At 40.9% G+C, this 72,089-nt stretch overlaps 1 protein-coding gene across 4 annotated transcripts; it reads right to left on the reverse strand.

Moving 5' to 3' along the window:
• Positions 1-2,192: 2,192 nt before the first annotated feature.
• On the reverse strand, positions 2,193-31,686 carry NAP1L1 (nucleosome assembly protein 1 like 1). Of its 4 annotated transcripts, none has more exons than XM_079304987.1 (16): positions 31,638-31,686; positions 31,219-31,361; positions 16,912-16,946; positions 16,179-16,267; positions 14,978-15,080; positions 13,806-13,947; positions 13,251-13,331; positions 12,871-12,996; positions 12,298-12,369; positions 11,544-11,683; positions 9,708-9,853; positions 9,603-9,622; positions 8,329-8,451; positions 7,213-7,245; positions 6,722-6,772; positions 2,193-5,024 (listed from the first exon to the last, which is right to left on the reverse strand). In XM_079304987.1, exons 1-16 carry the CDS (start codon positions 31,669-31,671, stop codon positions 4,989-4,991), a joined length of 1,374 nt encoding a protein of 457 aa, XP_079161113.1. In that variant the 5' UTR covers positions 31,672-31,686; the 3' UTR covers positions 2,193-4,988. The 4 variants fall into 4 exon arrangements, with proteins under 4 accessions (XP_079161113.1, XP_079161112.1, XP_079161114.1 ...); XM_079304986.1 differs by having other exon boundaries at positions 12,871-12,999; XM_079304988.1 differs by lacking the exon at positions 6,722-6,772 and having other exon boundaries at positions 12,871-12,999.
• Between the last annotated feature and the right edge of the window lie 40,403 nt (positions 31,687-72,089).

The raw sequence follows: 72,089 nt of genomic DNA on the forward strand, positions 1-72,089 counted from the left end.
TCACATGTGCTACGGCTATTGAAGTTTCAGTAAATGCTAGGCAGGTCTGCAGCCATTCCTCCAGAAATAACTGATGTCAAGATGCCTCCTACTGTCAAACCTGAAATACTACAGTCTGAAAATGTGACCTTGGGTGCAGACTTTTCCTTTCAGGAACTCCATCTCGCAGACACCTGCATATACCCCTCAGCAAACAAAGCATAAATGAAACATTTACCATAACTAACATAACATTTACCCCAGGCCTTAGCATTCCCTAAAACCTACTGTGGGCAATTCATCAGCTATTGGCATAGCAGCTTCTCCAGCCCAGCTTTTTAAAAGTTCTTTGCACTTCCAAGACAGTTGTTTTCCAAAAATATTTCCAAAAATATTAAGCACACACACTGTAGAGGAATACACTGTAAAGGAGCTTTTAAGCTTCTTAGATTTGACCACTGCAGTAAAACATGGTATGAGTTCAGAACAGTTTCTCCACTACGAGGCAAATGTAAACCTGAGCAATTACTTGCCAATACTTGAGCACACAGAAGCGAAGCTCATAACAGCAAGTCCAGGACTCAAGCCCCTCCTGCAGCTGCAGAGCCAACTTCTCTTGTCAATTCACAATATTTAGTTAGATACCTGCAAACACAAGAGCCCTTCTGCCATAGCCTCTCAAGCCTTGTGTGCCCATTCCTGATATACACCAGCCACAGACAAATATGGAATAGCTTATGTGTGCTTGGTGTACTGTCTTGTCTGCTGTACTCACTCTGATTTTCCTGCAAAAGCTGAAAAACAGGCCAACATGGAAAACTACCAGGCCTGAGCAAAGGTCTGACAAGAGGATTTTAAGAGCAATGAGACAAATGCCATGTGAACACACTTGTACCTCTTGCTAGTGTACAGAAGTAAAACTTTCTGATTTTCAGTAAAAAATTGATGCTCAATTTAGGCAAGCATTAGCTATTAAAAGTCAATTATTTCAACACCCTCTTGAAATCCTGTGGGGGACCTCAAACAAGTTACTGAGCAGCTATTAAGAAATGAAAATGGAGATGTAGTTGTAACAACTGTGACCTGTTAAAGTCTTGGATTAGAGAAGACCACATCCGTACAGGAGAAAGGAGAAGGCGCTGCAGAGCTGAGTCTACCTACTCCAACGTCCATGCAGCTCTAGACCCAACCTAGCAGACCATCAAGCCTATTCACGCTTTCATTATCAGGTTGTCCCTTTTGTACTGAGGGGTGTGCTTCCTCTTAAGCTGCTGAGAGTGTCACAGCACAATCCTCTGCCCAATAGAAGGCATTTGATAAACAATTGCTGCTCAGCAATTTTCTTTGGAAATAGGAAACTTTTAGCAGAAAGGTTGCTCATTCATCCACATGTAAGTTTTCTATCAACTTCCAAATCAAGACAAGAGTGGGCCCTGAAATACAGGGAAAGTTTTGACTACCACTTGAAGACAGAGATGAACACAATAATTTTCTGCATTTTTCTATATTCTGCTGGTTTTTTTCCACTTAAAAAGCAAAACATGTCAGAATTACAGTATGTGCTATTAGTTTCAGAAATATCAATTTCAAGAACCCAGAACAGAATCTAAGTTAATGCAGGTTGGAGACACCGGTAACAGTGTTGCTATGCCCAGCGTTCAAATAACACAAGGTAACACTTCTAACTGCACCTGACATCACTCTTCTCCAAAAAGTAAAACTTTAGAATGCAAAGCTTAAATCTGGGATCCTGTATTTCAGAAAGCTGTAATTTTATTTAACATGAACAAAGTTATATCAAATAGGCAAACTCTTCAGTGTTAATCTAATCTTGATTGCTAAAAGCAATTATGAAAGAATTGCAAAGAAGTCTCCCTCTGCATCAAGCATAAGTAAGCCCCAAACACCCTTCCCTGTCATCCAAAGTCTCACTTTATTCTCCTCTTTCCTCAGAAACCTCTTACTTTTCCCCCCAAAATAATTCTCCCTTCAATACAGCAAACAAAACTGGACAGAAGACACCATTTACACAGATGTTAAATTTTGGTGCATTTCTGCAACTGCTGCCAAAGACAGCACTTTCTGTTTCAGTGACACATTTTCCAGCCTGAACCTGTTAACAAGGTTAAGTTACCCTATTCAAATACAAAATGAGGAGATTCTCCATAGCTGGTATAAATGAAAAGTGAAAAGAATGAGTCACAACACTCCAATCAATCTTGAAAGTTTAATGTTCCTGCTACATACTGCCTTTCAGAACTGCTAAACAAGAGTGTCATTGATAACAAAACTACAGTAAGCACCAGAACAGTTTTAATTTAACCAATGCCATAAGAAATGGCACCTCATTTATATTCTTCTTCTTTTTGCTGCAGTCTGGAGAGCACAAGAACTGCTGATTTAGAACTAGCATGTCAATCCGGAGAGAAGCTTACCAAAGTCTGTCAATAGCATATATTCATGACCCTGGATCTTGCAGGCTGCAGGTACACTTTTGATATCTAACAAATCCACTTTTCAAATATTGTATCCCATTTTATGTTATAAAGTATTAAATGAGAAAGTAATCAAAGAGCAACAAATTTATTAAATCGTGAGTTTTGAAACTTACAGTTTTGAACAGTTCCTTTTCTTTTTAAAATACAACTACCAGATGCTGTTAGCAAAAATGGGCTAGATCTAAGTAAGGACTTCAGAGACTTCCCATATTCAGAAGTATGAACCCCAAAGCCCCATCTTCATTACTTCTCAAGTTCAGAACATACCATCACAGTTTGGTCTCTACATGCCCTCAAGTTTAAACTTTACTCTGGGAGATGCTTAGAGAAGAGACCATGTGAAACTCAAACACTTGGCAGGGTCAGTGCCTCATAGGATAAACATACCACAAAAACACAACCATATCTACTTCAACATATAGCTATTCAGAGTGGTTGTTCACCTTTTATAACTGCTTTTTCTATGCTATGATCTGTGTTACCTAAAAACCACCCAAGATCACAGCTTCAGTACATACAGCTATACGTAACAGCTACAGATAACAAGCTCCTTCTCCCAAATCCATACTGCTATAGATAAAAAGCTCCTTCTCCCAAATCCACAGATACAGGAGAGGAGACGATGAATTCTCAAAAAGATTCTCAAGAAGTAAGCAGTGTGTTATTTAAACCTTCAAGGAGTTAAAAAGAAAAATCAGTAACAAAACTACAACAGTTTAGTCAGAGGACACTAGACCCACATCTTCTTGAGGGGGGCTGAGGATTTAGAAGGGCACTTGGGATAAGTTTCAATCTGTATTACTTACCCTCCAGGCAAGAGACATGCTACAGAAACTCTTCCACCAGCCCTATCCTCATGTGGTCGTTGCCTCCTGCTTACCCTGCACTTTTCAAACCTTTATGGCTAAATGTGTAAGTGGCACAAAAAAAAAATGCAGCTACTGCAGAAATAGATCCATGGCTAGCTGGACATTTCTTTCCAACACTACAAGGACCCTTCCATACCTGAAAAAGCTATCTACTTGCTTAGAAGATCAGAACTTACACAGCTGTGTGAAGGACAAGACACAGAGTACAGTAGCATGCTACTGACTGGCAAAACTCAGAATACATCAGTTCATAGCCTCTTTCAGCTCAGTATGTTTAAATCCACATCTCATCAAGCACTCCCACTGCTAAGCTAGAGGCAAGGTCAGAACAAGACAAGAACGATCTTCTGGCCCACGTGGTTCAAATGACAAAAATATCCAATATGGACAAAGTATGAACCAGAATGTGCAAACACAAGCATGGTGAACAGAACATTAGGTGAAGAAAGCAGAATTTCTTTGGGTTTGTTTCCTCGTAGATGCTTTATACAGTGAGGACAAATGAGAACACAGCCATGTGTTTCCAGCACTCTCTTTGGCTGCAGGGCATGTTTTATTCAGGACCACCTAACTCTGCCTACACAGGCTGAAAATCCAAGGCACTTTGCTCCAGATTTCATACTAATAGGCAAATGCCTTAGAGTCAGGCACAGCAATACCGAAGTCCTTTATCAGATCTAGCCCCATTTCTAAGAACTTGTCTTCTCTAAAATGGCAGTGTGGACCAATCACTGAAACACTGAGCTCAGATTCACAAGTATCACACTGCAAATACAAAGTATGGATCAAACTTTCCAAACTATTGTGTTTGTTTTTCAAATGCTATATAATTTACTTTTCAGTAATTATCAGCTTTTATGTCTAGTAAAACATGAACTGCAGCATGTAAGATATGCATTACCAGTTTACACATGCAGATACACAAGTAATAAAACAAGACTAGCTTCTTAAAATACTAGGTTTTATTCACACCCCTGCGGTAAACAATAACCTTAATAATGATGACTAGGTTTCTTTTGTAGATCACTATGTCACATAAAATACAAAACATAAAATAGCATAAACAAGCTGACAGTTATGAATGCTTAATGTGGTCTCGTTGGGAAATTAAACAAGTTATACTAGTCTTCTCAAGTAGTCAAATTTAAAATGCATCATCATCTTCTAGTTAGTACAAGTCACTGCCATTTCTATAACAAAGTAATGAAGGCACAGCTAGTGCAAGCAGACTTAAACCCGTTCAGACTACTGGGCTGAAAAAATACTTTGGTTGGTTCTTCAGGAGAGAGTTTTCTCTAAACAAATATTGGTCTCAGTTAACAGTTCTGATCATCTTCACAGCTGCAGTCTAATAGCTACATGACAAAGACTTCACAAGAACCAAACTATGTAGCAATGAATTAACATTCATGCTTTAGGGCATTTACTGCATTCTACATATTGGCAGAAAATTATACTGTTAAAATGCTAGGTAGATTGAACCTACATTTTAAACTGGTTCTTAAGTGTTCAATTTCTTTTTTTTTTTAACAAATTGGTTACTTAATTCTACCAAGATACAAAACATAAGGCTGTAAGTAACTAATAGTTGTGTTTAGGCTATTACAGTGCAGGTAATCCTCAAGGCCACAGACACACTGCTTCACTGCTGCTTGCATTCTGCTGGGTTTTGATCCTTCTGTTGAGAAAAAAGGAAATACCATTTTACAGAAATCAGTATTTTAAAAGAACTATCAGTACTGCTAAGCATGCTTTCTCAAGCTGCAATATTCAAGCTCTTTTATCTTTTCCCTTGCACTTACTGTTCAGCATTAGCAACACTATCATCTTTGGATGCAGCAATATCCACACTGCATTTATTCTGGCTTTATTAGCACATCAGGATACAATCCAAAACAAAAACCTGTTCAGAACTAAGTGTGGTGGAAAAAGGAGAAGAGAGATGTACAGTAACAAACAACCCAGCTCAGAAGAAGCATGCAGGCCCTCTTCATAGCTTGAGACAAAAGAAATTTCCTATGGGCAGTAACAAGAGCATGGCCTTATGCCAAAAGACACTGTAGAACAATGCAATGAAATGCAAAATCACAGTTCCTAATGCTCTGGAAGTGTATTTTGCAATAAATAAATTGTTAAAAAATTCTGACATGGAAAATGTATTCTGTTCTTGAAACAGAGAACCTGTAATATGCCACAGTAATATGGGAATTCAAGAAAGTTTTTGGGTGGGCAGAGTTCAGTTGCAGGTTTTACTCCACTATCTTCCTTGGTCTGGACAGCTATTCCAGGACCACAGCACTTTAATAAATTCAGCTGGCTTACAGCCTGAGATCAGCTTGCAACACTGTAAGTATCACTACTATCTCTGGCTCTTGAGCAGCTCTCTGAAACTCAACACAGTCTTGCCCTTTCTCAGTTCTGAGAAAATCAGGCTGGAATGGTGGAAATAAGTTCAACTTGCAGCTGTTTCATTTGGATTCCAAAACTTTCTTGACTAGGAAGCAATTTGAATACACTATGGCAGATCAAACATCACCAAGACAGCTGTACATTTTGATTAAAAGTTTGCATCCTGCCTTTCTATGTACAATACTAAGATTATGTAATTTTCTCAACAGTACTTTGATAGTAGCTCAAACTGTTCCTATTGAAAAGCATTCATTTGAAATGACAAGCCCTTTGAACAGCAGGCATTTTGGAGCACTCCATAGACTTCATGACTGCATCTTTCACATCAGATGCTTTCAGGTGGCCTGATGAACATTTCCCTCAGCTATTAGAAAGCTATGAATTGAGTGGCTCACAATCTTTTTATCCAGCCTGATTAGTGATTTTCCCTTCCCTTGGAATAAGAAAGCTAACAGTTGCTCTTGGCTGTTCACATTTTAGGACTTGGCTGTAGATGTATTCCTGAACCTTGACTTCTGCTGCCTCAAACAATGAAAGACTTGCAATTTACCTAACGTGAAAGAGCCTATTTTGTATTCTGCTGGGAAAACCTGTGCCAGAGCCGGCTTGCAGCAAGTTCCCAAAAACTGAAGCTGGATGACACAGTTCTCTCCATGTCCTTATAACCATTTGCAATTTTCATTATTAGGCAGCAACTTCGAGCAAGACAAGTTTGCAGAAAACCAAGCTTGACTAACCTCAGCACTCAAAGCCAGAAGTTACTTTTACAAAATGACTCCTGGAGAAAGAACTTTGTAAAAAAATCTGTCAATTTTAGTCTGTCAGAATTAGGCCCAAAAAACAAAGCATGCTCACCCAAAGCGATTATTGGTTTAATACTTATACTAAAATCACAATTCAACATACATTAAATTTTAAATGTTTGTATGCATACACAAACTTTAAACATTCATTTTAATTCCTTACTTTTGGGTCATAATCAGGATCATTTTCTTCATCTGCTTCTTCTTCTCCCTCCTGAAAGAAAACACTTAATATTTCTCTAGCTTATCCACATTCAGCTTCCTGAGCCGTTTTCACGAAAATTAAGATTGAATTGTACTCAAAAACACATTAATTACCACTTTGTGTTAGACATATTGTATTAGTTTATCCTCCATAAAGCATATCTTTTGACATCAGTGGCACCTTAATTTTTAAGATACCACAAGGGTTGTCTTAGCTTGGTTTGTTGGGTTGTTTTTTTTTTTGTTGTTGTCTTGCTGGTTGTTTACTTTGGAGTTTTTTGGGTTTTTTTACTTATTCATCTGAGATCCACAAAACAATATGTTCCATCTTATTTCAGAAGTAATTCTTAAACTTAATGTCCAGAGCACTCAAAAACTAAAGAAACTCTTATTCCAGATACCAAACTACAACAGGGAAACTATTTAAATCAAGGGTATCTGTCATCTTACCTCATCATCTGCCTCTTCACCTTCTTCATCATACTAGAAGAGAAAATAAATAGTTTTGATAGCATCATAAATACATCCACTTATAGCTCAAGTAGATGTCAGAGATCACTCAGTATTGTGATCTTAAGAGAATCACAGGATAATTTGGGTTGGAAGGGACCTTGAGGTTCATCTAGTTCCAACCACCCTGCCATGGGCAGGAAAACCTTCCACTAGACCAGGCTGCTCAGAGTCACATCCAATCCTCTCCATCCATCCTGGCCTTGAACATCTGCAAGGATGGGACATCCAGTTTTTCTGGGCAACCTGTTCCAGTGTCTCACAACCCTCACAGTAAAGAATTTCTTCCTAACATCTAATCTAAAGATAGTCTCTTCATTTGAACCCAGAAGCTCCTGTGTCTGCCAGATTTAAAAATTTAAAAATACTTTTTTAAAAGTATTTTTTAAAAGCATTCGCATGAGCAGTGCTCAACCTTCCCTGGTGAGCTCTGGCAGGGCAGACATTCCCCCAATCCATGCAGCCTGGGAGGAGCTGATTACATTGTGGTACCACTTGGGGACAGCAGGGTACAGTGAAGCCCAAGGCAACCCATTCTGGCAGTACCCACCTCCTCCACAGCCCCAGCCAAGCCTTTGCAACAATGGCCAACAGTTTAGATTCCAAAAATTATTTTAAGACAGGACGTATCTAAGCCACCCTAACAGTCAGACTGTCCTTGCTTGAGCAGAGGCAGTGACATAAAAATGTTTTACACCTGTATAATGTTCTGAGAATTTGTGGTTTGCCAACTTCAAGCTTAGCTCTTTTTTAAGAGAGCACTTACAACACTTAAAGCTTTTGCAGAACTTGCTTTGAATATTTTGGCATGCATTGAATGTGCTTAAAAACACATTCTATGAGATCCTTTAGATGACCAACTTCCACACTGCTTTTGCCACAAAACTCTGAAGTCACTGCTTCAAAGATTATTTTTATGCTGCTTATTCTTGAACAATCTAGGAAGCTCTGCTGCAATCAACATTGGTAGATCCCATTCTAAAGACATGAATGTAAGAAATTACCCAAGGTCTTTAAAGAGCATTATTTCAAGTTTTCTAGTGTTATTATACTTACATCATCATCGTCATCTTCAATAGCTTCTCCAGTGAAGTACAGCACTGACCGAGGGACTATACGTTCACGCAAGAAATGGCCTATTTCAAAGTCTGCAGCAAGGATTGCCTCAGAATCATCATCCTGCATGAAACAATATTATTTCCTAAACTATAAGATGGTAACTACTTTTGACACATAAACACAAGTTCAATGGATTTTGATATGGCCAGATTTACACAAATGCCATAACTGATTTTTTTGTTCCAGAAGCTATTTTACAGAACAGAAACTAAGGGGCCAAGTATGACACTTTCAACAGCCCACCTACATTATACAGTGAGGAGCTGCTGCTTCAGTAAGCCTAGTTAGATACAATTCTGGATTTTCTTTTGTCCAAGTATAAAGATTATTTAATAACTCGTAATGACTTTCAGTTTATATTCACAATATTCTTAAAGAACTGAACAACAGCCAGGTGAGCATATCACATTAAAGATTTTACAAGCTACTTCTGATTCCTATAGTGCATCTCCTTGATTCCCATTAGACAAAGCCACTACTGAAGCACCTGAACACCTAAAAACACTCTCTGATCCAATACTAGACTTTCAGTCCTCTTGTTTTCATATCATCATATGTTCTGCTGTATCACATCTGAGCAATTATTTTCAATTCAGAAGATTTAGTTTTGGGTTTTGTTTTTCTAAATATTAAGATCATACATCTTTTGGGCCAACTGGAGTTCTAACAGCATGCTTCTGGAAGCTTTAATTTTGTATTTCTCACTCAAACGGCAAAATATATTCTCCAGTGCTAAGTATTTATGGTAGTTTTTCTCCTTACAAAAACATGGCTTATTGCCATAGTGAGCACAAAGAAAAGCAGGCTCTTGCAGTTTTCTGTTCTTATTACTTTCTTCAAGAGTTAACAGCTTGAGAAATTTTTAACAGAATAAAACACAAACTGGATACATTCAGCCACTGGATAAAATCGTCCAAAGAACACCTGAAGGTAGAGACTTACACCACCCATTAAACTGAAGACTAATAATGTAGATCACTACATTTCTACCACTGTTAACAATTCCCAACACAGCTTTCAGGAAGCATAAACTGTTAAAGTTGACTAAACTAAATTCTACCATTGAACTCAAACATTCCTCCTAAAAAAGAAAACTCCAATTCATACTAGTTTTCTCAGTTAAAGACAGAAGCAGTTAAAGCTGAGGCTGTTTAACAAATTCTAAAATTCCATAAACACTTCATCATCATTTTTTAAATAAGCCAACTTACCAGTTCTCCACTTTCAGGAACTGTAGAAAAAAGAACAGAAGGAACAAGTGAGTGAGATGCATTCCAAATTTGAAGTTAATACACATAAACTAGTGTTCAGCTTACCTTCAGGAGGACTAAAGAAGTTGAAGAACGAGTCATTGGAAACAGTTTTTGTCACTGTCCTGACTGTTCCACGGCCCTTATGTTTTTGCTTCTTCTTAATGGTTTTCAAAGTAACATTCTTTCCTTTTTTCCAGTCTATTTGGCAACTAAAGAGTAAATAAAAAACAAATGACACTAAAAAACCCACAACCACCTGCAGCTTAATAACCATTCCCCTGGTTACAAGTATCTGAGACTACCACACTTGTAAGAGAAAACACTATGGTAGTATTTATACAGTGCTATCATTTCATTAGTTTATTGGTTGAGAACAAGAGTAACAGGTTCATTTTAGGATTATTTCTATCCAGAAGTTTTTCCTTCTCCATTCTCTCTCTGAAATACTAACTTTCATTAGCTAACAATTACTGCCTAGTTTTGCATAATTTTTAAAGGCACCTATCCATCATAAAATACCATCGATTTGGGCATGTTCGTAATAAGGTCACCACATCTGTCACTATACCCAGTAAATCCTTAAAACAATGCATCAAGTAGGCATGTAGTTTTTGGCTGATTTTGAGTTGTTTGTGAGGGTCTTGTCTTCTTGTATTGTATTAGTTTATTTGCATTTTGTTGTTTTGGGGTTAACTCTATCCTGCTTACAGAGCAACATCATGCCTACATGTTTCTCTAACAGTCAAAGTGTTCTGTTGACACATAAATGAAAGTTACACCAGTGAAACTAACTGCATTTGCAGAAGTTTCTGATGAGATTCTTTTACAATCTCAAAGAAATTGAGTGAGTTTCTTTGGGACAAGAAGGGGCTCTCTTAGCTAAAAGAGAAAACAAGGACTAGGAGTTAATAATTTTACAGAAGCAGACGCATCTCACACCAAACTCCACCAAGATTCATGATTTTCAAATCAGTCCAAACTGACTGAGGGAGACAAAACACTTTAATCACAGCTACCAAAGCACTTAAAACTAAATCTTACAGAACTTGGCAAAATATGTTAACTGACTGGGAAATTAAGAGATAAATAAGTCAGTATGAACAACTGGAGATTAATTTAAGAGTAAAGCCAACATTGACTATGCAGTGATAGGCTGTAACTTAGTTGTTATCACTCAGAAAAGCAGTCAGAACATTGAAGACTTTAACACAAAAACTACTGAACGAGCCCAAGTGTACTCATACAGATTATTACCTACAACATAGTTTTCTCTCATCCCTCTGTTCACAAATAAAGGGACACGTAGAAAAAAAAATTACTTAACTAATTTAAAACAGAAGATTTCACTGAAAAAGGAGTGTGACAGGTTTTTTTTTAATGAGTAACCTGGAACTATGATGACTAGTCTCCATTTCTCAAATAGACATTCAAAGGCAATCATTAATCACTTATAAAACAAAATGGACAACTGTAATATAAGAAGTAAATCTGGAATAAACTCCCCAAAGTGTTGCATGTCAGAAATAAAAAAAGATTAAAAGAAGCAGTACAACAAACTCTAGCAAATGCTATCCAGGTCTACTAAAAGATACCACCATCCAACTTTGAATTCACCTTTAGTGATTGAAGAACAGTATTTCTAAATAAATGCCGACTACATTTTTAAATTATATGCCTATATAATATATAGACACTTATAAATAATGCAATACAAATCATGTGTTTTTTGTATTGAAGTTATTGATAACTAAAAAACTCATGTCAAACCTAGTTGTTCACAAGTTCACAAGGGGAAGTAACTTTTCCAGTACCTCCCCAAGGTGCTGTAAAATTCAACAGTTGGGTAATGCTAAGGAAAAGAACTGCTTTATTGCCTTAAAGCTACCTATTAGCACTTACCCTGTACAACCCATGATTTCTGGTCCATCGAAGGAAAAGGGATCAGAATCATCTGGCTCTGACCTCATTCTATACGTCTTTGTCAACACTTCATTTGTGAAGTAGTCATTTGGTTCAAAATGAAATTCTAACGTAAAACTCTTAAAAAGAATTGCAGAACAGTAACTTTAGTTATTTACAAACACTTTTAATTTCTTAATGCCTAAATTCAAACAATACACACGCAACAGAATGCACTCCTCTCCAATACATCAAAAACTTCATCTAGAATTTGCTACCCAAGTTGTACAGTAAATCTTCAACTCTTTTCATTTACTTGATCTTGCACTTCCTAGTTATTATACTGCTTGCAGTAATGACAGATCTCCCAGCACACAGCTTTCCTGCTGTTAATGTACAGGGAGAATTTAAAAATACTAGAACTTAGAAAACTTTCTGATTTCTGCCAGGGAACTATATGAAATTAGAGCAGTTAGACAAAAATTGCCCAAAGCTATCAAAGTGCAATGGTGAAATTTAAGTTATCAGATATTAAGGCCAATCTCATCAGAAGTTGAAGGTTAAATTTAGTATATATCCATTCATAGAGTGTTGCAAGAATAGCACTAGTCCTTGTACTGCTTTCCCCGAAGCAGCAGCTGTGTATTTTCTCATGATTTCCACAAGACAATTGGCTATCACAGACCATGTTGCTAAAATACAAATAATTCTTAAGATAACACAAAAGTAATCTTGTTTAATAAGTCAAACTAACCATAGGCTGTCCAGCTTCTGAAAATTTCACTTTTATATCTTTTAAGTATTTCAGGATAGGTTCATCATGTTCCTGTAGAGAAAACACAGTGTATTTAATTTTCATAACATTCAATTATACACAGATTTAAGGTCTTGCAGAGATAAAAAGCTGTGCTTAGAACAAGTTTTCCTTAGCAAAAAAAACCTTGTTACAACACTGAAATGCTTCCATGAACATGACCAGCAGATGGCAACAATGGCTGTGTACAGAGTCCCCCCCAACAGTAGACAACCAAAACCCAGGCAAACACCATGTACAGTTTTTAGTAATGTCTAATACACTTTTCACACACACTTCTTTAAGTATGGAAAGTTTATTAGTATTGCAGAATAGGTTAAAAAAAACCACAGCAGGCAGGTATTTCAGTGCTCTGTACTCCCACTTGAAAAGTTACCAGAGATGATATCCAAGTAACAGTTCTATTATTGCTCTCCAATAGACATATCAAGCATCATAGTGTTTCCACTGTTTCTTAAAGACACTTGAATTAATTACCAATGGAACTTTAAACAAAGCTAGACCACCACCTACCTGAACCAAATCACTGAGCAAGTCCACATTCTTGAATACTGTCAGCCAAAACTCAGGGATTCCTTTAGGGTCTTCTTTTTCTTCATCTTTTTTTTCTTCTTCAAGCTTAGCTTTCTCTTTCATTTCCTCCTTGAGAAAATAAAAATAGTGGGTTTCCTTAAATTTAAGAGAGCTCATAAGGTTCATCAGTTCTTTGTTGATACCAGTACAATTAAGATGCAATCTTAATCATGTGGATGCTTTAAAGAACCATTAAATATTAGCATCATTATTAACATCAAATAATCATTACAAACCTGGTTTTTAAAAAATTTCAGCTTATTGAATCTTGTTTCATGCTAAAGTTTGAGATATTGACAAGAACCAATTAAGATACTCACTGAAATTTCTTCATCAGCATCTGCTTTCCATTCACATTCTTCTTCTGTAGGTTCATAAATGGCATTGATGATTTCACTTCGCTGGAAGATTAAACGAAGAATATTTTCAAATTTCCTTGTCACTTCAATCAGCAATGCCCTAACCAATAAGTTCCTAATCCTAAATTACACAATTAGTAATACATTAACTACTTATCAAAACTTTTTCTTCTGGCTCTAGAAGATAGATCCAGCATTTAGAAAATTTTCAACACACTAAAATAAACACTAAAGTCCCAGAAAAGTTACGGTATCATCTGACATTTGCTCAATTAAAATGAGTAAATGAGCAAATGAGCAAAATGACTGAAGTCGTTTTGGCAAGTATGGAACAGACTTAACTTTTTGCTCTCTTATTCTTAGTTGATAATTCACTTGGCCAAATTGTATCAACTGAATTGAAGGGGCACATATGAGACCAAAGCAATTTGGAACATGAGTAGGTTTTCTGGTTTTAATATTCCCTTGTAATTTAGATGAAGCATTAAAATACAAATCAGAGTGGCATTAAAATACCTTGTCAAATAAGGGCTGATAGAGAGCAGCATACTTTCTTTCCAGCTCATGAACTTCCTCATAGAACTTTGCTTCTATCTGTGCACACTGAACTTGAAGGTTCTTGAGAGCATTCACACGTCTCTTAACAACTTTAGGCAAGCTGAAAAATTCAGTGACAGAATTGTTAGTAACACTGCATTTTTAAGAACATATTGATCTCTCCTTAACCAGACCCCTTGCAAATCAACCAACTTGTACCATAACACATTTTACACTCTATTTTAAGCTTTAGAAAGTTGAAATCAAAGCTGCAACCAGTTTCACCAAAGAGACTGAAATCCTTAGCACAACCTCTTAAACTGAGGCTTAAGCACAGTTAGAACCAGAGTATTCCAAACACCTGGGTATATTATGAGAGGAAATTTGTGCAACAAATCTTCATTCTAAAAACAAGTTCTACATCATCAATGACTAACAAAGTAAAATCATAGTATTGAGTACAACTAAGAAAGGTCTCACCATTAATTTGTTTGGTTTTATGAAGAAGTTCAGGACAGTTTAGTTATTCTTTGTCAAGAAATTTATTCTTCAAAATTTGCTGCTTTGTTTCACTGAGCACAGCAGCTGGTAGCACTGTCTTCAAACACACTGTCTGACCCAAAGTGACCCAGAACTGTTTGCTAAATGAGCCACTGTATTACAAAAGTGTACAAGGAATGCAATTACTGCATGCCTCATAAATGCAGATCAACTACGGAAAAATTGGGCAAGAATTTATAGCAAGTTTTGATACATGAGAAAACCACATGAAGTACTGCTAATAACATTCCTGTATCAGCTAATAGTTACAGTCTAAGCATAAAATTAGAGATACCACTATAGTTTAAATAACAGATGTTTCATGACCACGGCAAAGCTATAAAGAGATTCCAAGAGCAGGAAAGTTTCCTAATAAGTGTGCCATACTGTAAGTACAGAGAAAAACATTAGCCACTGTAGATATTAGCATTCTTTTCTTCATCAAACCTCAAAAACTCTTCAATTCTGAGATGCACAACAGACAGAATATATTAGGGTTTTTTGCTATCTGAGCAGCACAGTGGTTTATGACAACTAATGTCATAGACAACACGGTTCAGAAAACAAAATAACCATTTTAACACTCTGCTCATACTAAACAAATGCCATACCTTTCTACATATCCTGCAGATGATCCTACCAGACCATCAAGTCTTTCCTGAAGGGCTGCAAGAATCTGAGGATTTTGCATCATCTGCACAGTCAACTGCCGAGCTAAATTAAAAAAGAAAATTATGTAAGCACAAAGAGCATCTTTTAGACCAATCTTGAAAGAGAGAATTGTGCATTAAAAAAACATTAGACAAGAATTACAGATGCAGAAGAGCCATTTAAAAGTGTGGTAAGTTCCCCTATTACCAAAACACATTTATGATTTATAAAATCCAATTTCCCTCCAGGATTCCTAGAGTAGAATTTCCCCTCTGTTTCTCACCTATAATAGCTGGGAAATCACTGAAAATAGACATCATTAATCTCTAGCTTCCTGTGGGACACCTGAGTACTTACCATTTAATTACTGTATGCCATTTAATTACTTCAGCTAGTCAAAGTGTTCCCCTAAATTCTGCCATTCCTTTTTGCAAACGCTTTTTAATAGACTAGCAAAAGCATAACATCTTGAGCAAAATATTCTACTTTGCTGTTATTATTCTGTTCAAGCAAGCATGTAACATGGCACTATTATTAGCAGTCCAAGTAATTTTATTGCAGAGATTATTAGTTATTTCTTTTTTGGCTAATTGCTCTTTAGATTCCATCTGTGTCCCCACACTTTAAGTACAAAGCATGAGTAAGACTGTCCAGCACTGACAAAATGGAAGTATTTTGATAAGTGCTTACGTTTCTTTTTGAGAGGGGGGAAAAAAAGGATTTATTAATTTCAAGAGTGGTAACACTAAGCATGATTTGTTCTGTTCACTGTCAACTCAGCAGCAAATTATTAGCAACTAATCAAAAAAAAGAGACACACGCACATATATATATGCACATTAATTTTTTATACCCAGAACTTCACATGTGTGGAGTTTCAAAATGTTTTCAGTTTTGAAATAATTTAGTCACATATCCACAATAATCCTTTCTTTTCCTATTATACAGGTGGCCAGCACTGCCTGAACCATGACTAAAATCAGTAATTGCAGACAAATAAAAATCAGACAATTTGAAAAAATACTCCTCGCTTCAGAATTTAAATACAATTTTACATCTGAAATTGTTTTACCACTTTCTATTTTTTTGCAGTAAAAGCCTTTTAACACACTAACTAGAAAGCACATATGCTTAGAGCTTTAGAAACAGCTTCAACATTACCTTTGCTGTTGGCATCTTCACCAGTTTCTTCTTCTTCTACTTCTTCAACATCTTCCATATCCTGCTGATCAAGTTCAGACTGTTCTTTGCTTTTAGAAATATTCAATAACAGCATCAAGAAGTTAATTTTATAATATACTATAATGATATTAAAGATCTAAAACCACAGATTGTGTGGGTAGAAACAAACTGTTGCATTTTTTGATCTATGACAAACAAGTCTTAATAGACAAACAAAGCCAAATTTGTTTCCCTTTTGACAATCCCAGAACAGTTTAAAGAATCAGTAACTTTCCAGAATTACAAAGTTTCCTTTTGTAAAGAAACCCTTCCATCTCCTGTTCTTATCAACCAGCCGAAGCCTCCTTCTGCTCCACATATCTTCCTTAAGATGAGCAGGCCTTGACAACTGCAGGTAGGATCCCCTGAACTATACTTCAAATGCCACAAAATACAAGCACTATAGAAAAATCCCTGCATGGACTGAAATAACAGGAATGGGCAATACTATGTTTTTCCCCTCCAGAATTCCAACTAATACAGGAAGATGACTCATGTCTTCTTCCACTTTTATATTTACTTAAAATTACAAACCCAGTTATGATAAGCAAAATAAGCATTTCTCCCACATGCAATAAACCTCAGGTTGACTATCCAGTATCTGGAACTCCAACTACATAAAGTACAGCACAGAACACACTCAGAGCCTCAGTAGCCCACAAATTTTACTTACTTGTCTATGTCTGCCATTCTGCAAGATTTCAAACACTAGGGAAAAAAAAAAACAAAACAAACATATAAGAACTGCAGCACAAGATTCCAGTTTAAACTCTACAGTCATGTTCCTACATAATACTAAAAGAAACACAAATTATGTCAGCTTTATGAAACATGAAAAATACATATTACAGTCTAAGAGTGGCACATCTCCCTTGCACATCTTGAGCTCTCAGTCTAAAACATACAGAAACATTGAAAAACTTTGTTCTGGTTTGGAACCTATAGATCTACTCACATAAGTACCGAGTACCAGCAAAATGCCATGTTGAGTTTTGGGTCTTAGGACTGTACTAGTATGAAAATTAGTCCTAAATATAAAACTGGAATATAATCTTAGAAAAACTGAAGCAAAAAGGGTGCTGTTAACAGTTTGCTCATTTCCAGCATGTGACTGCAGACAGAGCATACTTACAGCTAAAGCAGTTTAAAAATGAAGATGCCTTTTTGTGGCTTTACTTTTAATCCCAACTTTACAAAACCAATGCAAGCAGTTCCTCAAAACAGCCACAATATTGCAACATTTTACCAAAAAAAAGTGATGCCAGGTGCTAGGCATGACTAATTCCCATGTTCAAAATTTTCTTACATATATCATCATAAACCTATTGTATATACAGTAACTAGAAACATTTAATATTAAGAGTATTGCAAATCTTACATATCATGAAAAACCTATGTTCTCAAATATATTATACAACGAGCAACATTTTCTACCAGCAAAACACTACACTACCTTGAGAGCCTAGTCTCCAAAGAGATGTTTTAGGTATCTTGAAGTCTAATACAATACCATGCACAAGAAAACACTGTCCTGTTACTACCATCCTCCAGTAATTCAGGAGGCTCCAACTATCAGGAATAATTCACTGGCCCTAAAAGCCAGGAAACTAATGCTTCAGAGTCTCCTGCTGTCCTGTAAGCAAAACACATTCAAGTTTCCTTCAGGAATTTCAATTCCTTACAATGCATTCAAACAGGAATTTAATTAAAGTGTTGGATGGATGTGTTCCAGAAAAAAGTGAAAACTGCATTTGATCTGTCCAAAGTGTAACACAAAAACACAATCCCAATAAGATCAGGACATTAACAGTCAATATGGAGAAACATTTTAGAATCTAAACACCTACATTTTATCTAAATACAATCTATTTTTTTTTTCTGATGTCATAACTATTTCCCAACAATTACACGGAAAGAAAGTATCTGATGTCCTCATTTAGGGCCACAATTTCATAGTGTCAAATAAAGATCTAGAATGTAATCAAAAAGACTGCATTCTCTAATATGCAAAAAAACCTAGAGAACTGAGTACTTGTCCATCTATTTCAGAAAAACACAGTATTTGCTAATAAATAGAATGGCAGCACTGCCATAAACTGAAGAACATCTAACAATTCAGTAAAAGGAATTATAGCAATATTTTTGACTCATTTTATTCAGATCACATTTGCTTGTCTTGTGATTTCAGTTTTAGACATGTAAAAATTCCCTGCAACAATTCCAGACTCTCCCTTGAACAGCATTCTCAAAGATAGCATGGACTGAAGACCTACAGAAACTGAAAGCATACTACAATTACAGCTCTCACACAGGGGTCTCTGTTTCACTTGAGCAGTGTAACAATTAGCATTATTTGTGATATACACAAAATTGTATCCATAAAAAACATACAACTTTTTCCTTACACACTTCCTCTTAAACTTTTTTTTAATGCAGGATCATTTCAAGGAGACTGAGAGTATTGCTGTGCAAAAGAACACAAGATGCACAGCTCACCAGCCTTTCATACATATTTTGCAAATGTGACAGTGGTGCTCCTTGCAGTGACCAACATTTCCTTTCTCTGTTCTTCATGTCCAAAAACCCTTAAATTTCCATAAAACAAAAGGTACTTCTTTCAACAAAGGTATGACCAGTGGCAGCACAAACCCTGTGGTCTCTCCACATCAGTGGGCCAGATGAAACAGCAGCTAAAACACCTTGGAGGTTTTCTGAGAGATCAACTTCCACAGTTCATTTAAACATTCTTTCCTAAACAAAGACAAGATTGGCTATGAACAAATGATGCCTAAATCTTTAAGAAGCATGGGATAGATATCCTATCTCCAACAAGGGCCATTAGCCAATACCTTGGAAAAAAGCAATGACATTATAAGAATTCCCCCAGAAAAGACTTCTAGCTTTCAATTACATTCAGAAAAAACACACTGGATCAGAAGTGCAGCTATTTGACATGTCATAACACATTTTTATTTCTGAAGCTAGTCCTCATTTTCTCCAAAACTATGCAGGTAAACTGATAATATAATTTAAGTTTTTGAGTTGCAATATTCAGCCCAGAGACCAGTTTTGGTATTTTTCTACACTATGCAATTGTGTAGCAGAGGAAGTTTCACCAGCAGTCTCATGTTACTGAATTCCTCACTGGGCCCTTGTTTTCCCCTCCAAACAACTCATCATCACAAACTTTCATCCATCCTTTCAGGGTTCATCCTCTTTCCAAGACCACTTCTGACCATACTAAAGGCATTCATCTCACTACAGCGCCCTGTGGGACTCCAGCACCCGCCTCTCTCTGGTCATTGCAATAGGCAGTTATCACCCTCTGCTTTCTGGCTCTTAAACAATACATGCAAGCACTGTATGTTTTCAAATTATGGCCCAGTTTACTCAAAGACTTTGAATAATATTCTTCAAAGATTTTTTTAAAATTAAAATAGACTATCAAGCTGCTGTCAACTTCAGAGCCTCCCTCTAGTGTGCTTCACTCTCTCATCCAATTTTTCCTATTCTCCTTGCAGCAGTCTTTTTCATGTCCCATCCTTTAATCTTCCCTCCACTTTTTACACAACCCAGTATCAAAATGAACACAGTTGGAAGAGTTCTTCTGCAAACTGAGGAGATACTAGTGTCTGTCACGACAATTATCTGCCAGCTCTAGACAACTGTTCTTGAGTAAGGAGACTGCAAGGCACTGCCAAGAAAACTATGCTGGCAGACATTTAGGCTAATCTGTGCAACCCACTAGCATGGAAGAGATGTAGCTGCATCACGCTTTGTTTACTGTCATTTACTTAAACAGCCATAAGTTTCTCTGCAAACACAGTTCTAATGGCTAAAAAAAAAACCCAAACAGAAACAAAAACACTGCAGAAACACACTGAGAAAATGCAGTCTTTAAGAGCAAACAACCTCCACTATCTCTGCTCAATGCCCAGTTCAGTCGCCTGGTCTAGTCTTCAGAGTTTCAAATACACTATATACCACAATCACTAACATTAGAATAAATCACTGCAGTATTTACTTTGCAGTATCTACCCAACAGTAAATATTCAAATATAGAATTCTTATCACTCCACTTTCCATGAGACACAGCTCTCATTCCCAGTTCGTTCACAGGTGCATTTAGGTTCATAAACAGCAGCTGCATCCTGGAATGTGAGCAACAAAACCACTAGCATCACTGCCTGAAGTAATGCCAGGGAGATATCAGTCCATCAGTTGTCAGTGAAGGATTATAGCAAACCTGGATACACCTGGTGTATTGCTTCCAGCCTCAGTGCCTAGGTGATTACTTTGGAGTAAGATACTGCTTGGAATATAGGCCTCCTGTCTGTATGAAGAGGCTTATGAGCACAAATCAAGAGTAGTCTACACCCCTGCATAAAGCCAGATGCAAAAAACCTTACTAGTAAAATATCTTATTTCCCTGTTAGTCGAACAACTACAGCCACTAACTGTTTTAATGCAGTAGACTATATAATGATCAAATAGAGAGGTGCCCACAGGCTTCATTTATAATGCTTTGTTGCTCATTGTAAAAATTTGCAGAAGAAAAGCAACAGTTATCTTTCCAGGGCTTGAAAGAGAAAGTGTAGGAAGTTCATGCTACAAAAAGAAAGCAAAAGTACATAAAAGCAAGCTATAGTGCAAGTGTCCTAAAGTTCAAATTCAAAACCTCTTTCATAGAGGTACCTTAAGCCTGCCATCACAGGCAAGCATGCTCTTTATTAAAATGGGAAGGTTAGAAGACTTAATCCAGCACTACTTTACCCACAGTTGTAAAGTGCATCCTGCAAAAATATTAAAAATCAGCAAAATCCCCACTAAAAATTCTAACTTATCAAAACTGTGTGATAATTTGCTAAGTGATTTTGCATAAGCAAAGATAGAAATATAAACTCTTAAGTGTTCAGCAGTTCCTAATCTTTCCTTTTTCCACACAGGAACTAACCTGAATTTGCAGAGACACCAGCCACATTGCAGCTAGGACACAGCTTTGGTGAGAAGCCTTTTTTCAGATCAGCTTTCCATGTCCCAAGTAAGCACACCACTATTAGATTACCCGGACATCCGTGCCCTCAGGAAGACAGGTCACAGCGAGGTGAACTGCCAGTCAGCTGAGGCAGCAAGACATTCCTGAGACACAGCTCCTCCAGCAAAAAAAAAATGGCATTTTTGCACAAGCCCCAAGGCTGGCAGGGTGACAACACATGCTCAGCTGAGCATGCCACACCACAAATAGCAGCCATACCCTCCCTTTCAGGAAACCCCTCTTCCCCTTCTCTAGACAAATTATTTACACATTTACTTTGGAATAGCAATTGAAAGAAATTTTTTCAAGTTGTTCAAGAGTCACAAATAGGTTTTTTAAAAGAAATTATCTTTTTGTCCAAACTGATTGCCTCAAAAGTCAGTAATTAAGAACACTATAAGTCAACTGGTCCACAGAACAGCATATCAGCCTCTTCCTGTCCCTGGCAAGCCTTGGCCAACTGGAAGCAATACATTAACAGAAAACATTAGAACAAATGAGCCCTATGTGGGATTCAGAATCTGCAACACAAGGTAACAAACTAAGTGGTGGACTGAGATGTCAGTGAAGAAAACAGAGATCCAGCTAGAGAACAGCTAGCTGTATTTAAAAAAAATCATCAGGATTAAGTCTGGTAAATTATTTGCAATGTGTGCAGAAACCAAAGGTGCCAGACAAATTACATCATACCAGCCAAGTTCAACTCTCACTAAAGACTGGGAAACTCAAGAGCAATACATTCACTATAAGTTATTGTTAACTGATGTTCTTGCCTAGAATTCCAGGACAACTTGCAAGATTCCTCCTTACATCATCATTGAATACAGAAAACAAAAATTAGAATAGAGTAGAGATGCATTAGAAAACACTCTTTTTGACTGCAGATGTTCAAAATAATTGTTTGGGGCAATTTGCTCAAAACCTCTAATAGAGGTTTATAACTTTAAAGGAGTTCAGATGCCCTGCAGAGTGGTCTTAAAGGTCCTTTCCAACCTAAACAATTCTGTGAGAACTGAATGACCTGTTTCAAAAGTGCACAGTACATGTTTCACACTTCAAATGGCTTGGTACTACAACCAAAAAATGCATCACTCATTCTGAAACTGTTAGTAGAAGCTATGGTAGCAATCAGTGTATTTGATCTCACAGGTATAAAGGAAACACTATCTTCTACTTTATTTCCTTTTAAATTAACATTTTTAACCAAATACATTATTCTATTGCTTCTTTTTGAAGAAGAGCTAAATGTTCTCCTAGTTACTACTGAACTGTATGATCTTTTCTCTCATAACAGTTTTGGAAATTACTTATGTATGAATGTTTATGCTGTTTCTTGTGCATGCAAGGTGGCTGTATCAGAAACACACTTGCTATGTTTGAACTGGTGAGATCTTCATGATGCAGCCTCTTGATTCTTCTACCACCATCTTCAGTGTTTTGGAGGTATCACATATTTCTATATTAGTGCCAAAGGCAAGACTGAGTGAAATTCACAAGAGAGGATTGCTGAAGATAACTTTGTAAACAGTGCTCAAGTTCCATGGTTCAAGTTCTCTATAGCCCTAACATGTTTGCAATTGCTTTTTAAACTGCACCTGCATTTATTTGAAAGTGACAGGATGAAACCTTAACCATAGGCATCATTCTTCTCTTGTGTCTTTACTGCCAGTTGTAACACCTCATCCCAACAGCCTCCAAAATGTGTTAAAGCTGTGGTTGTGTTCGTTTTTTAAGTGCACACTAACTTGTTAGTTGAAAACTGGATAAATATGGCAGTTTAGCAGTAGCCTAGCTCCCATGGAAAAAAATACTGGATGGAAGCTAACAAAGAAGTTGCTAAATACCTGTCAGGAATTTCAATGGATTCTTGGTTAGTGAATGAATTTAAATTAATTAAATTCATTCATCAGATGTTCTAGCAAAAAGTGAACTTCTGAAACCTGTAAATATTTTTCAATATTTTTAAACTTTCTTTTCACATAACAATGCTCAGATGTTTTTGAAATCAAATTGGATAAAAACTTGAATGCTGCAGCATGTGGGTTTTGCAAATAGCAATGTAAATGCCAATAAGGTTGTTTGATTATGTGGTGATCTAGGCAGCCAATTAATGCTCTCTTTCCCATTGTTTGATGCTGTAGCATGCACAAGTTGTTTATTTTCTTAAGCTGTTAAGAGCACAACCTGCCACCAGAAGAACTCTGAAAAGACAATTTTTTTTATTATTTTGCCACTTCTTAATTAACTGAATACCTGTACCAACTTGAGCTATATTGAGAAATACTCTCTTAGGAAATTTAAAATATTTCTTTATGCATGAAGATTTTGATTTCAACCCTCTAGGATGGCTGTTGTTCATCCCATTATCCATGATGGGAAGTAAAACTGTAAAAAAAGCTATAGTGAGTAGTTTGTTTTACAAAGAAACAAAGATCCTTGTTATTTTTTTCCTGGTTTGGGTTTGAACTTGTTACTTTTGTAATAATGAAATACTGTTCTAAACAGAAATTGTTAGGTTTTCTGCTACAAAATCTTGGCATTCGGAACAAAAGCAACATTGTGTGCTAATTACCCTATTTTTAGAACATGATCAGGAAGCTCAGGTCAGCTGCATAGACAAACATGCAGATATAAGTTAGTCCTGGTTTCAATTTGTAATTTTGTAGTCCATTTCCTTTACAGTATGGAGGTTCTCTTCTGCTGAAAGAGTTGACAGGCACTATCTAAAATGTACTAAAAATACTACAAAGAGAGGAGTTCAGTATTTGTTGATCAAATCCTCAGTTCTGGATTGAAAAATTAGTTCAAGGGAAAGCTTAGAATGAGTTTCCACCCGAATGAAAACAAATCCTGCAGTTACCAATAGCTGAGTAATAATATTACTTATATATATATACACCATTCCTCTGTTTTGTTTTGCAAAATTTGACTTTTCCCCCTCAACTGGAACTTCCATACAAGTGTAGGGCACTTTAAAGTTGAAATGAGGAAAATACATTTTCGTGCTGTAACATATTAGTGAAATAGTTGCATTGGCAAATGGCTGAAGTTGATGCCTTTACCTCAGGAGTTATTAGGGAGTGCAAAAAAAATACCACTTGAAGGGGAGAGAACAGTTTTCAATTGTGTTGCATTACTTGGTTCAGCATCATCACGTTTTAGTGTTTTCTTTTTCTCTGAATTTTGCCACATCCCTAAGTGAGATGTAGCAGTAGTTTCACAGTAACTTCAAACTTGCCTAACCCTTTATGTGACTTGTTAGAAAAGGTACTTGCCTGTGACAGACTGTCTCTTGACCCTGCTTTTTACTCATGTAACTGAAGGTCTCAACACTGTACAAAGAAATGCTCTGAAAATTTTTTTACCTTACTGTCATTCAGACATTGATGAAAAGAAGGGGGTATGGGGTTATGCATAGCTAAGGAAGAACTACAATAAGCTTTTCCAGGGCTTACTTTCACTGACTTGAAGATCATTCAGAAGAGAAACTGGGTGTTCTGTTTATGAAAGGAATGTATCTCTCACATGGTGATATGAGTGCTTCCCATCTCAGATATTTTGGCTCACATGCTTAGCTAAAAGTTCAGAGTGTGTTTTGTGAAACAGCACTTGTCCACATTTCTTGACCTTTTCTGCTTTGTCAAGACACTCCATCTTCTGGTAAAGATTCCCATATACTGCCATGCCAGTTAGCATTTCTGCCATTAACACTGCATGTGTTTTTCACATAGTGGATGAGCTGGTGGTAGCACAGGAAGCTGTGTCAAAATGAAGGGATTTGAGTTACTGCAAGGGTCCAGTGTCACCTTCTTGTTACTGTATTGAGGCACCTGGATTCCTTGCTTCCACTGACCATTAGCTCCTCAGTCTCTTCATGTAGAACTCAATAGCTTTTATATTAGTATTGTGTTCTTTATTATATCATACTCCTGTTTTCTATGCTTGTATTTGGGCAGACAGTTTTAATTATGTATTCTAAATTAAAAAATTTAAATTAATTTTGTCAATTTTTGCTCCTACATTAACAGTTAGAAATCTTTTGTTAACAGGATAACTTTGAGGCACTAACAAAAGAATTGGCTCTGGAGAGTTCAGTGGCTGATAATGTCTTTCATCACAGAGATGTACCTTGATGTTCTAGTGCTGAACTACTCTGCTCATTTGATTGAGATAGATTTTTTTTGGACCTTCCACTTTCCTAAGAAGGCAATTTTTTTCCCCCTAAGATAAATGATATAATCTTTAATAACGTTTAACATGTTTATCTGCCATGTTCATCGTAGAAACATAGAATTGTTTAGGTTGAAAAGGCCTCTCCTCTAAGACTTAGTCTAACTGTTAACCCAGTACTGCTGTGCTGCTTAACAGCTGGACTCATTGCTGAACCCTGTTTGAATGCTTCCAGGGATAATGACTGCAGCACTTCCCTAGGCTAGCTTGCCTGACAACCGTTTCAGTGAAGAAAGTTTTCCTAATATCCAATTTAAACATGCCCTGGCATAACTTGAGCCTATTTCTTCTCATCCTGTTGCTTGTTAACCTGGGAGGGGAGACCACTCCCCATCTGGCTACAGCCTCCTTTTGGGTTGTAGTAGGGAGCGATGAGATCTCCCCCCAGGATAATAATAGATAAAATATCCCCTTGTTTCATGACCACTTTTCATGCTAGTGGTAATGGATGCATGAATTTGATCTCTAAAGTATAAAGGAAACGCTCAGTCTTCTATTTTATACCCTTCTAAAATTCAAGAAGTGAAAACCTGCTATGTAAAGACATATATAATGGCATGCAGCCCACTGAAAACTTCTACTCAACTTGCAGAAGTGGGCAATACCTGAAATGAACGCAGTGACTAAAACACACTAAAAAACACAATCATGGTGCACTTCAGTAATCCATTCTTAATGAAATACTGTATCCACAGCTCAACACTGAAGAGAGGAACTAGCTCAGTTAAGGGCCTAGCAACATGAATATACCTGAGCAACAGAAGCAGCTCATATTTTATATTAATAGTATCTGAGAGGAGAGCAACAAGAAAATACACAAAAATATGTACATTAACAAGAAGTTCAAAAAGAACTGACTCAACCTTGGTTTCAATATGAACAATTCTGTACCCTCCCTGCATTCCTCAACTTAACTTTTCAATGCCTGCCAGGTTTTTAACTGGGGTGTGAACTATACCAAAACTTTCCCTCATGGACAAGTCACTCCATAAGAAATCTGAAAGAACTGCTTCTCCTTCCTTTGAAACACTGCATTTTCAAACAATACATAAAGTAGTGGATTGAACCAATCACAGTGCAGATGGTCAGAAAAGATAACAAGCTTTTATGTTTCTAACCTGGGTCCTAGAAGTCTAGGGGCTTGTCCACTCCAGATTACAGGCACCTACTTGGTCAAATCTCTTAAGAATCTCCAAAACTTGGCTAATTCTAGTATCTCACACGTTTTAGGTAAAGGTTTCTTCATTATTTGTTTGTTAATTGGGAGGTAGTAGTGATAATCTAAATGCAAAATCTTCAGTTGAATGCTTCAAAGCTACAGGTACAGCCAGAACCCACCATTTTTGTACCTAAAATTTGCTTTCACCTTTTGAATATAAAAATCTACCAAGGAGAAACTGGTAGTACTTTGTTCTATAGCCCTCAATGATCAGGTGAAACAGCTGATGTGCAAACTGGCTATTCATTATGGCAAATTAAGACTTAAACTAAGACATCACCATTGCATTGTCTGTGCAGATACACATGTAAACACACAGCCCCCAAAAACATCTGTGTTTTCCAGAATTAAAATCTAAACAGCTTTCCATCTGGAAAAGACCTGCAGTTTAACCTTTGACAAGTAGTTAAGATGCAGATAATGTCTTCCTTTAAGCAGATGATGCAAATTAATTTAAAAGATTAATCTTTTGGGAAAATACAAATCACTTCATAATTTAAATTATTTATATTTTAAAGTAATTCCAGAGTACCAAAGATATATAGAAAAATATTTTTTTTTTTTTAATTTTTAATGCAACTGAAGCTTTAATCTACAATATGTGAAGTCTTCCTGAAAGCTTAAGGTCAAAAGTTATGACTAAATACAAAAGGCCACATCAGGAATCAGAATTTTTCCTTCTGCATCAACTTTGCCAATTCAGAAAATAATAAAATCATTTAGTATAGGAAGCCCTCAAAGCCCTCATACATTGCTTTTAAAAGGCTTAATTTTTCAGAAGGTCATCAGATGAATCCCCAAGCAACTTCTGTGATGCCTTCCAGGCATGTCTGGTTTTCTAGACAAATACATTATGACACCAGACCTCCACACACTCTCCAGATTAACAATGTTGGGTGATGAGGAAATGCACTAACCTCTGAGCTGAGTGAGAATCAGCTAGATTGAATTAGCTTTAATTATAATCACTTTTGAACACTAAGTAATTTACAAATGAAAACTGACCTATAAGCATTAAACCCATTATCACAACCCTTCCTCAGATTAAACATGTATTATGAAGTTCCACTCTATTATTTACCAGCCACTTCCCTAAGGAGAAGCTCCATGGAATGCAGTTGCCCTGACCAGTTGAGAAGACTCCTCAGCTGTACTAAAATAAAACCAGCATTAAATAATCTCATTTCTGCCTGCAAAGTTCTGTCTTCTGTGTAAATGGCTATTAATACCTCACAAATACCAAAGCACTCCCAGCTCATGGAAAATCAGAGTTGAAGTTACACTGAATGTATATACGGATGCAGAGAAACAAACAGGCATTGAAAGAACACCTGCATTTCCATTTTCTGTAACCTGTCCAATTCCTGCAGTTTCCTTTAGAATCAGATCCTTAGTTAGAGATATATCATGTTTGCAGCTGTTTCACCAGAACCTGAAGATGAACTGCATTATAATTACATTAGCAAAAACGTGAAAATGCCAGAGACAAGTCCATTATACCTGTTGTTTTACTGGAATAAACTGCTTTCACCAAAGGATTGAACAAAAATTCGAAATAGAAGATTCTTGTCTTATGCCCCCCTAACATTTTTCACTATTGAAATTAATATCCTCAAGCTATTTTACTCCCTGAAGGAATACAATTTCTGCCATGATAAGTTGAGCTCTTCATGTTACAATTGCTTTAACTTTTAGAGGCCTGGTGAAAACAGTTTTTTATCAAATGTACAGGGTTAGCCAAAGTTTCCTCATAGACATGGAGTTCTGTATTAGAGGACATAGCTTTAGACTGCAAGATCCAGGTTTCATTCAGAGCTGTGAAAACTCTGTTAACAAAGGCTCACAACACCATGCTCACAACACCTCGGTTTCAGTTTCGCTTGCACACACATGCTCAAAGCTAAGAAAAAAATCACACCACCCCTTTCCAGTGGTGCTCAATAGGCAGGTCACCCTAACAAGTCCCCCACCTGCTCCCAGGAATAGTTTCTGAGTGAGGCAGGGGCTAGATGATGCACAAGGATGGGAGCATTACTGTGTGTATGTAAACAGACAGCACTGCAGCAGATCTGGTACTTTTGGCACTTCTTGCAACACGGGGCTGGCAGCACAGATGCAGCAAGGTACTTCTGCGTGCTTCCAACACCCATTTCCTAGTCTTGTCAAAGTCAGAGAAAGACCAGGAGCTCTGAAAAACACCAATCTACCACCTGTGCACAGGACCAACATTCTACAGTACTCCATCCTCAAAAACCAAGAGTACATGATTGTCATAAAACACAAAAAGTGGAGGGCAGTAAGACTGCTAACATGTATCACCCTCACAGGACTAAGTGGGACACACACACACACACAAGCTCAGGTGTCAGTGGCCTGTTCTACGGACTTTATATCAATGTTTCAGGTACCCAAAGCCTGAGACACATCAATTTCTCCCTAGTACAGAAGCATCCAAGTCACTTAAATTTCCATGTATGTACATTTTAAATGCTGTCTTATCCTAAGGATTAATATAATTTCTGGATTTACAAGAGACTGAAAACCAGTCAGCCTACTTCAATCAAAGTACAGTGCTTCTCTCATTCTTTAAAGAGCACCATTGTAAAATGGGCACAGCAGGAAGGCTGCTAAAAAAAGCTACTAACATCTTTGTCAAAAATTACCTTCAGCAGTTCACAGCCTTAGGCCTTAACTCTTCTCTCAAGTTTCATTTCATGACTGTAATTAAAGTTATCAGGCCCTATCTCCTGCCTGATTAATGCAGCATCTAAGAGCAGATGTTAAACTCCCAAGAGGAGAGTATTTGTCATACCTTCTAGACATCGTGCCCACTTCTCTTACCCTCCACAAATGAGTTAGAATATGAAACGTTAAGTGCATCTCAACAGAGCTTCAAACATATACCAAACTGCAGTGAGCTTGGAGAAAAACTGTGGAAGGTCCTGCTATACTATTCCTATACCAGTTGCTTGAATTTTTTTTTTTTCTGTAAGCATAAGGGCTAGATTTTTTTACTCAATATTGAAAGTTTCACAAGTATTGGCAGCGTAAGGCCCCTAAACATTCAATACGGAACAAACAAAAGTATGTTTTATACGTATACAGATCTAGATGAACGCCGAACACAAGATAACTTGTAGTTACTAAACCTTCCAGGGAGTTTCTCAGCCTTCCTTGGGGACAGTGATTTGGGTGGCACCAGCTAACAGGCAGCCGGAGGAGCGACATGTTGCACTCGCGGACACCACTCTACCCCGCGGCAGGACGCGGGAGCTGCCCGCCGCCTGGCTGGATCTCGGGGTCCCCCTGCCAGCAGCACGGCACAGCACACCCGCGCCGCGGCTCCGCGCGGAGCGGGAACACGGCGGGAGGCGGCACCAGGCCCCGGCGCTGCCATCCGCGCTCCCCGCTCCGCCATGTGCGCACCCACCGCGCGGGCCCCCGCGCCCGGCCGCCACCGAGCCCCTCCCGCGCCCGGCCGCACGCTCACCCGCTCCTCCCTGCGCCGCTTTCCGGCCCCGCCGCCCTCCCGCTCCCCGGGCCCGCCGGGCGCGGCCCCGCTCGGGCGCCCACGTGTTGCGGGGCCGACCCGCCTCCCCCCAGCGCCGGCCACGCCGCGGGCCCCGGCCTAGCGCGGCCCGGGCGCTCCGCGGGCGCGGCGGAGGGACGCGCGGGAGGCGGCGAGCAGCGCTGCCCGCCGCGGGCCCGGGGACCAGCAGCGGCGGGGCCGCCCCGCGGCGGGGGGGGGGCACTCGGTGTGGCACGGGCGCCGCCGGCCCCCCGCGTCCCGCCAGCCACCGGCGGGGCCCCGCTAGGCCGGGCGGGCATCCGCGGCCTCCCCGCGAGTGAGCGCGGACCCAGCGCCCCCCGCCCGCCCCCCGCGCCCCCCGCAGCCCCGGCCCGGGACGGCGGCGGCCGCGGCGGTACCTGCGCGGCCCGCGGGCGGCGGTGACTCAGGAGCAGCGAGGCGGAGGCGCCGCGCGGCCGGCGGTGAAAGGACCCGCGCTCCCGCCGCTCGCGCTCATATAGAATTAACGTCACCACGTAACCCCCCTCCCCCGCCGCCCGCGTCCCATGGCAACGCGTGCGCGCGCCCTCGCGCCGCCCGCCCCGGGAGCGCGCGCCGGCCGTTGGCCGAGGGCCGTTGGGCCCGAGCGGCGGCGCGCGCCGGGCCGCTCCCGCTGCTGCCACCCCCGGGGCGCGCGCCCCCAGTGCCACCCCCTCCATCCCGGGCCGAGTGTCCGTGTCACCCCCTCCACCCCGGGCCGAGTGCCCGTGTCACCCCCGTGTCACCCCCGCACCGCACTCGGCGTGCCCGTGTCACCCCCCAGCCCGCCGGGCACTGCCCCGGCAGGACCCGCCCGCACTCAGGGCGGGATGCCTCCCCCGCCGCTCCGGTGCTGCCTCCAGCCCGAGCGGGGGTTTCTGAAGGCACCTGAGTACAAACAGGAGTTACTCGGGCAGGTGCCACAGAACCACAGTCAGCGCTAGCTTACCTTGAAAGACCGAGCTGGGCACCGCGGTGGTTCAGCACAGTTTCGACCATTTCTGCCTTGGCGGGGACGAACAGCCAAAGGCAGCGACAGCTCCAACCCTCCCATTTTAACTTGCCGCACTCGCCTGCCAGAGACTTGGTTTCCTGCAAATAAATGCCTGGCTTAGAGCTCCAAACAAAGCCCTTCCTAAAACTGATTCCTTTCTAGGGTTTCTCTCCCTTGAGTAATAGCATGGAGCACGCTTGGAGGAGACATCTGTGATCTACACTAAACTTATAGAAATGTAAATACCTTTGAGACTTCTAGCTCCCCTTGGCTGGAAGGAGCCAGTGATCCCAAATATAAGTAGGTGGGATGGCCAGACACATGGTGTGGTGGCATGAGAACTGTTTGTTGAGGATATATTGCCAAAGACTTACTGGATATTCTTTGGAATTGACCAAATTCTTCCATCTACTTGTCTAAGCAATGTGCAGCCTAAATGTATCTATTTAAATAATGGAAATGACAACAGAAAGAAAAAGAAGAAAAAGTGGTGGATCTGCCAAGTATCTGCAACACTTCTTTCCTTCTTAATATAGAACAAGAAAACTATAAAGGATTCTATTCCATATGGTGCCACACCAGCCCTGTTCCAGTGTTTGGCAGTAAAACCTCAGCCCCCAAAAGCAGCTGTCTTTGTGGCAAATAAATCCCATCTGCAAGACAGAAGTTTATGAAGAGAACTTAAGGATTCCCAGCACACTGAATTTTTGAAGGTGGGCTTCTTTCTTTACATCATGCAATTTGAAACCACAGAGCTGTAAGGAGGGAAAAGAAGGATCCAGGACGAGGGTTGCACAATATAGTCCAAGTGGTAGGAATTAGGGAAAAACAGAGTTGGAGATGCCACGAGTCTAAAATTAAAATGCCTGTACTCCCACTTGCAACCCTTTTAAAATTGCACTGGATACTAATGTCTTATTTGTCTGAAATGTCTAGGGCTTGGGACTATGAAGAGGGCAAATATGTACAGATGGCATTTGGTAAAAATGAACAGCCAATTGCTATTATTGTAACAACAATTATATGCCATTGCAGGCGTTCCCTTTATTCAATCAGCTGAAGTGGCAATCAACTGTAAACAAGTGATTCACAAGGCAGTGGCTCGCCTTGCTTGTCTTTCTGAGATCTACCACCTCGTGACATGCAGAGCCCTGAGGTGACACCAGGTGACATCCAGTGGCCCCTGTGAAGGGGTGTAGAAGAAACGAGACATGCAGAAAGGCAGCAGTGTGGAGTAGAGAGCATAAGGTAGTCAACAGCCACACTGACTGTGCACAGATCTAAGCATATCTAAGCTGGAAACTTACCTCTAGGTTGGAGGGAAATGCCTTTTCAACAAGAACTCAGAAATGTTTTTTGGGGGTTTGAATTAGTCAAGTGTCCTGGTTTGGGGACAGGAAGGTGGGATCCTTGGCAGTCAGAGGAAACTGAACATTCTTAAAAAATGACAACAGATTCAAAGGAGAAGGAAAGAAAAGGTTGAAAAGCCTCATCCCCTGCTCCTCCTCTAACAAGCAGGGTGCAATTACTAATAAACCCCCAAAACATGCTATTGGAACTGGGACACAGGATAGGACAAAGAAACCATAAGCCAAACATACCTGGAACAAACTCCAGCAGCTTTATAAATTTTCTATAAACCATTATCACCGAGCCCAGCACAACAGCTACTCTAATCTGTGCTTCTCTACTCACCGAGTACACAGAGACACTGTTTTCTCCCAGCTGGGACAAAGGGCCTTGATAAAAGACACTAGGAGAACTGCCCTATGGCATAAAAACTGAGATATGTCTTCTGGGGACAGTGACTTGAGGCCAAATTGTTGCTCCAAATCAGCAGAAGAGTTTGAATCAGGTGCTAGTTGAGTGTCTTGCACATGGAGCTGCACAATACCAGGGAATCTGACCTCTCCCTCAGTGCCAAGCACTTAGGGAATGCTCCCTCCTGCATCCTGCCCTGGAGCTTGCATCACTGCCTCAGTCATTGCCAGTGCAATGGGCTCAAGCAGAGGATGTCTCCAGAAGCCAGGAGGGGACCCAGGGACAGATCACAGCTCTGAGTTTGTACATGGAGGGCCCTGAAGAAGGTCAAGCACTGATGCTGTTGCAGGAGCCTAAAGCAGCATTTCTGTAACAGCCTGATGCAACAGATGAGTTTGGCACTGAGATCCAGGCTCAGTCTTGCTAAGCACAGCTTCCAGCATGCTTGTGCTATATTCAGGCTACAGCCAAGCTATAGCAGCTCAATCTTAGCTTAGAAAAATGTGTTGGTCTTGAAGCTTAGTATGCTTACTTCAAGAACTCCACTGTGGCAGGTGATTCATTGAACATTAAAGTTGCTTTTATTCTCTTTTGTACTACTAGAAAATGCAGAAGGTCCTTAGCATGAACCTGGATGTGATTACCTGAACACCTAGCCACTCATTCAGACTACTAGGCACAGGTTTGGCACCTAACAAAGGCTCAGTTTCACAGCCTACTCATCACTGCAAACCTGTGAAAACCTGCAAACCTTATGAAAATCTGTAACTACACATTCTCTTCTGATCATGGCTGATGCCAGAAGAGATCACCCTGGTTGTTTTCCAAAGGACTAATTCCCCAAGGTTACCCTCTTCTGGAATCTCTTGGCAGATATGAGCACTTCTTGTCTACTTGTGCCTCTGGTAGCTGGCTGAACTTACAATCAGAATGGAAGATATCTGCCACAGATAGGTCAAGATATATAGGGCTGGCAACACCACCAGCCCTTTCACTGGCCTTACTTACCAGTCTCCATTTGCAAACTCTACACATCTTCTTATACAGACCTTATTCTCATACAACTCTGTCTCCTTTTCTTAAAGCCACTCTGTTAATTCTGACTCCTTTCTCTTATTGGCAGCTTGCACTGATTCCTTTTCTCCTGGGCAGTTTCAGAAAGCTCTGATTCTTCCTTTCATTCTGCATGGCTGGCTAACCCCAAGCTGTCCCTTTCCCAGCTGCCTAAGCTTGACTGTCCCTCATACAACATCTTCTTACCTTATCTGTCACTCACACAACCACACATCCCCTGGCTCCTCACAGCCAGCAGCCTATATGTGATGGAAGGCTAACCTTCTCCTTTACATCCTGCAGACTGATTGGCCAGGCAGAGATGAGTCCATTCCTTGATAATCAGTACAACTGCAAGTCATAGGGGAGGATACCCTCCTTCACTGTCCTAGCTCTCCACAGATATCACCAGTCACTGGAAATGAGAACACTCACTGAACTATTCACAAAGCAAAAACTACAAGTGTCACAAAAAGATGCCTTTACCTCTGTACAATTTCAAACAGCAATGAAACCCTGTGTGGAACTACCAGGTTTATGAGTACACAGTGAAAACAGAGAATCCAGAGTGTTCCTTTAAAAAGACTAGATTGCTTTCTTGTGGCTAAAAGCACTTCTTTCAGCTCTTACTGGATGATAATTCCAAATTACATGGCTAGACAATGAATGACAGCACAGAGCTGATTAGTTTTTCCATGTATTGTTTACTTTTTGAGGAGCTACTTATTTTATAAAGGAAAACATCATCCCAGAAAGCAACTCATCATTTAGAAACAGTGCCACAGGCAGCATAGAAAGTTCTGCTGAACTAACACATGGCAAATCATGCAAATCCCCATGTAGAGCTGAGTGAACAGCTCTCATAGGTTTCTGGTTTGTAGTTACTTCTGCTTTTGTGAATCACTGCAAATTTTCCCTCAGGGAACACAGGGGTAGCAGCAAACTAAAGAAATACAGTGTGTATAACCTTTGACATACTGTAATAAAAGACAAAGAAAAATTACATGGTTTGAAAAAAGGTGAAATGCTGAAATAACACTTTTATTAAATATGTACTTTTTAACACAATAAACTTTTAACATCTTTCATTTTTTGATATTTTTACTGTCCAGGGACTAAATTATGACTCTTTCTTACATTAGAGGGATTGCTCGTAGATGCAGAAGGTATAAATAAAAACTAACAGAAAGAGAAAAGAACAAAAAAGACCCAGACCTTGAGGAGAAATAGAGAATACAGTGATACAGTGTGTAGTGATAAACTGGGGGGGGTGAGAGGGGAAATTATTCAGGTATATTGAAAACAACAAAGATATTTATGTACAATTACTTTAGAAGTAGTACAGGAGTCAAAATCCCAAGTATGGCACACTTGGTGTTTTTAAGATCGTTGCTGGGAGCTAACACTCACTGCAAGATTTTTTTAATATTGTATTTACTGTGAAATAATTTGTTGGAAAAAATCAATAGTGCTAACTGAAATGTCACTGTAGAATAGACTTTTTAAAGAAGCTGTATGTGAAAACTGATGAATTATTAAATAATTACATTAGAAAAATTTTTTTATAATATATATAAATTGAGTAATAAGAGGAAAAGAAGCTGTATCTCTTGTAGTGCCTGTGATTGGTGCTAATGTATTTAATAATAAGACAGTATCTAACCCTAATGTATCTAACACTGACAGTAAACTATGTCCAGAGTGGTTCTTGTTTCTAGTATTATTGGTTACTTCAGTTGATAAAATAAATGCCATAAAATGGATAGTTATAGTCAAGGGCTTTGCTTTGTTCTCATAAGGATGTAAGTAATATATTGCTTAGAGGGTGTCCAATACTTCATACATAAAAGAAGGAAGCTCACTCCCTTAAACTGCTCTGGTTCTCTCACCTTCCCAGGTTTAATGGTTTGGAGTTGGGTTTGATTTGGTTTATTTCATGGTAAGAGAGTATACTAGCCATGCCAGAACTCTCTGTTGTTGTTAAAGTGCCCACAGTAGCACCCCTGGATATATATTTAGCCTCACAGTGAGGCAGAAAGTATGTAAAAAAAAAAACAAATCCCAAATAAGGGGGAAAAAAACTATAACTCATTCTTGTGGGCAGAATTCCCTCCCTGCTTTTTCCCCCCTAAAACAAAAAATAAATAAATCACAGATGGAGCAATTGCAAACATGCCCTTCCAATTATCATCAATTGTTGAGTTTTATTCGTACTATTTCACTATCTCTTTATTAGCGTTAATTCCAATGTTTTTAATTAAAAATCATAATAAGGCCAAATCTTACATTTTATAATCCAAAAATATCAAAACAAAACTTTGCCTGTATTAGCACTTTTGTCCCATACACACATCAGGTTGAAACATTTGCTAAGACTAGCCCTTTTGGACAAACAATTTATTTTCAGTGAATTGACAATTACAAATTTAATCTATGACCTTGACCTTTAAAATATAAATTCTCAGCATCTCTAGTCAGGGCATGACCTGGCACAGGAGAGCTACTTCCTTCCCCTTCTGATTTCTCAGAAGATGATGAACCTTCAATGAGCAGAGACACAGATGCTACTTGCTTTTCTCAGTGCATTTTTCTAAATAATTTTTTTCTTCACAGCATGAGCGAAACTTTTTCTTTTTCCCTGAAGGCAGGTGCCTTGGCACCACATAGCAGTACAGGATACATGTGGAAAGAATTGTACGTACTCCAGTCAGCAAAAATATTAAGGGTGCCTCTAAATTACAGTTCAAAACACAGCACTTCAAGTAAATGACATTCAAAGGCTCATTAGCTGTGTGGCAAAAGCTACCTGAAGGGATATGAACAAGCTTTATTAAGTAAATTTGAAAGAAATTGTGCATATTTAAAACTTTTGAGTAAGGTTCGTTTTCTCTTTTTGCTCCTGTACTGCTTCCTCTGTAGCTTTGACTTGGAGCTAGAGCTGAGAGGAGTCAAAAGGAAAGGTAAGGATATTCCCCTGAGATCTTTGAGTTAGGGTCAATGGCTGCAGAATCTTGCATGCAGGTTCTTAGGACAGTCTGTCAGGGGCTGACACTGGTTCTGTCCCAGAGAATGTCTGAACGAGTTTGTACCCATGAAGTTCTCAGATGCTTTAATCCTGTTTACTGCAACCAAAGCACACTTTTGACTGGAAAATTGATATTGCTCAAGGCCTCCCTCTACCCACCTGAGCTGGTTTCTAAGGAGGTTTGCTACTTGCTAGGAGCTTGATCTGGGACATTGTGGAGACACTGACATGGCTTGCCTTGTCCATAGAATATTGACCCCAGCTGCGCTTCCAGGGGGACACCAAAGCTGCTGCCAGGGAAGACATGAAGTGTATGGAGTGTGTCTAGATGGCTGTGGGATAGAGCATCAAGGCCAAAGGGGCTTGTTCTTGATCCTACTGGTGAGGGGGAAAGGCTTGATGTGGAGTGAATGAACCATTTGGATCAATAAGTGATTTGTGCAGGTCATGTCAATGATAGAGATTTTTTAATGAGCCTGGGTCCTTTGTGAGGATCAAAGATCATTGGGGAAGAGATGGGATCCCACCATAGTAGGCAAACCAAAAGCATTTTTGCCAACAGGCTGGCCAACATGGTAAAAACATTTTGAAAATGGGGAATATGGGAGATGGAAAGGACAACCATAGTCAAGTGAGGAAGGGATGGGCTGAGCTGACAAGTAAAAGATGTAGGGTGAACAGGAGAGACCTTGAAACCAGCAGTGCAGGACTGAAGGGGACCTGAAGTGTATACACCCCAATAAGTGCTAAGATAACATTATGAGGGAAGCTCTCACACTTTTTATAGTGAAAGTCCTGCTCATGGATCTACTTAGATGAATCCCATAGAAGATGGGCCTGCAGAGAAGAGAGGTTCAGGTGAGTTCACTAATTTTTCAAAGCTTAAGAGCAGTCCATTCTGATTTGCAGAAAGCCAAACAAAGGTAGGAGGTCTTCATAGACAATGAACTACTGAAAAAAAAAGCACTTTCATATAAAGGAAACATCACTAGAGGTGGCAGTGAGAATAGATAGAAAATCTCCTTTCCCTTGCATGCTGTCTGAGCATGCAAGAATAGCATTAGAAAGGGCAAAGCCTCCCAGGACCTGAAATCTGTTAAGGGACATGAAAAGCCACCAGAAGGGCTTTGACAAGTGTGTCTTGGGTTACAATACAAGATGTGACCAGAAATGTGTATTCTATCACCATCTACTGAAGCTGGGTGGGGCAGTAATTCCTTATCTCTGTGGCACATATGATCTGCTAATGGGCCATCTTTAAAACCAGGTGGGGCAATCATCTTTATCTGTTCCACAGCTCATCCTCCCTCCAGGAAGATATCATCTGCTGCTGGCTCATTAAGTCCCACTGTATGACTGATAAAATTACATCATCCCATTAAAAAATGCTCCAGCCAGGGGGAGGAGCCAAGCCTTTCCTACCTAGATAAAAAACTGAGATTTTGAACACCAAGGAAACCTTCTTTCCACTGGATTCCAGAGGAAAGCTGAGCCTTTCCACATCATCCCTGGACTTTCAGAGGAAACTGCACCTTCTACAGGAGCACTGCTCCAGCTGAACAACACCTGCCACTGCAGGGGGATGCAGCCATCATTTAATGGGACTGTTATCAACACACTGACTGACAGGGTGTCAGGTTGTATTCTGACTCTGTCAGGGTTGGGATTGTTCTTTGTAATACTGTATTTCTATTTCAAATTTCCTAATAAAGAACTGTAATTCATAATTCCCATATCTTTGCCTGAGAGCCCCTTAATTTCAAAATTGTAATAATTTGGAGGGAGGGAGTTTACATTCTCTATTTCAAAGAGAAGCTCCTGCCTTTATTTGCAGACACCTGTCCTCCAAGCCAGGACAAAGTGTCTCAGCAGAAAGGGTCCTGTGTTGAATAGGACAAACAAATGACACAAAAAATGGCCAAGATGCACAATGCCACGTTTTCCTCAATTTGCACAGATAAGATTTGCCTTCAGGACTTCCAGGTCCCTGAAGACAAGGTGAAAGTTTGCACCCAAGAGTCTCCTGGGTTTCATCAGGTCTAGGGAGGTGTTCCTTCCCCTCTGGTCTGCCTGCTGAGATGTATCTGTAGTGCTGAGTCCTGTCCTGGGCTCTTCAGTAAGACATGGATATAAGTACCAGCTCTGGAAAAGAGATTGGAGCATCTCTCCTGTGAGAAAAGGCTAAGAGAGCTGAGACTGTTTAGTCTTGAGAAGGGAAGGCTAAGGACATTTTTATCAATATTTATGAACACTTGCCTGGGGGTAATAAAGAAGACAGAGCCAGACTGTTCTCAGTGGTACCCAGTGTAAAGACAACAGGCAGCAGACACAAATTGAACTATGATAAATTTTATTAAACATAAGAGAAAGCTTTCTCACTCTGAGATTGAATGGCACAAGACACCAATTTGAATCCTTGGAGATACTCAAACCCCAACTGAGAACAGCCCTCAGCAACCTGCTCTAGATGTTCCTGCTTTCAGCAGGAGTTTAGACTAGATGACTATTCTGTGATTCTAGGATATTTGCATAAAAGCCTTGTTGACATTTGATGTTCAAGGATGTGAGATGGAAAAGCTGCAAAAGAACTCTCAGCTGAAGTTTTCATAATGGAAAATGCAGTGTAATACCATTAGTTCAAAACCACCAGAACAGTAGCACAGCATGCCTAACATACACAGTTCTCACATGTCATCTTATTAATTCAGAAATGTCCATGAAGAAATCAAAATCAAAATTGTTCATTATGATTTGCATGACAGGTTTGCATGGGGAAAGAAAGCATTCATACTTGGGGAGGTTGAAATTGGCTATATTCTCTGTTATTTATTAGGTCTTTTATACAAAGCCATTCTGAGTCCCAGTTATAAATATATTTTAGTGTTCTGCAGGACAGCAGACTTCTTCTGCATCATTTGGCCTTATAATCTCCATACATTTCAAATAATATCTTTAGCCTAATTTAGGCTGTTTTCTTATAAAATATACTAGTATTTAAAAGCTGATGGTACTGCTAAAATTGCTTTGACTTTTTTCTTGTCATTCTGTTTTGTTGCTTTATTTTGATGCTTTTGCTTTTCATCTTTCTCTATCTCCTGCTGCAATAAGCAGACTTGGGGCTCTTAAGAACTCTGTGGTACTGCTACATCAGCTGAAAAAAGATACAGGGCAGAAACGAGGCAGAAAAATAAAGGGAAGTTGCAAAGTATGAGAGAAGAGCAAAGGAGAGGAAGTTTGGTGACTGAAGTAACCAAAACCTTTAAAAATGAGGTGAAATTGATTCTACCTGACTTCAGGTGTTCTGAACTTCAAAATCTCCACTTTTCTGTGTTGTATTAATAATGGAGAAAGATAAGGTTTCGTACAGTATAATTCACCTGGGCTGTTTTAATTGTTGGCAGGTGGGAGGACATGCTCTAGAAATGCCTCTTTCTGTCTGTTGGCAATACAAGGTCTGGAGGATGATCTCAAATATAAGTGTGTACATTTAATGAATCCACATAAATTCTCTAGCACTATTTTCAACACCTGAAGTGAAGAACAGAAAGCTGAAACATTGCAAGCAGTCTGGGCAGCTCGTACTGCCAAACTTGAGTGCCCTAGAATGCTTGGAACACAACTTGCCCAGGACATTTATTTTGCAAGATTAGTATTGTTTTTCCTTTTTTTTTTTTTTTTTCCCACAGTGGTGGTTGGGTCTGAAAAGCAGACAGTATACATACAGTCAGTAGGTTGTTTGGCTTGTGTTTGGACCTGTAAACATAACATCTCTGCCCAGCTTCACCTGGCTCCCTGAGTCCCTTTTCCTCAGGTGCTCCAGAACTACTCTGCTTGATGGTGGTTGCAAAATTCCAGGTGTGGGCAGATGTGCAAATATTTATGATGTCTTTTTCCTTTCCCTTAGCACAGCTTTGTTGTTTTGGGGCAGATGTGGTGTTTGTCCTCAAGATACCTTTTCTTTAATTTGCTGCTCCAGGGAGCAAGGTATCTTGGTATTATTGCTGATGCCTGAAGGACAAGAAAGATAGTCAAGATTCCTGAAAGATCTAGATGATAGCCTAGAACTGCTATGAACAAATATTGGGTGAACAAATCTGCATTGAGCTAGAAATACCTGGTTATGAAGCAGCATTTAAACCTAGGAAATTAATCCAAAAAAGACGCCATACAGGTAAAGAAGCAATCTGATGCAGCAGTCAAGCTCTGCAGAGAGAAAAGACAGAAAGCAGATTTGTTAATCCAAAAGTGCATCTGTTACATAAACAACCTCTTGAAAGAAACATCACTGTTGAATAGCTTTTTTTTTTTTTTTTTTTTTTCAGCTCAAAAGGAATAATAAATGGTAAGTAAAATAACAAGGAATTCAGAAGACCCAGTGAAAAGAACCTTTCTGCAAAATACCTTAAGGGATTCTAAAAAAAAGTTTCCCCACATGTCAAAGGCCAGATTCTCCAATTTCTTAATAGCTGATCATCCAGTCATTAATTCACTGTTAATGGACAATGAAAAATAATATGAATTCAGCATAAATAATTTATAAGCATTAGCCATCACTGGAAATACAGTCATAGTTTAAAAATATTCCCACCTTTTATTTAGGAATGGACAAACATAATTACATTTGTTCTGTAAAAATCAGATGTCCTGTGTAAATTTAGGAGTATGCAATTAACTTTTATGACAAGTCTTCAGTAAATTCCAGAATTTGGAAATTTTTAGGGAAGATTTATCTGTTCACAAACTAAATTGTACCCTGGAGCTCTTGTGATTTCTTTACCAAACCAGTTTTACATTTAGGGTAACATACTGGTTTTAAATTATCCATAGCTAGCCAAGTAGTGGCATTTCACATATCAATATATTATGTACCATAAAATACTAATATAAACATTTGCTATTATAAACATTTTTTTATGCAGTTTATCGGTAAAGCTGTTTTTTTTAAAAAATACTGTTTCCTATTAGATATTCAGACATGAATATATTCATTAGAATGTAATGGTATTTAAAATACCTGACACATTACACAGTATTTTATAACATTAAAGTGGAATTACTTGTATTAGAGGAATAGGAATACAATAATTAAATAAGATATAAACTCATAGGCAATCAGTGCTCCAAATATTTATGAATGTCTAGCATGCTCAAAGCCCTAGGTTTTTTAATTTTTTTTTAAATCATAAAAAAATATGAGTTGATGAAATACTGCTTTGCAGATATATGCTCTTGACAGTCAATGAACTGGAGGAATCCTGCTTCATTAAATTGATTGCTTACTCCAAAAATATCTCCATCTACAGCTATTCCTCCCAAATCCCATGAGGCAGACAGCAACAGCCACCTGAATGCTTTTCAGCCTTGCAGGATCTCATTAGATGCTGAGTATTCCAGCCATGCTTCTGTTCCTGCTGCCCTCATTGCTGCTGCTAAACAACCTAATCCCAGTCCTGGCTGCTTGTCCTGTGCCCAAATGGGCAGCATTGCTGTGCTGCCCTCTGAGCTCAGCCTCTTGCTGTGCTCTTGTGCTTCTCCTCATTCTGGAGTGTGGCCTGCAGACAGCTCAACTCTCCCTCCTGTGTGGTTCCCCTTAGTGCTGTGTCTGCCCCTGGCTCCAGTTTTAGCCTTCAGTTCCTGTAATCAATAACTAGGGCTGATAATTGTTATCTAAGGTCTCACTAGCTTTACACCTATTTGTTTCTATACTCCTGCCAAGGAACTGAAAACATCTATTAGGTGGTGGCTGGGAAAGCTGGTACAGCCAAGTGCAGCTGCATGGACCTGAGGATTCTGAAAGGAAAGATATACAAGTTTTTCAAACCATTAAAACAATAGCTATTTTCTGTTTGAACTTTGGCATCTTAATAAAAGGCACTTTAGACAAAGATAAAATGAAAGAACACCTTCAAAGGAAATCAAATATTATGAAGTTGGTTTATAGTCTATAAAATACTCACTTGTTGCTTTGGACTTAGATGGATATTGTCAAGACTGGTTGAAGTGTTTGGATAAGAGTCTGTACACTGCAGGAAATCTGTGGAAAAAAACCGAGTATTGAAAGTCCTGCATAGCCATTGGAAGAGGAATAAAATTCCCCCAGGATTAAGCAGCAGGCAGGGCATGCATCAGCAAAGGAGAGAGCTACACATCTTTGCACTGGTCCTTGGAAGCACTCCTGCACAGATCCCAGCCTGAACAGCATCTTTCAGCCATAGAGAATTGCTCCTTGCTTTGATTTTTCATCCTCTCGGTGTGCAATTTTTGTTTAATGGGATTATTGCACTGGAGCAGTATAATTGAAGCTATTTTCTTCCTTAGCATGAGCATATGTACTTCATCTGCCTCATCTGCATTAGTCATGTTTGCTGGGAATGTGCAAATTCTGTACTGTTTCTTATCTTGACAAATTAGTTTCTTCCTCCTGAAAACAGAAATTTCTGCTTGCAGCCCTGCAAACTGCAGCTTGATTCTCCTCTTTCTGTTCCCTCATCCTTTCCATAGGAGCCCAGTGCACTTCACAAATTCCTCCAATAGGCACGTGGCTACTAATGGCCACTGTTTCATTTTAGGGGAAAATCTTAGATTTGCAGGCTGTATCCCTTTCTTAACTTCATTCAGAACACTTTCCAGGGCTCTAGACGGTCCATTTGATTTGTGTGTTGCATTCAGAATAATTCCTGTCAACCACAGGTGGCATTTTGCAGGTGCTGTACATAAAATGTAGAGTTGTGGAAAAACAACAAAAAAAACCCCAATGCAAATTCTCATTTAAAGGATCTCTGATAAAGCCCCAAAGACATTTTATAGGAAGAATGTAATTTTGAAGTTATTTTACAAAGGGAAGAGATGAGGCAGCTGGGAAAATGAGGCTACTTGTTTTTGCTTCTCCTTTGCCCTATCATTCCTTATCCTGCACTTAACCAGCAAGAGGTGAGTCTGAGGACAGGTTTTTCTGTTCCCTACAGAGTTATCTGAGAGGCAGGAGCTCCCCTATGCAGCACAGTCATTTAATTAAGACACCATCCAGCCCAGGGCCTTCAGCAGAGCAAAACCATTAAGAGCATCAGGCTGAGCATCTAGCAAGGATTTCCTGGATTACAGCTCAAGCTGATTTTAAATCAAAAATGGCAGATAAACCTAGAGATTAAGATTTTCCTCTGTTTCTGGTGGATCTTACTAGAGGCCATGCAAGCACTGTGAGGGGCCTAACCAGGTAGGATTGCTCATCCTGAAGGGTGAAGAAAGACATATGCAGGGAATGTGCAATCATCCACCCCTCCTTGATGATCTGCATATTTGACAGATAAAGTAATATACAGAACAAAGATAATATCAGGTCCCTAAATTAATGGACTACATGGAACTTCAAAGGAGAAGCAGGAAAACTGGGGGAAACTCAGGCAGGATTTTAATGGCCAGGAATCTACTTGCAGTCATAGCATCATCAAGGAGAATTCCATTTATAAAGGATGGTCAGGCCTTATAAGGAGCCAAACTCCATTCTTTGCTCAGCACGTGATGTAAAAGGATCAAAAAGAGGCAAAAATACAATGAGTAAGACATGAGTAAGAAATTTCTGACTGTGCTGACTTCATCAATGCGCTCATTAGGACCTTTTCAATTATTAATTGCTCTGGCTGCTGCCATTATTACTGCTCCATATTAATCCTCCAAGGAAGAGAGGATGACAACACCGAGTCATGATGACCCTGTCTTTCCATATGCTACTGCTGGTCAGGAATTTTCCAGTGGAACAGCTGTTCACTGGAAATTATGAATTTTCAAAAGATATTTGTTTTTGTTGGAAATAAACACATTTCATTGATTTCTGTTGGGAAAGTGGTTTTCGATCTGACATGGCCTTTCCACAGCTGATATTTATGAAGAGGGTTTCTCCTGAGCAGGTTTGATAAATAGGCTCTCTTTCTTCCTGGCATTTCATACAAAGTGAATGAGAAGAGACTGAGGAACACCTAGTGCAGACTGTGTTCTAGGCTGACCCACCTTCAAGACAAATTTTGCCTACACAGGCCATACACAATGTAGCAAATTAAAAAAAAAAAAAAATCCCAAACCTTAACAAAAAAATGGAGAAGTGACATCAACCTTTGTTATTTTTCTCATGAATGTTTCAGACATTCTGTAAGAGTCACAGCTGTGTGAGAAGGAAACATCAGAGATTAACCATCAGACACCATCAGTTCAATCAAATATTGAATTAAATTTATTGTATTCTGAAAGAAACAGATTCTTCTTTTTTAATATACTTTAAATTATTTAAATTATTTTAAAATATTAAAAATATTTAAATAGTTAAAATATTTTAAAATACAGCTGTGTGGTTTAGTTCAGTATCTTCTTCCCAAAGTCCAACCAAGCTCCAGTAACCCTAGGAACAATACATAGTTCTGTGTGCATTGAACTGCCTTACAGTATTTTAGTATAATTATAGGCTTTTTGCCTTTCCTTTTCTTTTTCCATACTCCTGCATGGTTCAGTGCTCTTTCTGCATTTTCAGCTGAGTAGTGGTTCTGAGCAACAAAGATTTATAAGTATGTGATTAATGGTTATATTGAAATGAACAAATTTATCCAGTTGGGAGAGTCTGCTGGAAGCCAACAGATCTGAGCAGATATTAACTCAGGCTTTGTTATCATCAAAGTTTTCATTCATCTTTGCATGTGAGATTAGCAGTGGTCTTTAGAAGGTTCTAGAGGAACCAAAGAGTTATTCTTTTTAGTGTGAGAAGCAAAGTTCAGAACAGCAAGTAAATGGCCAGTGTGCAAGTTATGAGGCCAATGTAGAATGAGGCAAAAAGTTGCTAGAAAAGGGAATTAATGGGATAGCATGAAAAAGGAAAAAGATAGAAGGAAAACCATAATAGAAAATATGTGAAGATAAAAAGAGAAGGCTGAAATCTGATTTTATAGACTGAAAGATGTAAGACATCATATTTTTTTATTATTACAATTACTGTGGTTCTTATTGTTTCCTTTTCTTTATCAATAATAGTACTATCAGAAATGTGAGGAGTTAGGACAAAAATCTCATAAAAATTACAAAAGACTCTTAAAGAGGGACAGAAGTCTGTGTAAGTATTAATTGGTTTGGTTGTTGGGTAAAATCTCTTCCACTTTCTATTCAAAAATTAATGGAAAGTCAATATTTGTGCAGTTCCCTGGAGAGAGGTGTTGATTTGAATTAACTAGGATTTGGGCTGACCAAATGCATGTGAGAACTCTTAAAAAAGGAGTTCCCTGCTGAGAGAGGGAAGCCACTCAAGGTGTTAATTTTTCTGGATGCCAGAAATCCTTCATTTCCACTCCCACTCAGTAGCAGAGCTGATCAGGAGAGATGCTCACATGCCAAAACTCTCCATTTGCTTTCCAGAGTAGCATGGTTCTTAGGGAAAGGGTGTTCATGGCCTAAAAAAAATCTCCCAACCCAAAGCCACAGAGATGTTTGAAGGTTGGTCTGGATTGCCTCCCAGGCACATAAAGAGACAGGGAAAGGACTGAGCTCAAGGCAGACACTTGCATTTTGTATTTTTTGGAGGAGGAGTTGTCCTCATTTTGAATTTAGATTATTTTAAATGAAATTTTAATTTAATTTTATTTAAGCAGATGTTAAATCCCTTAAATAAATAAAATTTTAATTAAATACACAATGACAGGAACAAGGGTGGTGGGAAGGAAACATGCTACCTACTTATTTTCACAGAAGCATCCTTTTTCATTGAAGGAAAAAGAGTCAGAATCCTTCTAAGAATGCCATTGAGCTCATAGCAGCTTAGGTGATTAAAAAAAAAATTGCAGTAGAACTGTATATTAAAAAATATGGAGCAGCTGAAATAAAATGAGTACTTAGTCCTTAAAATCAGAATATCATCAGACTAAGCATGTCCTTCCTTTCAACTCTCACAGGACACTGCCTTTGCTATTCACTCATGTTTTTTCAATTCTCCTTTATTCCCTATCAATGCAATTTAATAAAGCTGCATTGTCTGATCGGCCACAACTGTGTTTTCTGAACATTAAGTAAAAGGAAATTCCCTGGACTTCCAGGTTTTGTTTATGTTCCTTTTTCTCCAGCTTTATATTGAAATGGGTGAGCACTTCCAGTTCTTGCAATTCACATTGCAAGTGGCCTGTACCAATGATCCTTCCTTATAAGAGAAAACTTATCCAGGTGAGTCCATTCAGTAAGAATTCTCTGGAGAAGCACCAAATAACCCTAAGCAATAAAGAATTTTGCTTTTAGCTCTATTCACCCTCATGGTTGCTAATGGGAAGAAGGAGGGAATGAAAAGTGTGTATTTCCCTTATTCATGTGAGTTTCAGTTCATGCTAAATGAGTAGAGATGGTGTGCAGGTAGAGTGGATTTTTAGCAGCAATTTGTCTGTCCTTAGCGCCATTTAGCACCATTATTTTTGTAGGAGACACGTTAAAGAGAGAAGAAATGGGCTGTGTGAAAATATGCAATTCCATGCCTAAATGCAATTTCCATGTGAATATTTTAAATCTTCACTTTTAGGATGTCAAACATTAGGAAACAAATGCCGACAATCCTAGTTTCTTCTCTGAAGGAGATCATAAGTACAAACTCAAACTTTTTGGAAGGTCAGATGATGCATTAAAATCTGTAAATTCCAACTCTGAGTAGGCAGTCCTTGCAGCAGTTGTAGAGATCATTCTGTGCTTGTTCCCTTTTAGGTTGTTGTTTCTATATCCACTCTTGGAAAGGAAAAAGATGTTCACAATACATTGATCTGTTTATTTATAAATTGCCAGATCTTTGGCTGGAAGCATCCTAAGCACAAGAAAAAAAAAATAAACAACACAACAAACTTAATATGAAATGCTATCATTTAATTAAATGTGTTTATGTTATTCTAGAATTTCTCTGCTAGATTATTTTCTTTCCTTACTAAAAAGAAAATATTCCATTATTAACAATGTACTTGTCTCTCATAGTTGAAATTAATCTTCAAAGAATAGAAGTTCTTACTAAAAATGATTTAAACTTATATGCATTTAGCTGGCATCCTCACCATCTCAATTTACATTTTCAGGAGAATTTGGAGCTCAGAAAAGGTGCCAGACTGGCAGTGCTGGAAGCCAAGGCCACCTCTTTGTTCTTTCATGCTGCCACACTGGTGAGAAGACTGAGGGTGTGTGGGAGATTGGGAGGAGACAGTGCCAGGAGAGGTGACCCCGACTGACCAAAGGGGTATTCCAGACCATATTACATCATCCTCAGCTGTACAAAATGGGGGGAAGAAGGAGGTAATGTTTGGAGTGATGGTGTTTGTCATCCCAAGACACTGTTACACAGATGGGGCTCTCCTGGACATGGCTGAACACCTGCCTGCCCATGGGGAGCAGTGAATTAATTCCTTGTTGTACTTTGCTTCTGTTTGGCTTTTGCTTTCTCTATTAAAGTTTCTTCATCTCAACCCACAAGTTCTCCAGTTTTTACCCTTCTGATTCTGTCCCCAGTCCTGCTGGTGAGGGACTGAATGAGCAGCTGTGTGGGACTTGGCTGCTGGCTGGGCTTAAACCATAACAGCTGATAACAAGAGCAAGTTACAGGGCTTGAAACTATTCCTGCAGGTGGTGAGGAAGAGGATTGTTCTCCATCAGGGAGTTGCTATGTAATCTGACATTTCTGTAGTGATCTCAAATTAAAGGTTCTCTTGCAAAATCTCTGACTAGCAGTCCCAAAGGGGCATCCTGGGGAGAAGGAGAAGAAACAAATAATCCATCCTGAAACTCCACCCTGGTACTGAATGAGGTTACCTCAGGTGTGACAAGGGGCTTCCAAAGTGAGAAGGAATTCAGGAACCAGGAGTTCTTTCTCCTAAACCTGGGAAGAAGGGGGGAAAGGTGATTTATGATTTGGTTCATTTCTCATTATCCTACTCTGATCTGATTGGCAACAAATTCAATTTCCCCAAGTCAAGTCTGTTTTGCCTGTGACAGTAACAGGTGAGTGGTCTCTCCCTGTCCTTATCTCCAGCCAGGAATCTTTGATTGTATTCTGTCCAGCTGGGGAGAGGAGGGTAGAGCACCTTTGGAGGGCACATGGCATCCAGCCAAGGTCAATCTACTACACTGTAACAGCATTTCTACAAAGAAAAAGCCATTTAATTTCTTAGAAAAGGCCCATTTTTTATTGTTTCTTTTTAATGTAGAATACTAAATATGGAATCTGTGTTGTCATTTGCTGTAATCCTTGCTGCATCAAAAGTTATGTCTTGCTCAGTTGCACATCTGCAGTTTATGATGTGAAACACAATGACCCAGCTGACAGAATGTCACCAGTGTAACCCATGTAATCTGTCTCAGACACTTGTTCCAATGGCAAATTTCTGATATAAATCTATGGTAGTGAGTGCAGACAAAGTCAAGACAGATAAGATGACAAACACTGTTCATCAAATTATTTTCAGGTGTTCTGTGAAGGCTTTTTGGTGAAATTTTGTCCAATCTTCTAAACTATTTCACTGAAGAATTAGATTGCAGGGTTTGGGCAGGATATATCTTTTTTTTGGTGGGATAGCTTTGCAGATGGCTAAAATAAGGTGATACAAATGATCTCCTGTTTGTTTTACTAAGCTGTTTAATCCAACTTTTAAAAGCTGAATGGAACTCAAAAGCTGTCTGGTCAGGACACCAGAACACAAATTGTTCGGAACAACCCTTCAAAAGAAGATCTAAAAGATAACTACTAATGAGTTCCCATGGAAATTAATTGTAAACTGCCATGAAGAAATGGTCACAATACTGTCTTTAACCACTACTATCTCTTTTTAGGATCTTGGGACTGGGCCTATGGATGCTACCTACAAAAATACAATATAGAAAATGAAAACAAAAATAGGAATAGAAGGTTTGGTGTTCACTTTAGCTGAATATTTAAATGTCTGGTTTTCATAAATTATTTCTATCCCACAGGACAAACAATGCATCTCGACATTTCAGGATCAGGTGAGAATGTTGCCATTTTGGGCAGCAGCATAATGGGCACAGAAAGCCTTAGAGCAAGGTCTTTTTAACAACTAACACAACCTGGCAAACAAGCAAAGACAAAAGGCAAAGTGTGATGATACGGGCTACTCAGAAATGGGTACAATTTAGGATCTAAATCCTTTTTATGAAATATATGTGGAACCAGTTACCCATGGACCTGAATCCTGAAAATCTCCTTATCCCTGCTAATATCACTTTCTGGCAGGTGAACTCTCACTTTTCTCACACCACAGCCTTCAGCTTACACAGGGGAGGTTACTGAGCCCACACACGCCAGTGAATCTGCAGATAACTCCAGTGTTACCAGCAGAATTACCTTGTATTTCCCCAAGGGAAAAAAAAAAAAAATCCACGGAAAAAAAAGATAATTTGTCCTGAATAAATAGGTGTTTTGTCTTTGACACTGCACTCTCTCAGGTCACTTGGGTTTTTTGGGGTTTTTTTCCATGAAGTGGACTTCACCTGCAATATTGGAATCCGAATCCATATGCCCTCACTTGTTTGTTACCCTCCACAGCACCAGCATCATTCAGCACTGTTTAGATCCCCTTTTTTCTGGGCTATTTTGAAATACCCTGTTCTAATGCAGTGTCATCCTACAAAGCACCCCGAGGTTATTATTTATTTTTTTGTATCAAGATAATGTTAAGGTACAGACCTTCAATAGCAGGCAAATTAAGTTTTTCTCCTTTCTTCACAGAATTTTCTTCCCTCACTATTTCTGTACCCAGCAGAGTACAAAAACATGAGACACACATTTGCCTGAATACATCTCAGAGGGCATTGCAGCAGCTCAGGTGGTAAACACAGCCTCTGTCTTCATATTGACAAAATAAAATAGGCCAACACTCTCTCAGAAGCTGCATAATCTGGAAAAGCTGCTGACTGTGGGTAGCAGATGCTTGTGATTATCCTGGATACAAAGGGAATAGGACCAAGGAGGTCAAGCCAGAAGTAAATAGGGGCCATAGGATCCAGGTATGCAAATGTAACATTAAAGATGACAAAACTAATGCAGATGCATGACTGGCCAGTGGAAGGACCTGGTGAGGAAATTTGTAACATCAGCTTTATTTTTGCCAACAGGAAAAAATCTCAGAAAGCTACAGTGATATGTACAGTCACCCAGTAAGGTATTGCATAGTACAGAAGGAAGCACTTGGTCTCCTTATTTCTGTATTTTGCTCTCTCTGGGCTCTTTTGTAGGACTCTGTGGGTCAGAGCCATAGCACCCTAGCAGGATAGACTACAGGACAAGGAGCTGTGCTTTCTCCAGGGTTTGTGAGCTCTGCTGACTACAGGGTGAGAGATTCTCCTGGCTGTATATTATGCCTTGTTTTCACAAATGCATCCTGAAAAAAAAAAAAAAAAAAAAAAAAAAAAAAGGAGTGCTTTGACTGCTAAAGTGCTTTTCCTTTGAACCTGACCCAGATCTTTCTAAACCGTCTCAGCTACAGAGCTAAGTGGAATGTGGCAAAATCCCACTGCTTGCCCTGGCACACAGCACACCTCCTGCTGCAGGACTGGAGTGAGAGCTCAGAGGAGTGGAGGTGGCTCTGAGCTGCACACAGTCTGCACAAGCACTGGCAGCATGCTGGGCATCTGTCTTGTCCCACTCCTGGCAGGCTGTTCCTGTGTTTTCACAGTGGCAGACTGTGACAGACATCTTCAAAGAAATGCTGCATTCTTTAATATTTAAACTTGCATTATGCTGAAGTGGGATTGCACTGTGCATGGTGTCCTCATGAAAATCCAGTGATTCACTTTGGCTCAAGGTTTCCCTGCAGTGTACTGGTTGAAGACCAAAGGTTATCTTTGTACTCCAGTGCATTGTCAGAACAGGATTTCAGAAACACAAGAAACAACAAAATAGGTGGGTTGGAAGCTGCCAGTGACCTTTCCCAAGGACTGACCTCCCCAGAAGTGTGTGGCAAGGATCCAGTACTTGAAACACCAGATGTGTTTCAAAGAGACAGCCAGCTGAAATCCTAGCCTGGTACAAGCACATGGAAGTTCTGATCAGCAGATTTCTACCTGGTTTGTGTAATAGGAAGGCTGAGGTGGAGCTAACATTTCAGTTTCAAACATTGGGTTTCAAACATGGTAGCCAAGCAGTGAGCAAAATCTAATAATAAAAGCAGGACCTTGAGGACAGCAGAGTCAAGGTCTGTGTCTACTCTTACTCCAGGATGATTGGACAACCTTGGCAAAAACTTGGCATCAAGAATTCCAAGGCTTTACGAGAGAAAAGTAAATAGAAATATGGAGCTTGCAGGAGACAGCTGTTCAAGGACAGAGATAGGGCCATGGCATTAGTGTGAGACCAGGCAATGTGTGGGGGAGAGATGGCTTTTGGGGAAAGGGAATCAAGCACACTGCTGTTCCAAGAGCTTAGCTAGAAAACGACAGGTATCTACAGGTGGAGGAGAGGCATATTTTTCTCCCCCAATATAGCAAAATCTGTGCTCATTAATGGCTGCAAAACACTGCTAATATACAGAGCCCTTGCTCCACTGTAGACAAAAGGTCGTTTTCCTTCTTAAATAAGAAGAGTGACTTTTTTGTTTTTTGCTCAATAGAAATTCCCATGTAAACATCTAGGGGGTAAGGCTGGAAGTGCTCAAGTGAAATCCTAATTTTTCAGAAAACCACAGCAAAATCATATTCTTCATCTGGTCATGAGAGAGCGAAAGGAAAAGAATAGCACAGGTCTGTCCTAACTAAGCACCAGAGAATCCTTGTTGAAAGAGCTTTTCCTAATGGTTATTATGCTCTCAGAATGGGGTGGGGGGTAGAAAGCCAAAGAAAAAATATTTAAAAAGGCTGAATAAAAATGTAGCTATTTCTATTTCCCTAACTGTTATGAATTTTGAAAAGATGTTTCATCTTTTGAGCAAGACTAAATTACAGACAGGATGACAGATGGGGCTTGGGCTGAGTACAAGGCTCTGCTGACATCAGACTGCAGGATGCTACCAGTTTGGGGATTTAGAAATGCTACCATTCAAACACCATTTATTGATTAGTTTGAATAAAATCACAGGTTGATAAGCTGCTTTCCCCCCGATATATGAGCTGTGTGTGATCTCCTGATCAATGCTGTGATGTGTTTAAGTGAAATTAACCAAACCTTGCCACAGTGGTGCAGCTGCTCTGCTTCTCTTTCTGTGGTCACCCCAGATGTACTTACTGCCAGCCCAGCCCAGTCTCCTGGTTCCCGGCCATGCCAGTGTCTTCTTTTCCATCAGGAAGATATCACTGTGCTGGGCCATGCAGTGGAACACGTGGGCTTATCTTAACACATCAGACCTAACATGTAGCACATTAAGTTCATGAGAGGACATGGCACAGGGAAGAATCCCTGTGCTGAGTGGCACTGAGGAGCCCAGTCACCTGCAGCTGATCACAGATCCCATGGGCAGGCAGATTGGTGTGGCATCAGATGTGGGGGTTCTTTCTGACCCCCAGGTGCTCTATAGGCACCAAACTCCCAGAGCTCTTAGGCTCTTACTTGTTGAGTAATCTTAAATAAGCAAAGCAGCTAACATTTAAAAAGGTTATTTATTACAAAGCACATCAGTCTCAACAGGCAATAGCAAAAGCAATGGCAAGCAATGGCAAAAGCAGCAGCAATAAGAAATAAGAGAATGGCTAGAAGCCCTGGCAACAGCCAATAGCTAAAAGCTGAATGGCTAAAAGCAACAACTCTCTCGAATGCATACTCTTATATAGGATATTTCTAACGAACTAAGATGCAAGCTCAGACCACCATTCCTTAACCTATTAGTATTCCAGTTTCTTAGCTCACCAGGTTACATATAACACTACACAAACACTCTATGGTGTTCTATCTAAGAAATGTAAGCAATATTCTTACTAGAGCTCTATTATGACTAAGTCTTGTCTACAACTGTGGCTTGGAGCCTCTACTGAAGATACCAGTATATTTGCAACCTTCACTAGAACACAAGCTACTACTGTGGAATCCAGACCTTCTACTCACAAAAAACATCAGAACTTACTCTAAGACTTATTCAATCTCTGCACTCTGATTTCTCTCTGTAGAATTCAGAGAGACCCCTAACTCACTGACTCCAACAGATTGGCACATGGGGCTGTGGGTTGGGAGGTGAAACTCAAGGACAGCACATGCTTCTGTTTGCAAGGGACAGTGAGTCAAGAAACAACTGTGGGTGAGCAAGACTGGAAATCTCAGTCTTTCCCACCACAGTCTTAGTCCTATTTTTGGAAAGATGCTGTGCTAACAAGGTCATGGTGTCATGCAGTCCTATTGCTCCCAGCAGCAGCAGCAACATCTTCCTGCCTCTTTTCCCAATAGCTTTTTCTTTCTCATAACAAGGCCTGGAAATTACCTTGTCTTGAATTCATTCTAATGTTCCCACTGCTGTAAAACCTGGTTTTCACAAAGACCTGTTGAGGTGTTATTCCTGGGAGGTCAGAAGCAGCACATTGCCAGTGGAGCAAGGCAGGAGAAGAGGCATGTCTGTGACATAGAGCACAGTGTGGCCCAGCAAGTGCTGAGATCCTGTTGACCCTGTTCCAAGACTGGGACCTTCTCATTATGCCTGGCATGGTGCTGAGCAGGCTGCAGGCAGCTGGCTGGCACAGCCACCTCCCTGGGAGGCTCCCAGGCAAGAGACTGCATGTGGTGACAAGGTGCCACGTCTACACCTGCTGCCACTGCTTGGATGTGGAGCAATGTCCCAAAGTACTATTTTAGGATATCAATTCTGCACCATTTTCAGGCTTATAGATATTCCAACCTGTTAGTTCTTTGTCAATCCTTCCTGCTGAGGAAGGATTGTGGGAGCCACTGATATCTGAATTTGCATCAGTCTTTCCAGGTGTTCTCTTTGCAGAAGTGTAAGCACTCTGGCTGCAGATTGTTCCTTACTTGCAGCTTCTGAATCAGACACACCACCACTAGCAGTGCTTAGGGGGAAACATGGAGCATCTGGGTGCTGCCAAAGCACAGGGCAAATCTGTGAGCAGTGGTATTCATTCTTTCTAATTTGCTTCATAACATTCACAGAAAAGAATAAGAAAGAATGGCCTAATATGTGACAATGTCATGCTTCTCCTGCATGAACTCACCCCCCTGGTGCCTGCACGACAAGTCAGATTTCCCAGTGCTGGGACTGGATATGTTAGGCTTAATTCCCGATTTTGTCAGTCAAGGCAAATATCCGAATCTATTAATTCCATCTCTGGAATGTGACGAGGAAGCAACTATCTTGCCTTTGCGTGCTTGAATATCATTGCCTCCCGGGGATTGGCAGAGCCTGTTTGATGGTTCTTCAATTGGGTTCTTAATTGCTTTTAGGAAGTACGCAGGTACTGCTCACATTGCCGAACTAAGCACTTGCTTTGTTATGCAAATACTCGGATGAGAGGAGGGAGAAACAAGAACCTACTTGCGAGCTCCTTTATACCCCTTTGCATCAGGAGCGTCTCATCTGAGCCTGCAAGGGTTAACCTGGCCAGAGCTGCTGGGAAAGAGAAGAACAGGCCCCAGTATCATATAATTTCTTTCTTCTAGCAGCTGCTTACTCTTTTGGATTCTGTGTTTTCCTCCTGCAGAAGTGTCCGGCTCCTGACAGAGGTCGCAGGGAACCGCATTAGAAGTACAGCCTGCTGCCACCTCCACCAAGGAGCCGCAGCTCACAGAGCGCTGGTGGGCTGGGAAGGTTTACAAAATATCCGAATGTGATGCTGCTGTGTGCTAAACACTGAGGGCAGAACACACGAACTAGGAAAACCGAGCCTGGCGCTCCTTGCTGGACCTGTAGGATGATGGATGAGTGTTTGTTCCCAGTGCACTCAGCACTTCCCACCTCCCGTGCTGGTTCAGCGTTTCTGTGGCTGCCTTTGCAGGCGGTGAGCACTGGCAGTGCCTGGCTCTGCGGGTGGGTGTGGCATTGCAGGGACACCCCGGACACAAATCTGACAGTACCACACTCATCCTGACAATTAAAGTGCTTGCACAAAGCAGCAATTCCAGCAAAACCAGAGAAATCGATTCCTGCCCAGCAGCAGATCTGAGTGCACTAGGAGAGTACCAGAAGCTGACCAAAACCCTGAATTTTTTCAAAGAACAAAACGCCTTTTCTTTAATGCAATATTCCTTTAAATTTGCGTTTGATTTTCTTCAGGCAACTGAACAAACACAATAGCAGATGGAGTCCCTGTTTTATCTCCTGGCATGTTCGCAGCTGGAATGTGCAAAGCCTTAATCTCCCTTTGTAAGAATATTAGGAAATGTATTTACATTCAGTGTTGCTATGGAGCCTGAATGGTAAATAATTATGATCTCAATATACTGAGATGGTTGGCAAGTTGTTAGTAATTGGTACTACAATACTTTTGTGTCATACTGCAATACTGAAAGATTTCTATAGGAAAATACCTGTTTGATGCATTAATACATACAACAAACACAGAATTTTAATCCTACATAATCCCACATAATACTGAGGCCATTTATATGGATTTTTTTTTAAAAAGAACAAATCATAAAATTATTCTTTTAGTATGACAAGGCATAATTTGCCAGGAGCTCTCTAAGGAGTAGAATACTTTTAAGCTACAGTTTGGGAAAAAGAATCCAACAGTTTCTTTAAAATGTGTTCTGGGGTCAGCCCTTCAGTTATCACCTCAGTATGTGAGAGTGCCAATTAAATTTGGTGTTGACACAAACTTGTGAGGTTTTGTTGGTCCAGGGGCAGATGGTGGGGTGGCAATCAGATGACCCAGAGGGCTGAAGTAGCAGGAATCAGATTGTATCTAACAGAGCAAGGTGGAGGACCAGTACCAGGGGACTAATAAGATGGTAAACTCAGAGCACATCATCTGGAAACTGCAGAGGAGGAGAAACACCTGGGTACAGCAGCCAGACTCAGGGAGACTATGTGTGATAGCTGCCACTGTGATGCCTCAAATGATCCCTGGGGACATATTTCCAGAGGCAGGGAAACATGAGACAGTGGCTAACTTCAGGCACTATAATAGTTTGATACTATGAATTATTAACATCATAAATGTTGGAGATTACCAATACATCGAGACCAAACATAAAACAGAGCAGCACAGCAAACTCTCCCCCGCCTTTGGTGTGGAGTTTGTCCTGTTTCTGGTACAGCCACATGCCATTGCAGTGGGTTGGATATGGAGAGCCATCTCATTTCTGGCTGGAACCTGCCCCACCTGCCTTTAAGAACAGCCCCTACATCTCCCAGACTCCCGTGTCAGAGCCTGCCATCCAGGCCTGCTCCAAAAGGCGCAGGTATTTTAGGAGCTGCAATGTGTCTGATCTATTTTAGACAGCTACTCTGGGAAAAGGCATGCCATGTCCTGGAAGTGCCTGTTTCACTCCCTTGCTAGACATCTACATCTGCTCCCACCCTGCCTGCCATCAGCAGGCTCAGCAGTCCAGGCAGCCCAGATGACTGGGGGAAAGTTCTGCTAAACTGATTCCTCTCTGTATATTATTATTTTATTTACTTTTCAGGAGGGTGTTATTTACTTAGTATTATTTTTGTTCAGAATCTCTAAATAGTTCAAGGGGTGAACTCTGTGTTTGTATTTTGAAGTATGAATTTAAATAGTTACTTGTTTAAGAATAAGTATTTTTTGCTGGAAGCTTCTTTCAAAGAGTTCCTTGGGAAAAAAATAACAAGCATTTTAATTACTGTGAATTTGTGCACTTGTTTTTAGAAAACTGGGATTTTTTTTCAGAAAATATACGAAAATTAGGGATTTCTAGACTTGATCTAATTTAAGTAAGCTGGCTCTGAGTGTTTGTGAGAATCCCAGCTGCAGATTTTTGACTTCTTTTTGACTGACACATTCTTAATTTCAGTATGGCAACAACTGAGGAAAAACATGATTTTAACATCCACTATGGTGGTTTTATACCAGCAGCAGGAAATTCAGTGGCTGTTCCAGTCATGGCCCATAAACATGGCTTGTTTTGCAAAGTAGTACCTGTGTACATTCCTGGGCTGATGTAACCTGTTTGTGCCCAGAATCACAGAGCCCTGGAATCATCAGATGGTTTGGCTTGGGAAGAACCTTAAAAACCATCTGGTTTCAATATCCCTGCCATGGGCAGGGACACCTTTCACTTGACCAGGTTACTCAAAGCCTCATCCAACCTGAACTTGACCACTTCCAGAGATGGGAAATTGACATCCCCATATTTCCCAGAACAAGCACATTTGGGAACTTGAAGCCTGTATATTGAGGACCAGGGCCTGAAGATGTGGCAGTGCTTCCAGAAGAAAGCCATAGGCAATTTTTAATGGAAAATGGAAGAAAATAATGTTTATTGCAGGATTCACTTTGACTGTGATTGTTCCCCTTCCTTCACCATCACTGAAACACGAGCTCTGTTCCCTAGCAGACAGCCATTACTCATCACATCTAAGCCTTGCCATTATTTTCAGGCTCCAACATTAATTTTGTTGGACCCTGTTAAGTTGTTTGAGGTGTTTTGAGGTCGTTCAGGCATCCACAGTGATCTCCAGGCAGTGCAGCCTGTCCTGTACTCATGCAGGTGATTCCCTCTCACTGAAGAAATCCTGCTCAAGTAAACGTCAGCAACAGCACAAGTACAGAGCTGTATAGAACCAAACTGAACACCCTGGAAAATTTTGCCATCAAAAGAAAGACAGTTCTCTAGAGCTCTCCCTTTCATATTCATGAAAGGTGGCAGAACTGCAGAGGAGTGAAAGTAAACACCATGCATAATTTAACAAGTATTGGCTGCGAAAATATTTTTAAGATTACCTGCAGAAGACCCAGAAAAATGTGACTGATTCATGTTGTGTGGTGTGGAAAACAAGGGAGCCCTCATGCAGTTTTCCATGCTGCCTGTCTGATGGTGCTGCAGAGTGATGGCACAGCTGGTGGTGCTGCTCTGGTGCAGCTGCACCCCTCTCTGGTAGAGAAACTCCTACAGAGTGGTGATGGTGGTGGTGTTGTTCTCAGTGCCATGCTCAGGCTCATGAGTGCACCTGCAGCCCCATTTCCACTGGCAGGCAGTACATCTGCCTCCTGCCTGTCCTGAGAGCCCAGCCATGTGGTTAGGAGAGCTGGATTTTGGCTAGGTTTCCCTGGCATCTGCCTTGGTGTTATTTCATCTAACTGTTCCTTGCCATGGCAGAGTAAATGTTGCTAAAGACAATTTTTTAACAGCTTGGGATTTGGGGTGGAGAATGGATGGAAAAAGAGAGGAAAATCCTGTTGGGATGCCATGTCTACCTACCTGCACCTGCTTTGAAATAAAAAGTAAAAATACAGAAGACAGAGTATAAAGCACCAGTTATTAGCAAGAAGCAGAAGACTGGCAATACTGAACTGGCATTGTCTCCTGAGCTATCCTCTCTCAAAAGCAGCCTAGAACAGCTGCCTCCAAGAAACCTGGACACTATTGTTATTGAGTGGTTTCCTCTGCTAAAATGTCTTTTGTACCTGTATTAAATGAAGAGGGTGTTATGGTCTGAGAAATTAATATTTACATCTATGTCAAAACTCAAGTCTTTTTATCCTTAGCAAATAATCACTCACAAGGATTCCTGCATTCCAATCTGGGCATACAGTTTGATTTTACTCCAGTTTCAAGTCAGTGAAAATAAAGACTCATAGTGAAATAAAGACCAGAAAGAGCAAGCAAAACTAGACCGAAACAAAGCCAAAAATCTTTAGGAATTTAATTTCAGAAACCAAAGATGGGAGGCACTGTTGGGTGTTGCAGAATGCAGGAGAGAGGCCACTGTCATTCCAGGCTGGGCTAATGCAAAGCCTCAGAGCCCTGAGAAGCTGGTTGTTTTCTTCCTTCTTTCTCTGCCATGTAGATATGGCCTTTGGGTAACCTGGGCATTCAGCAGAAGAAATGTCAAGAAATCGAACTGAGTTTATTTTTTGGGGAATACCCATCAAGCTAAAAGAAAGAAAAGGTCACTATCTATTTAACAGGGTTTAAAAACGTTCCCCAGATGCTATGGCTGATACAAAAGCAAAGATTGTCTAATTCTGGGGAAGCAGCAGTGCTCCTAGTGGTGTTTCCTTCCCTGGTCTCTGGAGAGAGAAGCCAATTAGAAAAATTAGCTGCACTTTTAAAATTCTTCTAACTGCATGAAGTGCAGGGTTTTCTATTTGCTTTATTCTGTTGAAGGCACGTCAGTTGTTGGACGAATGGTAATCACTGTGGGATTTGTGGAAAATTTAACCTTACAAGACACCTCTTTCAAGACTGGTTGCAGGTAAATTCTCTAGTGCACCATTTAATCAAATGGATGTAGCCATAAATTATGTTTTCACTGGAAACCAGATAAATTTAAGAGTGAGATGCTGAATCTTGAATACTCCAAAAACAGTGAACAAAAACTCCCCAGCTTCTTGAAAATTGCCTTCAATTACCCAGATGTAATTAAACGTTCATTTAAATTTAAAAAAAAAAAAAAAAAAAAAGGAAATTGTTACACTTTTACAAAAAGCTATTTTTAGATTTGAACAGCCTGTTTCTCCTTAGCAGGAATAAATGTGTTGAATAAAGTGCTACAGATCCAAGTACAGCCTAACTGCCCCTCCTGTTCCAGGGCTGTGTGGGCACTGGCTGCAGGAGAGAACAGCAGGGTCTTCTGCAGGGTCTTATTGGGAGCCCTTTGCAAATACCACTCAATATCTGGAGGAGAGACCATTAGGTATTGACAGCCATGCTGGTTTGTGGATGGCACAGAGAGCCCAGGGGATTAAGGATTGCATCTCATGCCTCCTCCTGGTGCACTGCAGGGATGCAGTGCCCAAGAAATGCATCTCCATGTGTGTGCACAGCCACCAACTGCATATTGTCCTCAGCTTCTTCTCCAGCCTGGGCCAGGCTGCTTCCAAAGGGATAGTGGGCAGAGCCAAATGTCTGAGCAGTGGGAGCTGAGAATAGCTCCATGGGGGTGTGTGTGTGCATGGGGGAAGGTGGAGGCACCCCCAGCACCTCCCTGGATCAGGGCAGGGCAGGGGCCAAAGCTGGCATGAGGGAATTGCCCAACAGCTGAGCCCAAGTCCAGATGCGAGGAACCACTGCAGCTGTGTGATTCACAGCCCTGCTTGACTCCATAAGAAACACAGCTGATCAAAAAAAAATTCCACCCACACTTTATAAGCAGAAAAAAAAAAAAAAAAAAAAAAAAAGCCTGTTTTTCAAAATACATTTGGTTTCTGCAGGTTTTGTCAATAAGCCCAACACAGACTTGTGCTTTAGGTTCTCAGACACCCACAGGTTTCCTCTGTGCCCTTGAGAGGGACTCAGGTGCTCCCTCCTGCTGCTCCCTCTCCATGCAGTGAATGTCACCGGCTTCCTTATGTCGCAGGTGTGGTCAGGCTAAGGGCACAGACAACCAGTCTGGCAGTAAAAATGCAGGCAAGTATCCACTCCCAAATCCAAAGGGCAAAGAAGAACTCTTTCTCCAGAAAACATTTGGCTGCAGAGAGGACAGTCCTGCTGCAAGCCCCTGCACGGGAGGTGCAAGTGAGTTTCTGCATGCAAAGAGCAGAGCTCCCCTGGGAAAAGTCTTTTACTGTAATTCCCACCTCATCCATGTTTTTCTTTCAGCCTCTGTTCACTGTTAATTATTTTTTCAGACTCCACCAATTTCTCCTGTCTTTTTTCCCCAGGCAATTGCTTCAAGGTACTTCAGCGTTAATGGGCCATGTGTTTATTTTTAGCTCTGCCTCTCTTTAGTGTAGGAAAACCTGGTGGATGGCAGAATAAGTACCTCTAACCATCACGAACAAATTCTGCCTCCAGTGCCCTTCCAGATACTATTTTGTCATTTTTTTCCAATGAAGTGACAGTAAATACACGGTGACCTGCTGCACAAGATGCAACATGTGCATCTCTGTGACAGGCACCTGCAAACAGAGTGCCTGGAAGGGCAGAAACACTTCCAGCAAACTGTGGGACACCAGCTTCACCTCTCTGCAAGTGCACAGAGACAGCAGAGAATAGAAGAACACTCCAAAAGTATTATTTTGTTCACACACCATTCCCCAGTACAAATTGCAGACTACCCCTTCCACTCCAGCTGGAAGGACTTCATAAAAGCCATGTCAGTGCTGAAGCACCCCAGGAAACATGAAACTGTACTGAAGGTCTAGCTGGTGGTGAGGAGGGTGGGGACAAAATGCTCACACAGGCACAGGGACAGCCCAGAATAAGCCCCTGGGCTTTGAGTAGAGTTTGCCAAACAAGTTCCTGGCTCAGGCTTGCTGTGTCTGAAGCATCTGTGTGCCAGCACTGCAGGTGGTGCAGAGCCCTCAGCACTATGGTGAGACCTAGAAACACAGCTCAAAGATCACAGCCCTAAATGATAGGCATACACACTCTCCAAGCCATGAGAATTCCCCAAACAGGGATGAGGAGGGACCAACCCGAAATCAAAATGTATCTTCAATATCTGCAGCTACTACAGAGAGTAGTCAAGGATTACTGCCATTGGGTCAGAAAGAAAAAAATCCATGAGCAGTGGAAGTAGGCAAAACTCACTTTGTGCTGAAGTGACTACAATGAAGGGTATAGGATGTCAGGGTGCAAGCCATCAGAGGGACTGCAGGTGTTTCTGGGGCATGATTAATCTCACCCCAAAGGTGATGTCAGCATTCAGGCAGAGGAACTGTGGCATTTTTCCATCACAAGACTGCAAAGGCGCCTCCCTTTGTCATCTTAAGGGAACACTACCAGAATGGTTCAGTCACCAGTGATTGTTGGGGAAAAAAAACCCCAATAAAATAAGTCATTAACCACTGCCCATGGATAAAGACAGATCTGTTGGGCTACAATACCAGAAATATAATTCTGTACAATGGGACACAACCTTGGAAAATAATTGTCACAATGTTTGGCACTGTAAGGCCAAAGAGGATCCTTCCCAGGCCCAGTTATGGCTATATGGGAAAAATCTCTTTGCCATGTATGAATTTTTTCAAAGACATCAGTGTTCATTCAAAGGAGCTACTGGAAAAGCTTTTTAAAAGGTCAAATCTGAACTTTTTGGGTTTAGTTTAATTTAATGCCTGCAGTTTCCTTAAGGAATTGAGAGGTCTAAGGAAAGAACCAGATATATTTTATAGGGGTCTTAGATGGACAAAATTAGTGATACATTTCTAAGACTTACTGTGTGTGCACAAGAGGCCAGGGAGGTAGAGCAGGCCTTTCTGGGCAGCATCTGGACAAACCACATGTATATCCTGGCAAAAGAATATGGGGGTTTTATCTCTCCTCTGAGCAAGTGCTGCTCACAGGCTGCTGCTTGGCCTTGGAGTTTTCAAGGCATTTTGATGCTTCTTGAGGGTCATTTGAGAAGAGATGAGCATGCACAGGGTACCTGGAGTGGCAGGTGCGACTCAGCAGTGTCCTGGTGGCTGAGGCACCTTCATCCTGCACCTTTCCTGGTGTCACAAGGGAACAGCTCCTTGTTCCCCTCTGCCCTCGCTGCTCCAGCACCTCCAGGACTACACTGAGAAAAATCCACAGCCACCACATTGCAAAACATCCACAGCCTTGGGAGGGCTTGTGCAATGGGCTTGGGAGATTGCTTGTCCACCAGAAACTCAAAGAGCTCCATCAAGTCAGTATGCACCAACACTAGTTTCATCTCCTTGAAAACACTCCTTGAAATACTCCATGTATGTGGGAAGGGCTCACCAGCTGCATGGCTTCCAGCTGTTTAACACATGATTTTTTTTGTCTGGTGCTGTGGCATTTTTTAGTGGCCATATCTGCCATGGTCCATGCTTGAATATTCGGTCTTGGAATAACAATCCTGGAGCATCATGGTGTGATGTCAGGTTTTCCAAAGAGTTGTACCACTCACACCAGAAAAAATGAAGGACTTAATTAACTTAATTAACAGGGCTTATTCCTGCAGTGTTTTGGTTGATCTGTTCAATGTTGAGCATGACTTTTCACCAGTGGGACACTCTTCTTGGGCTGGCATTTATTTTATATTCTGCATGATGTGTGTGGTGCTTTTAAAGCTCAAGGCTTTTCCTGACCATTTCCTTGACTATTTTTTTCATATTGACAGTGCAGAAGTGACACCACCACAGCATTCCCTAAAGGATTCCCAAAACATTTCACTCACCACGTGTGGTCCCCTGCCAATGACTTACCCAGCAGCTGGGAGCACTGTGGCTTTGCTCAGTACAGCAGCCCAATTACATGAAATCCACAGCTCCCATGACTGATTTCCCAGCCCTGGCACCTTGCTGATTGCACAAACAAAACCTGTGGATGAAGGCTGCGTGTCACACGACCTCTTTGCAGGGTGCTGACACAGCAGTGTCCTGTGCAAGCAGCAGGAAGAGCAGGAGCCAGGGCAGGTCACCCCAGAACTGGGCCATGTTTGCAAGGAGAAATTCCTCCTGACAAGCTCCTCTTTAGGACAGGCAGGTCTGCATGCTTATCTCTGGGGCTGAAGGCTTTCTTCAAAGCAGGCTGCAGAGAAAAAACACCACCTGTATTTGAATGCTCCTGGCCTCCTTCTGACCTTTCCTCAGCCCCCCTCCAGGAGTGAAATCTGGGTGAAGGCCAGGATTATCTCTTTCCTTTCATATCAGTAATTAAGTGCAAAAGGATAAGGAGAAAAACTCTGGGATTTCATCCAAGAGGGGCCAGGACAGGGGACTGGGAACTTGGTGTGGGTAAAAGCGTGGAGGTCAGGAGGTCACCCATGCTGGTGTGGTGCTGGACAAGGATGGCTGAGCAAGCCCCATTCATCTTTGTTCCTCCAGTTGCAGGATTTTAATAATGCATGATGCAGGAAAGTGCTGCATAAAGCAATTACTCATAAAGTCCATTCAACTCATGTGTGCATGAATTCCAAAATATTCAGTTTGTCCTTAGCCCTTAATAAAGAATAGGTGGAGTCCCGTTTGGGTCATTGATTTTAAGTGAGAGTTCAATATCAAAATGCTTTTGACATATTTGGCACCTCTGTAGATTGCAGAGGCTATTTGCTGTTGCTGCATTTTCCATTTGTCTCCTGACTCTGGGAGCAGACTTGGCAGCTGTGATCTCAGACAGGGGGCCTCTGGTGAGCAGACAGCTGGAGGCTGGCCTCCAGGATGACAAGATAAGGAGATCTGCTTGCAGAAGGTGTCAGGAGCCCCTGTGCCACAGCCAGCCTCTCTGGGGGAGGCACAGGCACTGGGCAGGAGGACAGGGATTCATCCACTCCTGACAGCTCCACCCCATTTCCCATCACAGAGGTCTGCACACATGCTTGCAGGACATGTATGCAACTTCATGATGGGACTTGAAATTGAATGTAAAGCTTTTTTCAGTCCAGGGGGGAAATACCTCACTGAATTGGATGGCTTTTGACCCCATTTTGGGTCGATATCCTGCCACTAGTTTGTGGAACCTTATTAAGCTAGAAGCTCTTCTCTGAGGGAAAAAAGTAAATTCTCTGAAAACTATTTTGCAAAACTTTATAGTGCATTTCATGTCTTTATTTTTTTTATTTTTTAACAAGAGTACTCCACACTAGATGTTCTTTCATCTTCTTGCTTTCCTTCCCTGCTGTTGACAGTGATTCAGATCCACCAAGGGCAAAAAAAGCCACACAAGTACTATCTAAGGATGGTGAAACATAAACTTTAGTACTTAAATAAAAACTTGCACAATGATTAGGCAACTTCTTGTAATTAATACCAATCTATAAGTTTTATTAATGAATATTTCTGCCAAGAAATACATTTTCTAAGTCTATGAAGTATTTTATAGAGTTATTTTCCAAGTTCCTTGATAGTTTTATAATTACCAAAGCTTGATGTGTTTTTATCTCCATAGCATAATTGCTGGCTGGGATGGAAGAAATGTATCTGTATGTCATACAGATATATTCTACTTTCCCCAGTGCATTCCAATGTGGATGTGTTGTTTTGGAGACAGTTTTTTGTGTGTTCTGTGGCTTCATAAAGAGGGCACTGCTGCAGAAACAAGAAATGAGACCATTGGCAAATCCTGGTGTCACAGTTCATGCACTCCTGTGCAATTTGGGGATAGGGGGCATTCTCAGTGCAGGGGGGTTAGATCAAGTTTCCCTTAGAGGTCCTTTCCAACTCTAACTCTTCTATGATCCTATCCTGGCCTCTGGGTCAGTGACATCTTGGTCTTTATCCCCAAATCTGATCTGTTTTGATGAGGAGTAGAATAATATGCTGGAATTTTTTGCAGGGGTGTATGTTTATTCTATGAAGGTGCTTTTTGGAGTCAAAAAGAGAGCCTGTGCTGGTGCAGGATTTGACTACTGGTGATGAAGTATGATGCCATCTCAGAAACAGGGAGATTGAAGGAAGACATTCCCACCTGTTAATTAGGCCACAGCTTTCCTGGAGAGGGGCAAGAAGGTGTTTATCTCCTCAAAGCTATGTGACAGGGAGGAGGAGAGGGCACACAGTGCTACAGAGACCAGCACCCTGTGCTGTGATGGAGGATGCAATGGAGACTCTGCCAGTCACGCTGGAAGTTCTTTGCACAGGGTCACCATGGCACAGACATGGAGCTGCAAATCCACGTGTCAAATGCTGGAGCAAAGCCTGGCTGTCCAAGCTGACGTGTGGCTCTGTGAGCAGCAGGTGGGTGTGCAGGCAGGGATCAGTGGGGGATGCATCTCTGGGACACAGCTGAAATGATGCTCTGAGGGGTGGCTGCAGGAAAACACAAGGGCAAAGCATGAAGAAGGGACCTGCACTTGGTGTGCAGTGTTGCACCCACCTAAAGTTCCTTGTTGCCTTTCAGATGGAAATGAGCATTACTGAAATGCTTTGAAAATGCTGTGTCATAATTCCCCCAACCCAAAAAGACAGATGCTAAAGAGCACTTTGTGATGAATAAATGATATGACAAAAAGGAACAAGAGTGAGTATGCAAGCACTTCCCCCTCTCACATGCATGGGCTGAGCTCTTCCCTGCTGCTTCCTCACAACCTCTTAACCCTTTTATTTTGTACTCATTCAAATATGCACTGTTCTCTAATACACCCTATAGCCTTGCTTTATAATCTTGTTATCACTGAATCTTCCAGCACCTGACACACAGCCTGACCCACCTTTGAAATAATTCACCTGAGCTCTGTTTTCGAGGGGCTGACTCACAGCACCCCACGGCTGCTCGATGCCTTTGTGTCCCTCTGCACTGCAATGAGAGCAGGGCATGGCACCCAGGGGCTCCCTCCCATGGCTGGGCTCCTTTCCACAGCCCCCATATCCATGGCTACTTCTGATGCCTCTGTGTAAATGAAAGCTGCAGGATCAGAGCCCTAAGAGCTAGAAAATATTGAAGTGTTAGCATTTATTCAGTCTCCTTGGGCAACTCAGCTGGCAGGTCCTTAAGTAACAGCTGAGGAGGCAGCAGGCAGGAGGGCTTGAGAAGAGAGAGGTTGCAGTGGGAAGGAGGGGATGGATGGGGCTCTCACCAGGAGCTCCTAATTCTGAGCAACTCAAGCAATATGTGCTGCATGTCACAGTAACAGGTGAGGAGACACTAGTGCTTTTCCTTTAACAGGGAAACATATTTCTGCAAAATGCTGCCTGCAATATTTTGCCTCTCTGCAGCACGAGTGGTATTGGGAGAGCTCAAGTGTTTGGAAGTCATTGAGCAGGAATAAAACATCTCTCATGTTTCTCCAAGTACCTGACTGCCTGGGGAGCAGACACTGGACTCACTGAGCCAAAGTCAATGGGAATTTGACACTGTGGGTCTGCTTCCCCAGGGACACAAGCACCCACATTCCAGGCAGTATGCTCCATTCCTGCAGCTGGGGACACAGGGCAGTGCCAGGACACCCACCTTGTTAGCCCCCACCCAGAGCCAGGTTCCAGGGGCTCTGCTCACCCTGCCAGCATCAGAGACAGGGCACAGGCAGAACAAGTAAAAGGAGATTTGGACATCTCCCAACTCCCCATCTGATTTTTCCACTTGGATTGCAAACTCTTTGGGTAGGGGTCATCACTAGAGCACAACCCAGAAATGTTTGGGATTGGAGATAACCCAGTAATAGCAGGAGATATTAGCTCTTCAGAAGGTTTGTTGCTGGATGCTCATCTCTGGATGATTCATTATTGATGGTCTCCACAAGACTTTTTTCAGCCGTCTCTTTTAAGTTCAGTTCTATGCTTCCTCATTTGTAGAGGAAGAGGAACTGAATGAACGTCACCAGCTTGTCACTTTTATCATTCCTCTTTCTGCCACAGCCCTTCCTTTAATAGTCTGGACCAATTTTAGAAAAGCTCTGATGTCACTGATGATCCATGGCCTCTGAGAGCTGGAGAGCCAGCCACCAGCCAACGTGGGCTCACTGTCACTACTGAGGACAGAGCAGTGCTAACACAGGCAGGGTGGTGCAAAGCTGATGATTACTGCAGCTGCTTCCATTTTTAGTTCTTTTTTTATTAAACTGACAGATTCTACCCCTGTTCAAGAGACATTTTAGGTTGAACGGAATGCAGCTATCAGATACAGAGGTACCAAATATGCTACAAGAGAAAAATAGTGAATCTTTAAAGCCCTGGTGCCCTGAAAAGGGCATCACAACCTGTGATCTACCTCAGTGCCCTTAACTCTTGCAGTCCAGCACTGTGCTCAGCCCAAACCCTCAATCCAGGCATTGGCATACCTCATCCTCATTGCAAAGAAGATTAAATGAGGGCTGGGCCCCCCCCCAGCTGAACAGTGGGTCCTCATTCTGGTTAAACATGTCCTTGGATGAATACAGAGGCCAATCTAGTTCAGCTCTGTCTCAGCCTCACAGCTGCATCAATGCCATGGATCCTGGGAGAGCAGCTCCTGGCTGGGCAGCAGGAGCTCCAGATGGCAGCTGGGCTCTGTGCCTACCTTGCCACAGCTGGAGCCAGAACTAATGAAGAAAAGCCACCCAAGGCCTTTCTGATTTTCCTTGAAGTAATTCCTGAACTTCCCCGGTTGGGCAAGAGCAGTAGGAGTGAGGAGGGACAAAAAAAAAAGAAAAAAAAAAAAAGAAAAAAAATCTTTATCAATGACAGGGAGGAAAAAAGATGAGGGTGGAATCACAAGGGTGAAATTAGCACTGTGCCAAAAGCCAGTCAGGAGTCCTCTGGATTTCAGAATATGGCAGAGAGAGGAAAACCCAACACATTTAATCTAGCCACACTTGAAAACTATAGCACAAAATCTTTCCTACTGAGATGCCAACCTAAGCTGTGGTGAGAGAGAGACTTTGCTTGTCTGGAGGTTGGGCTAGCAACACACTCAGTACCAGCTGCTGTGCAAACTGTGCTAGAGACTTCTGTTCAAGACACATATTGAAAGATGTTCCTCAAGCCATACAACTGTAATTCTTATTAATTCTGGGCACAAAAATCACCCAATAGTGTTTCAATAATATTACTTATTGCATCAGTTAGGAACAGCCTGAAGAAAAATCCCATTGTACTACAAAGAGCCTGTTCACAGCCTGGCATGCAGGAAGGGCCAGTGGCAAGGCTGTACCTCACAAACCCAGTGAAGCTACCTGGAGACTGAACATGTCCCTAGGGGAGCCTTCATCCTGCAGGATCAGCAGAGGCCTGGTGTAAATGGCTCTGCACTGCCAACCCTGGAAGTACTGGGGGAGAAACAGCAACAAAACTGATGTATGGAGGCTCTGTGCCTTCTGCATGTAGGAGCAAGACAGGTAAAGCCATACTGGCCACTCTCACTGGCTGATAGAGCAGCTGAGCATCTCAACACCTCAGAGCAAATGTCCTGTCAAGCTGGTGCCTCAGTGCCTGAGCAGCTCAGGGACAAGTCCTCAAACCCCTAATCTGAATGCTCTTTGGATGATGGGGATCTTTCAGCCCATGCACTGGCAGCTTGTCAAAGTCAGGCTATCCTGTGCCAGTGATGAGGATCTTCCATGGCAGAGGCAGCTTTGGCAAGGCAGTGATTTATGTCACCATGATCACTGACCAGGCAGATATTGTACCATGCCTGGTGAGCAACAGGGCCAAATCACACACTAGGCAAATTCTCCAGAAATAGAGTCCTATGGTTTTGCTAAATTAAATCTTCCCACACCCAGTTGGGGCTTTTTGTGGAAGTGTCCACATGCTTTGATCTGCAGGCAGCAGAAAACTCTGCTTGAGACACATCCATCATAAATTAGAGCTCATCATTTTATGATGACTCTTCTGATTTTTTGTGACCATGAATGGTAATTTATTATTGCTTTGCTGTCTCTCTCCTGTCACAGTGCCACCCAGCACCCAGTGCTGGCACCCACAGGTGTGCTGGGGTGTGCAACAGCACTGGGCAAAAACAGGCTGGGCTGGTTCTATTTCTGTGCTCATTATCATTTCAAATTCACAGGTGGCCTTCGTGCCAAAGTCAGAGCAGGGTTCAAGCAACATAAATTCAAATCCAAGCCATGCCTAATGTTTCCTGTGCTCTCTGCAGGAAGTTACATAAAGTCACAGAATGGAGGGAAACCTTCCTAAAACTTTGCTGCCCGTAATGCATTGTCTGGATGATCTGCTTAGAATAGTCCCATTGGTATTTGCACACCTGGCCCTGAACTTGGCTGAAAACATGCTCTCCACATGTGACAAATCAATGAAGAGCATTACTCCTGACCTTCAGCAAGGGGAGAGGCTCCACAAAAAGCCTCTGGGAGCTCAGGGTGCAACAGCCCCTCTGCCAAGCAGGACACAGCAGCAGGCACCACAGTCAATGGCTCAGTACGACAGACAAGCCAGTGGGTGCAGCACCAATAAAACATGCTTTGGTGCAGCTGGAGAGAAAATGGATTGATGCCAGGCCTGGACAGCTGGGAGGTGACAAGAAGAGCCTGTTGGGAGTTTGCCATTCCTTTGATCCATGTTTCTGCCCTCGTGCATCCCCAGTGCTGCTCTGAGACATTGCTGGGTGGGGATCTGCAGCTTGTGCCCATCAACTGTCAGCAAATCATCAGCAGGGCCTGGGGTAGCTTGTGCCAGCTAAAACTCTGTCCTCCTGCCATGTCAGGCAGTCAGGACATCTTGCCCCAAAACCAGGGAAGTGGCAAGGCTGTGCTCTCATAACAGAGAGCAGATGACAGCTTAGAGATGTTTTATTTGTTTTAATTTGTGGTATGCAAATTCAGATGCTGCAGCAGATGTTCTGCAATCTTTAGTCAGAATATGTTTTCTAAATGTCACTTTAGTGATCTTTCCTGCTTTTTTTGTCAGGATGGTTACCCTCTGCATTAAATTTCTTTTTAGTGCTTCTTTGTTATTTAGTGGCAAAACAACCCACAAAACAAGCATTTATTCTTCTAGAGGTTAGTGTGATCTGAATATCATCTGGCCTATTTTATATATTTTGTGAAAATATCCACAACCTTCTGCAAAGCTGATGTGGAGAGACTTCTGACAGTCATCAAGCAATGCCAAAAATCTTAAATTATTCCGTTTGGGGAATTTCTACCGGAAAGATGACACAGAGTGATGCACTTCACTCAAGTGCCCTTGAAAATACTTTTTATCACATCACTTTCATGTCAAGAAAGTGCTGAAAGCACTGATGGAAAAAATTTAATATTCAATATGCTTTCTGAGAGCTTTCCAGCAAACATACAGGAGTGCAACAAAAACCTCTATTTTTATTTTAATATTTGCATACAACTCCTCATCAGAAATCCAGCTGGACTGGAACTAGAAAGCTCCAGAAGGGTTGTGGCCAGCTAGCAAAGGGGAAAACATTCCCTGGTGCAAAAAAAATAAATACAGTTTTCAAACTTGCAAAAAGCACAGTAGCCCCTTTGGCTGGTCAAAAAGCTGGAGAAAGGGCTGGATGCTTTCCCCAGTCTTTCTCCTGAGGAATCCATGAATCAAGGGCTGGGGCATCTTGCAACATCTCCATGGGTTTGTAGTCATGTGAGGA

This window comes from Erithacus rubecula (assembly GCF_903797595.1).
Source record: "Erithacus rubecula genome assembly, chromosome: 4".
NCBI classification, from domain to species: Eukaryota; Metazoa; Chordata; class Aves; order Passeriformes; family Muscicapidae; genus Erithacus; species Erithacus rubecula.

What these genes read in the sequence shown, in the direction of transcription:
- NAP1L1 (XM_079304986.1), bottom strand. Translation starts at nt 31,671, where the DNA reads ATGGAAGAATTTGGTCAATTCCAAAGAATATCCA. An exon ending in GCCCAGCTCGGTCTTTCAAG is followed by an intron (nt 16,947 to 31,218) that starts GTAAGCTAGCGC and finishes TTTTTTCCCTAG; the next exon opens with TGTTTGAAATCTTGCAGAAT. An exon ending in GAAATCATGGGTTGTACAGG is followed by an intron (nt 9,854 to 11,543) that starts GTAAGTGCTAAT and finishes TTTACTCTTTAG; the next exon opens with TTGCCAAATAGACTGGAAAA.